Here is a 71,798-nt window from a genome sequence, read left to right as displayed (position 1 = left end):
AACGGTCTGAAAAATAGGAGGAGCATGAAGCGTTGTTCAAAAAAGTGAAGAGCCTGAAAAGGTGTGAAAAATATGAAGAGGTTCAAAACGTGTCAAAAATATGAGGAGCATGAAACGGTCTGAAAAATAGAAGCCGCATGAAGCGGTGTTGAAAAACATGAAGAGCCTGAAAACGTGTGAAAAATATGAAGAGCTTCAAAGTTGTGAAAAATATGAAGAGCTTTAAAAGGTGTCAAAAATGAGATGAGCATGAAACAGTCTGAAAAATAGGAGGAGCATGAAGTGGTGCTGAAAAAAAAGAAGAGCCTGTAAAGTTGTGAAATATATGAAGAGCTTCAAAAGGTGTCAAAATATGAGGAGAATGAAGCGGTCTGAAAAATAGGAGGAGCATGAAGCAGTGTTGACAAACATGAAGAGCCTGAGAAGGTGTGAGAAATATGAAGAGCTTTAAAAGGTGTCAAATATGAGGAGCAGGAAACGGTCTGAAAAATAGGAGGAGCATGGAACAGTGATCAAAAACATGAAGAGCCTGAAAAGGTGTGAAAAATATGAAGAGCTTCAAAAGGTGTGAAATACATGAGGAGCATGAAACGGGCTGAAAAATAGGAGAAGCATGAAGTGGTGAGGAAAAACATGAAGAGCCTGAAAATGTGTGAAGAATATGAAGAGCTTCAAAAGGTGTGAAATACATGAGGGCCATGAAACTCTCTGAAAAATAGGAGGAGCATGAAGCGGTGTTCAAAAACATGAAGAGCGTTACATGTTGTGAAAAATATGAAAAGCTTCAAAAGTTGTCAAAAATGAGATGAGCTTGAAACGGTCTGAAAAATAGGAAGAGCATGAAGCGGTTTTGAAAAACATGAAGAGCTGAAAACGTGTGAAAAATATGAAGAGCTTCAAAATTGTCAAAAATATGAGGAGCAAAAAACGGTCTGAAAAAAAAGGAGAAGCATGAAGCGTGTTCAAATACATGAAAAGCTTGAAAAGGTGTGAAAAATATGAAGAGCTTCAAAACGTGTCAAAATATGAGGAGCATGAAACGGTCTGAAAAATAGAAGCAGCATGAAGCGGTGTTGAAAAACCTGAAGAGCCTCAAAACGTGTGAAAAATATGAAGAGCTTCAAAGTTTTGAAAAATATGAAGAGCTTCAAAAGGTGTGAAAATTATGAAGAGCATGAAACGGTCTGAAAAATAGGAGGAGCATGAAAAGGTGTTCAAATATATGAAGAGCCTGAAAAGGTGTGAAAAATATGAACAGCTTCAAAATGTGTCAAATATATGAGGATCATGAAACGGTCTGAAAAATAGGAGGAGCATGAAGCGGTGTTGAAAAACATGAAGAGCCTGAAAACGTGTGAAAAATATGAAGAGCTTCAAAAGGTGTGAAAAATATGAAGAGCTTCAAATGTGTCAAAAATGAGATGAGCATGAAAAGGTCTGAAAAATATGAGGAGCATGAAGTGGTGTTGAAAACAAAGAAGAGCCTGTAAAGGTGTGAAATATATGAAGAGCTTCAAATGGTGTCAAAATATGAGGAGAATGAAGCGGTCTGAAAAATAGGAGGAGCATGAAGCGGTGTTGAAAAACATGAAGTGCCTGAGAAGGTGTGAAAAATATGAAGAGCTTCTAAAGGTGTCAAAAATATGAGGAGCATTAAACGGTCTGAAAAATAGGAGGAGCATGAAGTGGTGTTGAAAAACATGAAGAGCCTGAAAAGGTGTGAAAAATATGAAGAGCTTCAAAAGGTGTCAAAAATATGAGGAGTATGAAACGGTCTGCAAAATAGGAGGATCATGTAGTGGTGTTCAAAAACCTGATGAGCATGAAAAGGTATGAAAAATATGAAGAGTTTCAAAATGTGTCAAATATGATGAGCATGAAACGGTCTGAAAAATAGGAGGAGCATGGAACAGTGATCAAAAACATGAAGAGCCTGAAAAGGTGTGAAAAATATGAAGAGCTTCAAAAGGTGTGAAATACATGAGGAGCATGAAACGGGCTGAAAAATAGGAGAAGCATGAGGTGGTGTGGAAAAACATGAAGAGCCTGAAAAGGTGTGAAAAATATGAAGAGCTTCAAAAGGTGTGAAATACATGAGGAGCATGAAACTCTTTGAAAATTAGGAGAAGCATGAAGCAGTGTTCAAAAACATGAAGAGCCTGAAGTGTTGTGAAAAATATGAAAAGCTTCAAAAGTTGTCAAAAATGAGATGAGCTTGAAACAGTCTGAAAAATCGGAAGAGCATGAAGCGGTGTTGAAAAACATGAAGAGCTGAAAACGTGTGAAAAATATGAAGAGCTTCAAAAGGTGTCAAAAATATGAGGAGCAAAGAATGGTCTGAAAACTAGGAGAAGCATGAAGCGTGTTCAAATACATGAAAAGCCTGAAAAGGTGTGAAAAATATGCAGAGCTTCAAAAGGTGTTAAAAATATGAGGAGCATGAAGCGGTCTGAAAAATAGTAGGAGCATGAAGAGGTGTTCAAAATCATGAAGAGCCTGAAAAGTTGTGAAAAATATGAAGAGCTTCAAAAGGTGTGAAAAACATGAGGAGCATGAAACCGTTTGAAAAATAGGAGGAACATAAAGCAGTGTTGAAAAACATGAAGAGCCTGAAAAGGTGTGAAAAATATGAAGAGCTTCAAAAGGTGTCAAAAATATGAGGAGCATGAAACGGTCTGAAAAATAGGTGGAGCAAGAAACGTTGTTGAAAAACCCGAAGAGCCTGAAAAGGAGTGAAATATATGAAGAGCTTCAAAAGGTGTGAAAAACATGAGGAGCATGAAACCCTTTGAAAAATAGGAGGAACATGAAGCGGTGTTGAAAAACATGAAGAGCCTGAAAAGGTGTGAAAAATATGAAGAGCTTCAAAAGGTGTCAAAAATATGAGGAGCATGAAACGGTCTGAAAAATAGGAGGAGAATGAAGCGGTGTTCAAAAACACGAAGAGCCTGAAAAGGTGTTAAAAATATGCAGAGCTTCAAAAGGTGTCAAAAATATGAGGAGCATGAAACGGTCTGAAAAATAGGAGGAGCATGAAGAGTTGTTGAAAAACCCGAAGAGCCTGAAAAGGTGTGAAAAATATGAAGAGCTTGAAAAGGTTTGAAAAATATGAGGAGCATGAAACGTTCTGAAATATAGGAAGAGCAAGAAACGGTGTTGAAAAACATGAAGAGCCTGAAAAGGTGTGAGAAATATGAAGACCTCCAAAAGGTGTATAAAATATGAAGAGCTTCAAACTGTGTGAAAAGTATGAGGAGCATGAAAGGGCCTGAAAAATAGGAGGAGCATTAAGCGGTGTTGAAAAACATGAAGAGCCAGAAAAGGTGTCAAAAATATGAAGAGCTTCAAAAGGTGTGAAAAATATGAAGAGCTTCAAAAGGTGTCAAATTATGAGGAGCATGACACGGTCTGAAAAATAGGAGTAGCATGAAGTGGTGTTGAAAACATGAAGAGCCTAAAAAGGTGTGAAAAACATAAAGAGCTTCAAAAAGCGTCAAAAATATGAGGAGCATGAAATGGTCTGAAAAATAGGAGGAGAATGAAGCGGTGTTCAAAAACACGAAGAACCTGAAAAGGTGTTAAAAATATGAAGAGCTTCAAAAGGTGTCAAAAATATGAGAAGCTGAAACGGTCTGAAAAATAGGAGGAGCATTAAGCGGTGTTGAAAAACATGAAGAGCCTGAAAAGGTGTGAAAAACATGAAGAGCCTGAAAAGAGGTGAAATATATGGAGAGCTTCAAAAGGTGTCAAAAATATGAGGAGCATGAAAAGGTCTGAAAAATAGGTGGAGCATGAAGCGGTGTTGAAAATCATGAAGAGCCTGAAAAGGTGTGAAAAATATGAAGAGCTTCAAAAGGTGTCAAAAATATGAGGAGCATGAAACTGTCTGAACAATAGGAGCAGCATGAAACGATGTTGAAAAATATGAAGAACCTGAAAAGATGTGAAAAATATGAAGAGCTTCAAAAGGTGTGAAAAATATGAGGAGCACGAAACAGTCTGAAAAATAGGAGGAGCATGAAGCGGTGTTGAAAAAGATGATGAGCCTGAAAAGGTGTGAAATATATGAAGAGCTTCAAAAGGTGTCAAAAATATGACGAGCATGAAAAGGTCTGAAATATATGAGGAGTATGAAGCCGCGTTTAAAAACATGACGAGCCTGAAGAGGTGTGAAAAATATGAAGAGGTTCAAAAGGTGTCAAAAATATGAGGAGCATGAAAAGTTCTGAAAAATAGGTGGAGCATGAAACGTTGTTGAAAAACCCGAAGAGCCTGAAAAGGAGTGAAATATATGAAGAGCTTCAAAAGGTGTGAAAAACATGAGGAGCATGAAACCGTTTGAAAAATAGGAGGAACATAAAGCGGTATTGAAAAACATGAAGAGCCTGAAAAGGTGTGAAAAATATGAAGAGCTTCAAAAGGTGTCAAAAATATGAGGAGCACGAAACGGTCTGAAAAATAGGAGGAGAATGAAGCGGTGTTCAAAAACACGAAGAGCCTAAAAAGGTGTTAAAAATATGAAGAGCTTCAAAAGGTGTCAAAAACATGAGGAGCATGAAACGGTCTGAAATACAGGAGGAGCATGAAGAGGTGTTGAAAAACATGAAGAGCCTGAAAAGGTGTGAAAATATGAAGAGCTTCAAAAGGTTTGAAAAATATGAGGAGCATGAAAAGTTCTGAAATATAGGAAGAGCATGAAACGGTGTTGAAAAACATGAAGAGCCTGAAAAGGTGTGAGAAATATGAAGACCTCCAAAAGGTGTATAAAATATGAAGAGCTTCAAACTGTGTGAAAAGTATGAGGAACATGAAAGGGCCTGAAAAATAGGAGGAGCATTAAGCGGTGTTGAAAAACATGAAGAGCCAGAAAAGGTGTGAAAAACATGAAGAGCCTGAAAAGGGGTGAAATATATGCAGAGCTTCAAAAGGTGTCAAAAATATGAGGAGCATGAAAAGGTCTGAAAAATAGGAGGAGCATGAAGCGGTGTTGAAAAACATGAACAGCCTGAAAAGGTGTGAAAAATATGAAGAAATTCGAAAGGTGTCAAATATATGAGGAGCATGAAACGGTCTGAAAAATAGGAGGAGCATGAAGCGGTGTTGAAAATCACGAAGAGCCTGAAATGGTGTGAAAAATATGAAGAGCTTCAAAAGATGTCAAAAATATGAGGAGCATGAAACTGTCTGAACAATAGGAGCAGCATGAAGCGGTGTTGAAAAATATGAAGAACCTGAAAAGATGTGAAAAATATGAAGAGCTTCAAAAGGTGTGAAAAATATGAGGAGCAGGAAACAGTCTGAAAAATAGGAGGAGCATGAAGCGGTGTTGAAAAAGATGGTGAGCCTGAAAAGGTGTGAAATATATGAAGAGCTTAAAAAGGGGTCAAAAATATGAGGAGCATGAAACGGTCTGAAATATAGGAGGAGTATGAAGCCTCGTTTAAAAACATGACGAGCCTGAAGAGGAGTGAAAAATATGAAGTGGTTCAAAAGGTGTGAAAAATATGAGGAGCATGAAACGTTCTGAAAAATAGGAGGAGCATGAAGCGGTGTTGAAAAAGATGAAGAGCCTGAAAAGGTGTGAAATAATGGAGAGCTTCAAAGGTGTCAAAAATATGAGGAGCATGAAACGTTCTGAAAAATAGGAGGAGCATAAAACAGTGTTCAATAATATGAAGAGTCTGAAAAACTGTGAAAAATATGAAGAGCTTCAAAAGGTGTCAAAAATATGAGGAGCATGAAAAGTTCTGAAAAATAGGTGGAGCAAGAAATGTTGTTGAAAAACCCGAAGAGCCTGAAAAGGAGTGAAATATATGAAGAGCTTCAAAAGGTGTGAAAAATATGAGGAGCATGAAACCGTTTGAAAAATAGGAGGAACATGAAGCGGTGTTGAAAAACATGAAGAGCCTGAAAAGGTGTGAAAAATATGAAGAGCTTCAAAAGGTGTCAAAAATATGAGGAGCATGAAATGGTCTGAAAAATAGGAGGAGCATGAAGAGGTGTTGAAAAACATGAAGAGCCTGAAAAGGTGTGAAAAATATGAAGAGCTTCAAAATGTTTGAAAAATATGAGGAGCATGAAACGTTCTGAAATATAGGAAGAGCATGAAACGGTGTTGAAAAACATGAAGAGCCTGAAAAGGTGTGAGAAATATAAAGACCTCCAAAAGGTGTATAAAATATGAAGAGCTTCAAAATGTGTGAAAAGTATGAGGAGCATGAAACGGTCTGAAAAACAGGAGGAGCATGAAGCGGTGTTGAAAAACATGAAGAGCCTGAAAAGGTGTGAAATAATGGAGACCTTCAAAAGGTGTCAAAAATATGAAGAGCATGAAACGTTCTGAAAAATGGGAGGAGCATAAAAAGGTGTTCAAAAATATGAAGAGTCTGAAAAACTGTGAAAAATATGCAGAGCTTCAAAAGGTGTCAAAAATATTAGGAGCATGAAAAGTTCTAAAAAATAGGAGGAGCATGAAACGTTGTTGAAAAACCCGAAGAGCCTGAAAAGGATGAAATAAATGAAGAGCTTCAAAAGGTGTGAAAAACATGAGGAGCATGAAACCGTGTGAAAAATAGGAGGAACATGAAGCGGTGTTGAAAAACATGAAGATCCTGAAAAGGTGTGAAAAATATGAAGAGCTTCAAAAGGTGTCAAAAATATAAGGAGCATGAAACGGTCTGAAAAATAGGAGGAGAATGAAGCGGTGTTCAAAAACACGAAGAGCCTGAAAAGGTGTTAAAAATATGAAGAGCTTCAACAGGTGTCGAAAATATGAGGAGCATGAAACGGTCTGAAAAATAGGAGGAGCATGAAGAGGTGTTGAAAAACATGAAGAGCCTGAAAAGGTGTGAAAAATATGAAGAGCTTCAAAAGGTTTGAAAAAGATGAGGAGCATGAAACGGTCTGAAATATAGGAAGAGCATGAAACGGTGTGAAAAACATGAAGAGCCTGAAAAGGTGTGAAATATATGAAGAGCTTCAAAAAGTGTCAAAAATATGAGGAGCATGAAACGGTCTGAAAAACAGGAGGAGCATTAAGTGGTGTTGAAAAACATGAAGAGACTGAAAAGGTGTGAAAAACATGAAGAGCCTGAAAAGGGGTGAAATATATGCAGAGCTTCAAAAGGTGTCAAAAATATGAGGAGCTTGAAAAGGTCTGAAAAATAGGAGGAGCATGAAGCGGTGTTGAAAAACATGAACAGCCTGAAAAGGTGTGACAAATATGAAGAACTTCGAAAGGTGTCAAAAATATGAGGAACATGAAAAGGCCTGAAAATAAGGAGAAGCATGAAGCGGTGTTCAAAATCATGAAAAGCCTTAAAAGGTGTGAAAAATATTAAAAGCTTCAAAATCTGTCAAAAACATGAGGAGCATGAAACGGTCTGAAAATTAGGAGGGGCATGAAACGGTGTTCAAAAACATGAAGATCATGAAAATGTGTGAAAAATATGAAGTGCTTCCAAAATTGTCAAAAATATGACGAGCATGAAACGGTCTGAAAAATAGGAGGGGCATGAAGCGGTGTTGAAAACATGAAGAGCCTGAGAAGGTGTGAAATATATGAAGAGCTTCAAAAGGTGTCAAAAATATGAGGAGCATGAAACGGTCTGAAAAATAGGAGGAGCAAGAAGCGATGTTGAAAATCATGAAGAGACTGAAAAGGTGTGAAAAATATGAAGACCTTCAAAAGGTGTCAAAAATATGAGGAGCATGAAACGGTCTGAAAAATAAGAGGAGCATGAAGTGGTGTTGAAAAACATGAAGAGCCTGAAAAGGTGTGGAAAATATGAAGAGCTTCAAAAGGTGTGAAATACATGAGGAGCATGAAACGGTCTGAAAAATAGCAGGAGCATGAAGCGGTGTTGTAAAAAATGAATAGACTGAAAAGGTGTCAAAAATATGAAGAGCTTCAAAAGGTTTGAAAATTATGAGGAGCATGAAACGGTCTGAAAAATAGGAGGATCATGCAGCAGTGTTGAAAAACATGAAGAGCCTGAAAATGTGTGAAAAATAAGAAGAACTTCAAAAGGTGTGAAAAATATGAAGAGCTTCAAAACGTGACAAAAATGAGATGAGCATGAAACGGTCTGAAAAATAGGAGGAGCATGAAGTGGTGTTGAAAACATGAAGAGCCTGAAAAGGTGTGAAAAACATGAAGAGCCTCAAAACGTGTCAAAAATATGAGGAGCATGAAACGGTCTGAAAAATAGGAGGAGGATGAAGCAGTGTTGAAAAACATGAAGAGCCTGAAAAGGTGTGAGAAATATGAAGAGCTTCAAAACCTGTCAAAATATGAGGAGCATGAAACGGTCTGAAAAATAGGAGGATCATGAAGCGCTGTCGAAAAACATGAAGAGCATTAAAGGGTGTGAAATATATGAAGAGCTTCAAAAGGTTTGAAATATATGAGGAGCTTGAAACGGTCTGAAAAATAGGAGGAGCATGAAGTGGTGTTGAAAAACATGAAGAGGTTGAAAAGGTGTGAAAAATATGAAGAGCTTCAAAAGGTGTCAATAATATGAGGAGCATGAAACGGTCTGAAAAATGTGAGTAGCATGAAACGGTGTTCAAAAACATGAAGAGCCTGAAAAGGTGTGAAAAATATGAAGAGCTTCAAAAAGTGTGAAATACATGAGGAGCATGAAACGGTCTGAAAAATAAGAGAAGCGTTAAGTTGTGTTGAAAAACATGAAGGGCCTGAAAAGGTGTGAGAAATATGAAGAGTTTCAAAAGGTGTCAATAATATGAGGAGCATGAAACAGTCTGAAAAATACGAGGAGGATGAAGTAGTGTTCAAAAACATGAAGAACCTGAAAAGGTGTGAAAAATATGAAGAGCTTTAAAAGGTGTCAAAATATGAGGAGCATGAAACGTTCTGAAAAATAGGAGGATCAAGAAACGGTGTTCAAAAACATGAAGAGCCTGAAAAGGTGTGAAAAATATGAAGAGCCTCAAAATATGTCAAAAATATAAGGAGTATGAAATGGTCTCAAAAATAGGAGGAGCTTGAAGCGGTGTTGAAAAACTTGAAGAGCCTGAAACCGTGTGAAAAATATGAAGAGCTTCAAAAATGTGAAAAATATGAAGAGCTTCAAAAGGGGTCAAAAATGAGATGATCCTGAATGGTTTGAAAAATAGGAGGAGCATGAAGTGGTGTTGTGAAACATGAAGAGCCTGAAAATGTGTGAAATATATGAACAGCTTCAAAATGTGTCAAATATATGAGGAGCATGAAACGGTCTGAAAAATAGCAGGAGCATGAAGCGGTGTTGAAAAACATGAAGAGCCTGAAAATGTGTGAAAAATATGAAGAACTTCAAAAGGTGTCAAAAATATGAGGAGCATGGAACGGTCTGAAAAGTTGGAGGAGCATGAAGTCGTTGTGAAAAACATGAAGAGCCTGAAAAGGTGTGCAAAATTTGAAGAGCTTCCAAAGGTGTGAAATTCATGAGGAGATGAAACGGTCTGAAAAATAGGAGGGGCATGAAGCGGTGTTGAAAAACATGAAGAGTCTGAAAAGGTGTGAGAAATATGGAGAGTTTCAAAAGACGTGAAAAATATGAAGAGCTTCAAAAGATATAAATAATGAGATGAGCATGAAACGGTCTGAAAAATAAGAGGAGCATGAAGCGGTGTTGAAAAACATGAAGAGTCTGAAAAGGTGTGAGAAATATGAAGAGATTCAAAAGGTGTCAAAATTATTAGGAGCATGAAAGGGTCTGCAAAAAAGGAGAAGCATGAAGTGGTGTTGAAAAACATAAAGAGCCTGAAAAGGTGTGAAAAATATGAAGAGCTTCAAAAGGTGTGAAAAATATGAGGAGCTTGAAACGGTCTGAAAAATAGGAGGAGCATGAAACGGTGTTCAAAAACATGAAGAGCCTGAAAAGGTGTGAAAAATATGAAGAGCTTTAAAAGGTGTCAAAATATGAGTAGCATGAAACGTTCTGAAAAATAGGAGTATCAAGAAACGGTGTTCAAAAACATGAAGAGGCTGAAATGGTGTGAAAAATATGAAGAGCCTCAGAAAATGTCAAACATATAAGGAGTATGAAATGGTCTCAAAAATAGGAGGAGCATGAAGCGGTCTTGAAAACCATGAAGAGCCTGAAACCGTGAGAAAAATAAGAAGAGCTTCAAAAATGTGAAAAATATGAAGAGCTTCAAAAGGTATGAAAAATATGAAGAGCTTCAAAAGTTGTCAAAAATTAGATGAGCATGAAACGGTCTGAAAAATAGGAGGTGCATGAAGCTGTGTTGAAAATCATGAAGAGCCTGAAAAGGTGTGAAAAATATGCAGAGCTTCAAAAGCTGTGAAAAATATGAAGAGCTTCAAAAGGTGTCAAAAATATGAGGAGCATGAAATGAACGGAAAAATAGGAGGAGCATGAAGCGGTGTTCTAAAATATGAAGAGCCTGAAAAGGTGTGAAAAATATGTAGAGCTTCAAAAGGTGTCAAAAATATGAATTGCATGAAATGGGCTGAAAAATAGAAGGAGCATGAATCGGTGTTCAAAATCATGAAGAGCCTGAAAAGGTGTGAAAAATATGAAGAGCTTCAAAAAGTGTAAAAAATATGAGGAGCATGAAACGGTCTGAAAAAAAGGAGGAGCATGAAGTGGTGTGGAAAAACATGAAGAGACTGAAAAGGTGTGAAAAATATGAAGAGCTTCAAAAGGTGTGAAATACATGAGGAGCATGAAACTCTCTGAAAAATAGGAGGAGCATGAAGCTGTGTTAAAAACATGAAGAGCCTGAAAAGATGTGAAAAATATGAAGAGCTTTAAAAGCTGTGAAATATATGAGGAGCATGAAACCGTCTGAAAAATAGGAGGAGCATGAAGCGGTGTTGAAAAACATGAAGAGCCTGAAAAGGTGTGAAAAATATGAAGAAATTCAAAGGGTGTCAAAAATATGAGGAGCATGAAACGGTGATGAAAAACATGAAGAGCCTGAAAAGGTGTGAAAAATATGAACAGCTTCAAAAAGTGTCAAAAATATGAGGAGCATGAAACGGTCTGAAAAATAGGAGGAGCATGAAGCGGTGTTGAAAAACATGAAGAGCCTGAAAAGGTGTGAAAAATATGAAGAGATTCAAAAGGTGTCAAAAATATGAGGAGCATGAAACGGTGTTGAAAAACATGAAGAGCCTGAAAAGGTGTGAAAAATATGAACAGCTTCAAAAAGTGTCAAAAATATGAGGAGCATGAAACGGTCTGAAAAATAGGAGGTGCATGAAGCGGTGTTGAAAAACATGAAGAGCCTGAAAACGTGTGAAAAATATGAAGAGCTTCAAAAAGGTGTGAAAAATATGAAGAGCTTCAAAAGGTGTGAAATATATGAAGAGCTTCAAAATGTGTCAAAAATATGAGGAGCATGAAACGGTCTGAAAAATAGGAGGAGGATGAAGCGGTGTTGAAAAACATGAAGAGCCTGAAAAGGTGTGAAAAATATGATGAGCTTCAGAAATGTGAAAAATATGAAGAGCTTCAAAAGGTGTGAAAATTATGAAGAGCATGAAACGGTCTGAAAAATAGGAGGAGCATGAAAAGTTGTTCAAATACATGAAGAGCCTGAAAATGTGCGAATAAAATGAAGAGCTTCAAAAGGTGTGAAATACATGAAGAGCATGAAACTCTCTGACAAATAGGAGGAGCATGTAGTGGTGTTCAAAAATATGAAGAGTCTGAAAAGGTGTGAAAAATATGAAGAGCTTCAAAAAGTGTCAAAAATATGAGGAGCATGAAACGGTCTGAAAAATAGGAGGAGCATGAAGCGGTCTTGAAAAACATGAAGAGCCTGAAAACGTGTGAAAAATATGAAGAGCTTCAAAACGTGTAAAAAATATGGGGAGCATGAAACGGTCTGCAAAAAAGGAGGAGCATGAAGTGGTGTTGAAAAACTTGAACAGCGAGAAAATGTGTGAAAAATATGAAAAGCTTCAAAAGGTGGTAAAAATATGCGGAGCATGAAACGGTCTGAAAAATAGGAGGAGCATGAAGCGGTGTTGAAAAACATGAAGAGCCTGAAAAGGTGTGAAAAATATGAAGAGCTTAAAAATGTGTCAAAATATGAGGAGCATGAAACGGTCTGAAAAATAGGAGGAGCATGAAGCGTTGTTGAAAAACATGAAGAGCCTGAAAAGTTGTGAAAAATATGAAGGGCTTCAAAAGGTGTGAAAAATATGAAGAGCTTCAAATGTGTCAAAAATGAGATGAGCATGAAACGGTCTGAAAAATAAGAGGAGCATGAAGTGGTGTTGAAAAAAAAGAAGAGGCTGAAAAGGTGTGAAATATATGAAGACCTTCAAAAGGTGTCAAAAATATGAGGAGAATGAAACGTTCTGAATAATAGGAGGAGCATGAAGCGGTGTTGAAAAACATGAAGAGCCTGAAAACGTGTGAAAAATATGAAGAGCTTCAAAAGGTGTGAAAAATATGAAGAGCTTCAAATGTGTCAAAAATGAGATGAGCATGAAACGGTCTGAAAAATAAGAGGAGCATGAAGTGGAGTTTAAGAAAAAGAAGAGCCTGAAAAGTTGTGAAATATATGAAGACCTTCAAAAGGTGTCAAAAATATGAGGAGTATGAAATGGTCTGAAAAATAGGAGGAGCATGAATAGGTGTTGAAAAACATGAAGAGCCTGAAAGGGTGTGAAAAATATGAAGAGCTTCAAAAGGTGTCAAAAATATGAGAAGTATGAAACTGTCTGAAAAATATGAGGAGCATGAAACGGTTTTCAAAAACACCAAGAGCCTGAACAGTTGTGAAAAATATAAAGAGCTTCAAAACATGTCAAAAATATGAGGAGCATGAAATGGTCTGAAAAACAGGAGGAGGATGAAGTGGTGTTGAAAAACATGAAGAACCTGAAAAGTTGTCAAAAATATGAAGAACTTCAAAATGTGTCAAAAATATGAGGAGCATGAAACGGTCTGAAAAATAGGAGGAGCATGAAGCGGTGTTCAAAAACATGAAGAGCCTGAAAAGGTGTGAAAATATGAAGAGCTTCAAAACGTGTCAAAAATATGAGGAGCATGAATCGGTCTGAAAAATAGGAAGAGCATGAAACGGTGTTCAAAAACATGAAGAGCCTGAAAAGCTGTGAAAAATAGGAAGAGCTTCATGGTGTGAAATACATGAGGGGCATGAATCGGTCTGAAAAATAGGAGGAGAATGAAGCAGTGTTGAAAAACATGAAGAGCCTCAAAAGGTGTGAAAAATATGAAGAGCTTCAAAAGGTGTTAAAAATATGAACAGCTTAAAAATGTGCCAAAAATGAGATGAGCCTGAAATGGTCTGAAAAGAAGGAGGAGCATGAAGTGGTGTTGTAAAAAATGTAGAGCCTGAAAAGGTGTAAAATATCTGAAGAGATTCAAAAGGTGTCAAAATTATGAGGAGCAAGAAACGGTTTGGAAAATAGGACGAGCATGAAGTGGTGTAGAAAAACATGAAGAGCCTGAAAAGGTGTGAAAAATATGAAGAGCTTCAAAAGGTGTGAAAAATAGGAGGAGTATGAAGCGTTGTTGAAAAACATGAAGAGCCTGAAAAGGTGTGAAAAATATGAAGAGCTTCAAAAGGTTTCAAAAATATGAGGAGCTTCAAAAGGTGTCAAAAATATGAGGAGCATGAAACGGTCTGAAAAATCGGAAGAGCATTGTAACATTGTTGAAAAACTTGAAGAGCCTGAAAAGGTGTGAAAAATATGAAGAGCTTCAAAAGGTGTCAAATATATAAGGAGCATGAAACGGTCTGAAAAATCGGAGGAGTATGAAGTGGTGTTGAAAAACATGAAGAGCCTGAAAAGGTGTGAAAAATATGAAGAGCTTCAAAAGGTGTCAAAATATGAGGAGCATGAAACGGTCTGAAAAATAGGAGGAGCATGAAGCGGTGTTGAAAAATATGAAGAGCCTGAAAAGGTGTGAAAAATATGAAGAGCTTCAAAAGGTTTCAAAAATATGAGGAGCATAAAACGGTCTGAAAAATAGTAGGAGCATGAAACGGTGTTCAAAAACATGAGGAGCCTGAAAAGGTGTGAAAAATATGAAGAGCTGCAAAAGTGTGAAACAAATGAAGAGCATGGAACGGTCTGAAACATAGGAGGAGCATGAAGCGGTGTTGAAAAACATGAAGAGCCTGAAAAGGTATGAAAATTATGAAGAGCTTCAGAAGGTGTCAAAAATATGAGTAGCATGAGACGGTCTGAAAAATAAGAGGAGCATGAAGCCGTGTTGAAAAACATGAAGAGCCTGAAAAGGTGTAAAAAACATGAAGAGTTTCAAAAGGTGTCAAAAATATGAGGAACATGAAACGGTCGCAAAATAGGAGGAGCATGAAGTGGGGTTGAAAATCATGAAGAGCTGAAAAGGTGTGTAAAATATGAAGAGCTTCAAAAGGACTGAAATACATGAGGAGCATGAAACTCTCTGAAAAATAGGAGGAGCATGAAGCTGTGTTAAAAACATGAAGAGCCTGAAATGTTGTGAAAAATATGAAGAGCTTCAAAAGGTGTGAAAAATATGAAGAGCTTCAAAATCTGTCAAAAATGAGATGAGCATGAAACGGTCTGAAAAATAGGAGCAGCATGAAGTGGTGTTGAAAAACATGAAGAGCCTAAAAAAGTGTGAAATATATGAAGAGCTTCAAAAGGTGTGAAAAATATTAGGAGCTTCAAAAGCTGTCAAAAATGAGATGATCATGAAGCGATCTGAAAAATAGGAGGAGCATGAGGTACTGTTGAAAAACATGAAGAGCCTGAAAAACTGTGAATATATGAAGAGCTTCAAAAGGTGTGAAAAATATGAAGAGCTTCAAAAGGTGACAAAATATGAGGAGAATGAAACGGTCTGAAAAATAGGAGGAGCATGAAGCGGTGTTTAAAAATATGAAGAGCCTGAAAAGGTGTGAAAAATATGAAGAGCTTGAAAATATGTCAAAAATATGAGTAGCATGAAACGGTCTGAAAAATAAGAGGAGCTTGAAATGGTGTTCAAAAACATGAAGAGCCTGAAAAGGTGTGAAAAATATGAAGAGCTTCAAAAGGTGTGAAATACAATAGGAGCATGAAACGGTCTGTAAAATAGGAGAATCATGAAACGGTGTTGAAACACATGAAGAGCCTGAAAAGGTGTGAAATATATGAAGAGATTCAAAAGGTGTGAAAAATATGAGGAGCATGAAACGGTCTGAAAAATAGGAGAGGCTGAAACGTTGTGGAAATACATGAAGAGCCTAAAAATATGTGAAAAATATGAAGAGCTTCAAAAGGAGTGAAATACATGAGGAGCATAAAACGGTCTGAAAAATAGGAGGAGCATGAAGCAGTGTTGAAAAACATGAAGAGCCTTAAAAGGTGTGAAAAATATGAAGAGCTTCAAAAGGTGTGAAAAATATGAGGAGCATGAAAGGGTCTGAAAAATAAGAGGATCATGAAGCCTAGTTGAAAAACATGTAGAGCCTGAAAAGGTGTAAAAAATATGAAGAGCTTCAAAAGGTGTCAAAAATAAGAGGAGCATGAAACGGTCTGAAAAAGAGGAGGAGCAAGAAGTGGTGCTGAAAAACATGAAGAGCCTAAAAGGTGTGAAAAATATGAAAAGCTTCAAAAGATGTCACAAATATGAGGAGCATGAAACGGTCTGAAAAATAGGAGGAGCATGAAACGGTGTTCAAAAACATGAAGAGCCTGAAAAGGTTTGAAAAATATGAAGACCTTCAAAAGGTATGAAAAATATGAGGAACATGAAACGGTCTTAAAATAGGAGGAGCATGAAGTGGTGTTGAAAAACATGAAGAGCCTGAAAAGGTGTAATAAATATGAAGAGCTTCAAAAGCTGTCAAAAATGAGATGAGCATGAAACGGTCGGAGAAATAGGAGAAGCATGAAGTGGTGTTGAAAAACATGAAGTGCCTGAAAAAGTGTGAAATATATGAAGAGCTTCAAAAGGTGTGAAATATATGAAGAACTTCAGAAGGTGTCAAAAATATGAGCAGCATGAAACTGTCTGAAAAATAAGAGGAGCATTGGAACATTGTTCAAAAACTTGAAGAGCCTGAAAAGGTGTGAAAAATATGAAGAGCTTCAAAAGGTGTCAAAAATATGAGGAGCATGAAAATGTCTGAAAAATAGGAGGAGCATGAAGCGGTGTTGAGAAACATGAAGAGCCTGAAAAGGTGTGAAAAATATGAAGAGCTTGAAAAGGTGTCAAATATATGAGGAGCATGAAACGGTCTGAAAAATAGGAGGAGCATGAAACGGTGTTGAAAAACATGAAGAGCCTTAAAAGGTGTGAAATATAGAAGGAGCTTCAAAAGGTGTCAAAAATATGAGGAGCATTAAACGGTCTGAAAAATAGGAGGAGCATGAAACGGTGTTGAAAAACATGAAGAGCCTGAAAACGTGTGAAAATATGAAGAGCTTCAAAAATATGAAAAATATGAAGACTTCAAAGGGTGAGAAAAATATGAAGTGCTTCAAAAGGTGTCAAAAATATGAGGAGCATGAAACGGTCAGAAAAATATGAGGAGCATGAAGATGTGTTGAAAAACATGAAGAGCCTGAAAAGGTGTGAAAAATATGAAGAGCTTCAAAAGGTGTGAAAAATATGAGGAGCATGAAACGTTCTGAAAAATAGGAGGAGCATGAAGCGGTGTTGAAATACATGAAGAGCCTGAAAACGTGTGAAAAATATGAAGAGCTTCAAAAGGTGTGAACAATATGAGGAGCAAGAAACGTTCTGAAAAATAGGAGGAGCATGAAGCGGTGCTCAAAAACATGAAGAGCCTGAAAAGTTGTGAAAAATGTGAAGAGCTTCAAAAGGTGTCAAAACTATGAGGAGCATGAAACGGTCTCAAAAATGGGAGGAGCATGAAGCGGTGTTCAAAAACATGAAGAGCCTGGAATTGTGTGAAAATTATGAAGAGCCTCAAACCGTGTCAAATATACGAGGAGCATGAAACGGTCTGAAAAATAGGAGGAGCATGAAGCGGTGTTGAAAAACATGAAGAGCCTGAAAATGTGTGAAAATATGAAGAGCTTCATAGGTGTGAAAAATAGGAAGAGCTTCAAAAGGTGTCAAAAATGAGATGAGCATGAAACGGTCTGAATAATAGGAGGAGCAAGAAGTGGTGTTGAAAAACATGACGAGCCTGAAAAGTTGTGATAATATGAAGAGCTTCAAAAGGTTTCAAAAATATGAGGAGCATGAAACGGTCTGAAAAATACGAGGAGCATGAAATCCTGTTCAAATACATGAAGAGACTGAAAAGGTGTGAAAAATATGAAGAGCTTCACAAGGTGTGAAATACATGAGGAACATGAAACGGTCTGAAAAATAGGAGGAGCATCAAGGTGTGTTCAAAAATATGAAGAGCCTGAAAAGGTGTGAAAAATATGAAGAGCTTCAAAAGGTGTCAAAAATATGAGGAACATGAAAAGGCCTGAAAATAAGGAGAAGCATGAAGCGGTGTTCAAAATCATGAAGAGCCTTAAAAGGTGTGAAAAATATTAAAAGCTTCAAAATCTGTCAAAAACATGAGGAGCATGAAACGGTCTGAAAATTAGGAGGGGCATGAAGTGGTGTGGAAAAACATGAAGAGACTGAAAATGTGTAAAAAATATCAAGAGCTTCAAAAGGTGTGAAATACATGAGGAGCATGAAACTCTCTGAAAAATAGGAGGAGCATGAAGCTGTGTTAAAAACATGAAGAGCCTGAAAAGATGTGAAAAATATGAAGAGCTTTAAAAGCTGTGAAAAATATGAGGAGCATGAAACCGTCTGAAAAATAGGAGGAGCATGAAGCGTTGTTCAAAAACATGAAAAGCCTGAAAAGTTGTGAAAAATATGAAGAGCTTCAAAAGGTGTGAAAAAGAGGAGGAGTATGAAGCGGTGTTCAAAATCATGAAGAGCCTGAAAGGGTGTGAAAAATATGAAGAGCTTCAAAAGGTGTCAAAAATATGAGAAGTATGAAACTGTCTGAAAAATATGAGGAGCATGAAACGGTTTTCAAAAACACCAAGAGCCTGAACAGTTGTGAAAAATATAAAGAGCTTCAAAACATGTCAAAAATATGAGGAGCATGAAATGGTCTGAAAAACAGGAGGAGGATGAAGTGGTGTTGAAAAACATGAAGAACCTGAAAAGTTGTCAAAAATATGAAGAACTTCAAAATGTGTCAAAAATATGAGGAGCATGAAACGGTCTGAAAAATAGGAGGAGCATGAAGCGGTGTTCAAAAACATGAAGAGCCTGAAAAGGTGTGAAAATATGAAGAGCTTCAAAACGTGTCAAAAATATGAGGAGCATGAATCGGTCTGAAAAATAGGAAGAGCATGAAACGGTGTTCAAAAACATGAAGAGCCTGAAAAGCTGTGAAAAATATGAAGAGCTTCATGGTGTGAAATACATGAGGGGCATGAATCGGTCTGAAAAATAGGAGGAGAATGAAGCAGTGTTGAAAAACATGAAGAGCCTCAAAAGGTGTGAAAAATATGAAGAGCTTCAAAAGGTGTTAAAAATAAGAACAGCTTAAAAATGTGCCAAAAATGAGATGAGCATGAAATGGTCTGAAAAGAAGGAGGAGCATGAAGTGGTGTTGTAAAAAATGTAGAGCCTGAAAAGGTGTAAAATATCTGAAGAGATTCAAAAGGTGTCAAAATTATGAGGAGCAAGAAACGGTTTGGAAAATAGGACGAGCATGAAGTGGTGTAGAAAAACATGAAGAGCCTGAAAAGGTGTGAAAAATATGAAGAGCTTCAAAAGGTGTGAAAAATAGGAGGAGTATGAAGCGTTGTTGAAAAACATGAAGAGCCTGAAAAGGTGTGAAAAATATGAAGAGCTTCAAAAGGTTTCAAAAATATGAGGAGCTTCAAAAGGTGTCAAAAATATGAGGAGCATGAAACGGTCTGAAAAATCGGAAGAGCATTGTAACATTGTTGAAAAACTTGAAGAGCCTGAAAAGGTGTGAAAAATATGAAGAGCTTCAAAAGGTGTCAAATATATAAGGAGCATGAAACGGTCTGAAAAATCGGAGGAGTATGAAGTGGTGTTGAAAAACATGAAGAGCCTGAAAAGGTGTGAAAAATATGAAGAGCTTCAAAAGGTGTCAAAATATGAGGAGCATGAAACGGTCTGAAAAATAGGAGGAGCATGAAGCGGTGTTGAAAAATATGAAGAGCCTGAAAAGGTGTGAAAAATATGAAGAGCTTCAAAAGGTTTCAAAAATATGAGGAGCATAAAACGGTCTGAAAAATAGTAGGAGCATGAAACGGTGTTCAAAAACATGAGGAGCCTGAAAAGGTGTGAAAAATATGAAGAGCTGCAAAAGTGTGAAACAAATGAAGAGCATGGAACGGTCTGAAACATAGGAGGAGCATGAAGCGGTGTTGAAAAACATGAAGAGCCTGAAAAGGTATGAAAATTATGAAGAGCTTCAGAAGGTGTCAAAAATATGAGTAGCATGAGACGGTCTGAAAAATAAGAGGAGCATGAAGCCGTGTTGAAAAACATGAAGAGCCTGAAAAGGTGTAAAAAACATGAAGAGTTTCAAAAGGTGTCAAAAATATGAGGAACATGAAACGGTCGCAAAATAGGAGGAGCATGAAGTGGGGTTGAAAATCATGAAGAGCTGAAAAGGTGTGTAAAATATGAAGAGCTTCAAAAGGACTGAAATACATGAGGAGCATGAAACTCTCTGAAAAATAGGAGGAGCATGAAGCTGTGTTAAAAACATGAAGAGCCTGAAATGTTGTGAAAAATATGAAGAGCTTCAAAAGGTGTGAAAAATATGAAGAGCTTCAAAATCTGTCAAAAATGAGATGAGCATGAAACGGTCTGAAAAATAGGAGCAGCATGAAGTGGTGTTGAAAAACATGAAGAGCCTAAAAAAGTGTGAAATATATGAAGAGCTTCAAAAGGTGTGAAAAATATTAGGAGCTTCAAAAGCTGTCAAAAATGAGATGATCATGAAGCGATCTGAAAAATAGGAGGAGCATGAGGTACTGTTGAAAAACATGAAGAGCCTGAAAAACTGTGAATATATGAAGAGCTTCAAAAGGTGTGAAAAATATGAAGAGCTTCAAAAGGTGACAAAATATGAGGAGAATGAAACGGTCTGAAAAATAGGAGGAGCATGAAGCGGTGTTTAAAAATATGAAGAGCCTGAAAAGGTGTGAAAAATATGAAGAGCTTGAAAATATGTCAAAAATATGAGTAGCATGAAACGGTCTGAAAAATAAGAGGAGCTTGAAATGGTGTTCAAAAACATGAAGAGCCTGAAAAGGTGTGAAAAATATGAAGAGCTTCAAAAGGTGTGAAATACAATAGGAGCATGAAACGGTCTGTAAAATAGGAGAATCATGAAACGGTGTTGAAACACATGAAGAGCCTGAAAAGGTGTGAAATATATGAAGAGATTCAAAAGGTGTGAAAAATATGAGGAGCATGAAACGGTCTGAAAAATAGGAGAGGCTGAAACGTTGTGGAAATACATGAAGAGCCTAAAAATATGTGAAAAATATGAAGAGCTTCAAAAGGAGTGAAATACATGAGGAGCATAAAACGGTCTGAAAAATAGGAGGAGCATGAAGCAGTGTTGCAAAACATGAAGAGCCTTAAAAGGTGTGAAAAATATGAAGAGCTTCAAAAGGTGTGGAAAATATGAGGAGCATGAAAGGGTCTGAAAAATAAGAGGATCATGAAGCCTAGTTGAAAAACATGTAGAGCCTGAAAAGGTGTAAAAAATATGAAGAGCTTCAAAAGGTGTCAAAAATAAGAGGAGCATGAAACGGTCTGAAAAAGAGGAGGAGCAAGAAGTGGTGCTGAAAAACATGAAGAGCCTAAAAGGTGTGAAAAATATGAAAAGCTTCAAAAGATGTCACAAATATGAGGAGCATGAAACGGTCTGAAAAATAGGAGGAGCATGAAACGGTGTTCAAAAACATGAAGAGCCTGAAAAGGTTTGAAAAATATGAAGACCTTCAAAAGGTATGAAAAATATGAGGAACATGAAACGGTCTTAAAATAGGAGGAGCATGAAGTGGTGTTGAAAAACATGAAGAGCCTGAAAAGGTGTAATAAATATGAAGAGCTTCAAAAGCTGTCAAAAATGAGATGAGCATGAAACGGTCGGAGAAATAGGAGAAGCATGAAGTGGTGTTGAAAAACATGAAGTGCCTGAAAAAGTGTGAAATATATGAAGAGCTTCAAAAGGTGTGAAATATATGAAGAACTTCAGAAGGTGTCAAAAATATGAGCAGCATGAAACTGTCTGAAAAATAAGAGGAGCATTGGAACATTGTTCAAAAACTTGAAGAGCCTGAAAAGGTGTGAAAAATATGAAGAGCTTCAAAAGGTGTCAAAAATATGAGGAACATGAAAAGGCCTGAAAATAAGGAGAAGCATGAAGCGGTGTTCAAAATCATGAAGAGCCTTAAAAGGTGTGAAAAATATTAAAAGCTTCAAAATCTGTCAAAAACATGAGGAGCATGAAACGGTCTGAAAATTAGGAGGGGCATGAAGTGGTGTGGAAAAACATGAAGAGACTGAAAATGTGTAAAAAATATCAAGAGCTTCAAAAGGTGTGAAATACATGAGGAGCATGAAACTCTCTGAAAAATAGGAGGAGCATGAAGCTGTGTTAAAAACATGAAGAGCCTGAAAAGATGTGAAAAATATGAAGAGCTTTAAAAGCTGTGAAAAATATGAGGAGCATGAAACCGTCTGAAAAATAGGAGGAGCATGAAGCGTTGTTCAAAAACATGAAAAGCCTGAAAAGTTGTGAAAAATATGAAGAGCTTCAAAAGGTGTGAAAAAGAGGAGGAGTATGAAGCGGTGTTCAAAATCATGAAGAGCCTGAAAGGGTGTGAAAAATATGAAGAGCTTCAAAAGGTGTCAAAAATATGAGAAGTATGAAACTGTCTGAAAAATATGAGGAGCATGAAACGGTTTTCAAAAACACCAAGAGCCTGAACAGTTGTGAAAAATATAAAGAGCTTCAAAACATGTCAAAAATATGAGGAGCATGAAATGGTCTGAAAAACAGGAGGAGGATGAAGTGGTGTTGAAAAACATGAAGAACCTGAAAAGTTGTCAAAAATATGAAGAACTTCAAAATGTGTCAAAAATATGAGGAGCATGAAACGGTCTGAAAAATAGGAGGAGCATGAAGCGGTGTTCAAAAACATGAAGAGCCTGAAAAGGTGTGAAAATATGAAGAGCTTCAAAACGTGTCAAAAATATGAGGAGCATGAATCGGTCTGAAAAATAGGAAGAGCATGAAACGGTGTTCAAAAACATGAAGAGCCTGAAAAGCTGTGAAAAATATGAAGAGCTTCATGGTGTGAAATACATGAGGGGCATGAATCGGTCTGAAAAATAGGAGGAGAATGAAGCAGTGTTGAAAAACATGAAGAGCCTCAAAAGGTGTGAAAAATATGAAGAGCTTCAAAAGGTGTTAAAAATAAGAACAGCTTAAAAATGTGCCAAAAATGAGATGAGCATGAAATGGTCTGAAAAGAAGGAGGAGCATGAAGTGGTGTTGTAAAAAATGTAGAGCCTGAAAAGGTGTAAAATATCTGAAGAGATTCAAAAGGTGTCAAAATTATGAGGAGCAAGAAACGGTTTGGAAAATAGGACGAGCATGAAGTGGTGTAGAAAAACATGAAGAGCCTGAAAAGGTGTGAAAAATATGAAGAGCTTCAAAAGGTGTGAAAAATAGGAGGAGTATGAAGCGTTGTTGAAAAACATGAAGAGCCTGAAAAGGTGTGAAAAATATGAAGAGCTTCAAAAGGTTTCAAAAATATGAGGAGCTTCAAAAGGTGTCAAAAATATGAGGAGCATGAAACGGTCTGAAAAATCAGAAGAGCATTGTAACATTGTTGAAAAACTTGAAGAGCCTGAAAAGGTGTGAAAAATATGAAGAGCTTCAAAAGGTGTCAAATATATAAGGAGCATGAAACGGTCTGAAAAATCGGAGGAGTATGAAGTGGTGTTGAAAAACATGAAGAGCCTGAAAAGGTGTGAAAAATATGAAGAGCTTCAAAAGGTGTCAAAATATGAGGAGCATGAAACGGTCTGAAAAATAGGAGGAGCATGAAGCGGTGTTGAAAAATATGAAGAGCCTGAAAAGGTGTGAAAAATATGAAGAGCTTCAAAAGGTTTCAAAAATATGAGGAGCATAAAACGGTCTGAAAAATAGTAGGAGCATGAAACGGTGTTCAAAAACATGAGGAGCCTGAAAAGGTGTGAAAAATATGAAGAGCTGCAAAAGTGTGAAACAAATGAAGAGCATGGAACGGTCTGAAACATAGGAGGAGCATGAAGCGGTGTTGAAAAACATGAAGAGCCTGAAAAGGTATGAAAATTATGAAGAGCTTCAGAAGGTGTCAAAAATATGAGTAGCATGAGACGGTCTGAAAAATAAGAGGAGCATGAAGCCGTGTTGAAAAACATGAAGAGCCTGAAAAGGTGTAAAAAACATGAAGAGTTTCAAAAGGTGTCAAAAATATGAGGAACATGAAACGGTCGCAAAATAGGAGGAGCATGAAGTGGGGTTGAAAATCATGAAGAGCTGAAAAGGTGTGTAAAATATGAAGAGCTTCAAAAGGACTGAAATACATGAGGAGCATGAAACTCTCTGAAAAATAGGAGGAGCATGAAGCTGTGTTAAAAACATGAAGAGCCTGAAATGTTGTGAAAAATATGAAGAGCTTCAAAAGGTGTGAAAAATATGAAGAGCTTCAAAATCTGTCAAAAATGAGATGAGCATGAAACGGTCTGAAAAATAGGAGCAGCATGAAGTGGTGTTGAAAAACATGAAGAGCCTAAAAAAGTGTGAAATATATGAAGAGCTTCAAAAGGTGTGAAAAATATTAGGAGCTTCAAAAGCTGTCAAAAATGAGATGATCATGAAGCGATCTGAAAAATAGGAGGAGCATGAGGTACTGTTGAAAAACATGAAGAGCCTGAAAAACTGTGAATATATGAAGAGCTTCAAAAGGTGTGAAAAATATGAAGAGCTTCAAAAGGTGACAAAATATGAGGAGAATGAAACGGTCTGAAAAATAGGAGGAGCATGAAGCGGTGTTTAAAAATATGAAGAGCCTGAAAAGGTGTGAAAAATATGAAGAGCTTGAAAATATGTCAAAAATATGAGTAGCATGAAACGGTCTGAAAAATAAGAGGAGCTTGAAATGGTGTTCAAAAACATGAAGAGCCTGAAAAGGTGTGAAAAATATGAAGAGCTTCAAAAGGTGTGAAATACAATAGGAGCATGAAACGGTCTGTAAAATAGGAGAATCATGAAACGGTGTTGAAACACATGAAGAGCCTGAAAAGGTGTGAAATATATGAAGAGCTTCAAAAGGAGTGAAATACATGAGGAGCATAAAACGGTCTGAAAAATAGGAGGAGCATGAAGCAGTGTTGAAAAACATGAAGAGCCTTAAAAGGTGTGAAAAATATGAAGAGCTTCAAAAGGTGTGAAAAATATGAGGAGCATGAAAGGGTCTGAAAAATAAGAGGATCATGAAGCCTAGTTGAAAAACATGTAGAGCCTGAAAAGGTGTAAAAAATATGAAGAGCTTCAAAAGGTGTCAAAAATAAGAGGAGCATGAAACGGTCTGAAAAAGAGGAGGAGCAAGAAGTGGTGCTGAAAAACATGAAGAGCCTAAAAGGTGTGAAAAATATGAAAAGCTTCAAAAGATGTCACAAATATGAGGAGCATGAAACGGTCTGAAAAATAGGAGGAGCATGAAACGGTGTTCAAAAACATGAAGAGCCTGAAAAGGTTTGAAAAATATGAAGACCTTCAAAAGGTATGAAAAATATGAGGAACATGAAACGGTCTTAAAATAGGAGGAGCATGAAGTGGTGTTGAAAAACATGAAGAGCCTGAAAAGGTGTAATAAATATGAAGAGCTTCAAAAGCTGTCAAAAATGAGATGAGCATGAAACGGTCGGAGAAATAGGAGAAGCATGAAGTGGTGTTGAAAAACATGAAGTGCCTGAAAAAGTGTGAAATATATGAAGAGCTTCAAAAGGTGTGAAATATATGAAGAACTTCAGAAGGTGTCAAAAATATGAGCAGCATGAAACTGTCTGAAAAATAAGAGGAGCATTGGAACATTGTTCAAAAACTTGAAGAGCCTGAAAAGGTGTGAAAAATATGAAGAGCTTCAAAAGGTGTCAAAAATATGAGGAGCATGAAAATGTCTGAAAAATAGGAGGAGCATGAAGCGGTGTTGAGAAACATGAAGAGCCTGAAAAGGTGTGAAAAATATGAAGAGCTTGAAAAGGTGTCAAATATATGAGGAGCATGAAACGGTCTGAAAAATAGGAGGAGCATGAAACGGTGTTGAAAAACATGAAGAGCCTTAAAAGGTGTGAAATATAGAAGGAGCTTCAAAAGGTGCCAAAAATATGAGGAGCATTAAACGGTCTGAAAAATAGGAGGAGCATGAAACGGTGTTGAAAAACATGAAGAGCCTGAAAACGTGTGAAAATATGAAGAGCTTCAAAAATATGAAAAATATGAAGAGCTTCAAAGGGTGAGAAAAATATGAAGTACTTCAAAAGGTGTCAAAAATATGAGGAGCATGAAACGGTCAGAAAAATATGAGGAGCATGAAGATGTGTTGAAAAACATGAAGAGCCTGAAAAGGTGTGAAAAATATGAAGAGCTTCAAAAGGTGTGAAAAATATGAGGAGCATGAAACGTTCTGAAAAATAGGAGGAGCATGAAGCGGTGTTGAAATACATGAAGAGCCTGAAAACGTGTGAAAAATATGAAGAGCTTCAAAAGGTGTGAACAATATGAGGAGCAAGAAACGTTCTGAAAAATAGGAGGAGCATGAAGCGGTGCTCAAAAACATGAAGAGCCTGAAAAGTTGTGAAAAATGTGAAGAGCTTCAAAAGGTGTCAAAACTATGAGGAGCATGAAACGGTCTCAAAAATGGGAGGAGCATGAAGCGGTGTTCAAAAACATGAAGAGCCTGGAATTGTGTGAAAATTATGAAGAGCCTCAAACCGTGTCAAATATACGAGGAGCATGAAACGGTCTGAAAAATAGGAGGAGCATGAAGCGGTGTTGAAAAACATGAAGAGCCTGAAAATGTGTGAAAATATGAAGAGCTTCATAGGTGTGAAAAATATGAAGAGCTTCAAAAGGTGTCAAAAATGAGATGAGCATGAAACGGTCTGAATAATAGGAGGAGCAAGAAGTGGTGTTGAAAAACATGACGAGCCTGAAAAGTTGTGAAAAATATGAAGAGCTTCAAAAGGTTTCAAAAATATGAGGAGCATGAAACGGTCTGAAAAATACGAGGAGCATGAAATCCTGTTCAAATACATGAAGAGACTGAAAAGGTGTGAAAAATATGAAGAGCTTCCAAAATTGTCAAAAATATGACGAGCATGAAACGGTCTGAAAAATAGGAGGGGCATGAAGCGGTGTTGAAAACATGAAGAGCCTGAGAAGGTGTGAAATATATGAAGAGCTTCAAAAGGTGTCAAAAATATGAGGAGCATGAAACGGTCTGAAAAATAGGAGGAGCAAGAAGCGATGTTGAAAATCACGAAGAGACTGAAAAGGTGTGAAAAATATGAAGACCTTCAAAAGGTGTCAAAAATATGAGGAGCATGAAACGGTCTGAAAAATAAGAGGAGCATGAAGTGGTGTTGAAAAACATGAAGAGCCTGAAAAGGTGTGAAAAATATGAAGAGCTTCAAAAGGTGTGAAATACATGAGGAGCATGAAACGGTCTGAAAAATAGCAGGAGCATGAAGCGGTGTTGTAAAAAATGAATAGACTGAAAAGGTGTCAAAAATATGAAGAGCTTCAAAAGGTTTGAAAATTATGAGGAGCATGAAACGGTCTGAAAAATAGGAGGATCATGCAGCAGTGTTGAAAAACATGAAGAGCCTGAAAATGTGTGAAAAATATGAAGAACTTCAAAAGGTGTGAAAAATATGAAGAGCTTCAAAACGTGACAAAAATGAGATGAGCATGAAACGGTCTGAAAAATAGGAGGAGCATGAAGTGGTGTTGAAAACATGAAGAGCCTGAAAAGGTGTGAAAAACATGAAGAGCCTCAAAACGTGTCAAAAATATGAGGAGCATGAAACGGTCTGAAAAATAGGAGGAGGATGAAGCAGTGTTGAAAAACATGAACAGCCTGAAAAGGTTTGAAAAATATGAAGAGCTTCACAAATGTGAAAAATATGAAGACCTTCAAAAGGTGTCAAAAATATGAGGAGCATGAAACGGTCTGAAAAATAGGTGGATCATGAAGCGGTATTGTAAGACATGAAGAGTCTGGAAAGGATTGAAAAATAAGAACATCCTCAAAAAATGTCAAAAATATGAGGAGCATGAAACGGTGTGAAAAATAGGAGGAGCATGAAGCGGTGTTCAAAAACATGAAGAGCCTGAAAAGGTGTGAGAAATATGAAGAGCTTCAAAACCTGTCAAAATATGAGGAGCATGAAACGGTCTGAAAAATAGGAGGATCATGAAGCGCTGTCGAAAAACATGAAGAGCATTAAAGGGTGTGAAATATATGAAGAGCTTCAAAAGGTTTGAAATATATGAGGAGCTTGAAACGGTCTGAAAAATAGGAGGAGCATGAAGTGGTGTTGAAAAACATGAAGAGGTTGAAAAGGTGTGAAAAATATGAAGAGCTTCAAAAGGTGTCAATAATATGAGGAGCATGAAGCGGTCTGAAAAATGTGAGTAGCATGAAACGGTGTTCAAAAACATGAAGAGCCTGAAAAGGTGTGAAAAATATGAAGAGCTTCAAAAAGTGTGAAATACATGAGGAGCATGAAACGGTCTGAAAAATAAGAGAAGCGTTAAGTTGTGTTGAAAAACATGAAGGGCCTGAAAAGGTGTGAGAAATATGAAGAGTTTCAAAAGGTGTCAATAATATGAGGAGCATGAAACGGTCTGAAAAATACGAGGAGGATGAAGTAGTGTTCAAAAACATGAAGAGCCTGAAAAGGTGTGAAAAATATGAAGAGCTTTAAAAGGTGTCAAAATATGAGGAGCATGAAACGTTCTGAAAAATAGGAGGATCAAGAAACGGTGTTCAAAAACATGAAGAGCCTGAAAAGGTGTGAAAAATATGAAGAGCCTCAAAAAATGTCAAAAATATAAGGAGTATGAAATGGTCTCAAAAATAGGAGGAGCTTGAAGCGGTGTTGAAAAACTTGAAGAGCCTGAAACCGTGTGAAAAATATGAAGAGCTTCAAAAATGTGAAAAATATGAAGAGCTTCAAAAGGTTTGAAAAATATGAAAAGCTTCAAAAGGTGTCAAAAATTAAATGAGCATGAAACGGTCTGAAAAATAGGATGTGCATGAAGCGGTGTTGAAAATCATGAAGAGCCTGAAAAGGTGTGAAAAATATGAAGAGCTTCAAAAGATGTCAAAAATGATATGTGCATGAAACGGGCTGAAAAATCGGAGGAGCATGAAGTGGTGTTGAAAAACATGAAGAGCCTGAAAATGTGTGAAATATATGAACAGCTTCAAAATGTGTCAAATATATGAGGAGCATGAAACGGTCTGAAAAATAGCAGGAGCATGAAGCGGTGTTGAAAAACATGAAGAGCCTGAAAATGTGTGAAAAATATGAAGAACTTCAAAAGTTGTCAAAAATATGAGGAGCATGGCACGGTCTGAAAAGTTGGAGGAGCAAGAAGTCGTTGTGAAAAACATGAAGAGCCTGAAAAGGTGTGCAAAATTTGAAGAGCTTCAAAAGGTGTGAAATTCATGAGGAGATGAAACGGTCTGAAAAATAGGAGGGCATGAGGCGGTGTTGAAAAACATGAAGAGTCTGAAAAGGTGTGAGAAATATGAAGAGTTTCAAAAGACGTGAAAAATATGAAGAGCTTCAAAAGATATAAATAATGAGATGAGCATGAAACGGTCTGAAAAATAAGAGGAGCATGAAGCGGTGTTGAAAAACATGAAGAGTCTGAAAAGGTGTGAGAAATATGAAGAGATTCAAAAGGTGTCAAAATTATTAGGAGCATGAAAGGGTCTGCAAAAAAGGAGAAGCATGAAGTGGTGTTGAAAAACATGAAGAGCCTAAAAGGTGTGAAAAATATGAAGAGCTTCAAAAGGTGTGAAAAATATGAGGAGCTTGAAACGGTCTGAAAAATAGGAGGAGCATGAAACGGTGTTCAAAAACATGAAGAGCCTGAAAAGGTGTGAAAAATATGAAGAGCTTTAAAAGGTGTCAAAATATGAGGAGCATGAAACGTTCTGAAAAATAGGAGTATCAAGAAACGGTGTTCAAAAACATGAAGAGGCTGAAATGGTGTGAAAAATATGAAGAGCCTCAGAAAATGTCAAACATATAAGGAGTATGAAATGGTCTCAAAAATAGGAGGAGCATGAAGCGGTCTTGAAAACCATGAAGAGCCTGAAACCGTGAGAAAAATAAGAAGAGCTTCAAAAATGTGAAAAATATGAAGAGCTTCAAAAGGTATGAAAAATATGAAGAGCTTCAAAAGTTGTCAAAAATTAGATGAGCATGAAACGGTCTGAAAAATAGGAGGTGCATGAAGCGGTGTTGAAAATCATGAAGAGCCTGAAAAGGTGTGAAAAATATGCAGAGCTTCAAAAGCTGTGAAAAATATGAAGAGCTTCAAAAGGTGTCAAAAATATGAGGAGCATGAAATGAACGGAAAAATAGGAGGAGCATGAAGCGGTGTTCTAAAATATGAAGAGCCTGAAAAGGTGTGAAAAATATGAAGAGCTTCAAAAGGTGTCAAAAATATGAGTAGCATGTAATGGGCTGAAAAATAGAAGGAGCATGAATAGGTGTTCAAAATCATGAAGAGCCTGAAAAGGTGTGAAAAATATGAAGAGCTTCAAAAAGTGTAAAAAATATGAGGAGCATGAAACGGTCTGAAAAAAAGGAGGAGCATGAAGTGGTGTGGAAAAACATGAAGAGACTGAAAAGGTGTGAAAAATATGAAGAGCTTCAAAAGGTGTGAAATACATGAGGAGCATGAAACTCTCTGAAAAATAGGAGGAGCATGAAGCTGTGTTAAAAACATGAAGAGCCTGAAAAGATGTGAAAAATATGAAGAGCTTTAAAAGCTGTGAAATATATGAGGAGCATGAAACCGTCTGAAAAATAGGAGGAGCATGAAGCGGTGTTGAAAAACATGAAGAGCCTGAAAAGGTGTGAAAAATATGAAGAAATTCAAAGGGTGTCAAAAATATGAGGAGCATGAAACGGTGATGAAAAACATGAAGAGCCTGAAAAGGTGTGAAAAATATGAACAGCTTCAAAAAGTGTCAAAAATATGAGGAGCATGAAACGGTCTGAAAAATAGGAGGAGCATGAAGCGGTGTTGAAAAACATGAAGAGCCTGAAAAGGTGTGAAAAATATGAAGAGATTCAAAAGGTGTCAAAAATATGAGGAGCATGAAACGGTGTTGAAAAACATGAAGAGCCTGAAAAGGTGTGAAAAATATGAACAGCTTCAAAAAGTGTCAAAAATATGAGGAGCATGAAACGGTCTGAAAAATAGGAGGTGCATGAAGCGGTGTTGAAAAACATGAAGAGCCTGAAAACGTGTGAAAAATATGAAGAGCTTCAAAAAGGTGTGAAAAATATGAAGAGCTTCAAAAGGTGTGAAATATATGAAGAGCTTCAAAATGTGTCAAAAATATGAGGAGCATGAAACGGTCTGAAAAATAGGAGGAGGATGAAGCGGTGTTGAAAAACATGAAGAGCCTGAAAAGGTGTGAAAAATATGATGAGCTTCAGAAATGTGAAAAATATGAAGAGCTTCAAAAGGTGTGAAAATTATGAAGAGCATGAAACGGTCTGAAAAATAGGAGGAGCATGAAAAGGTGTTCAAATATATGAAGAGCCTGAAAATGTGCGAATAAAATGAAGAGCTTCAAAAGGTGTGAAATACATGAAGAGCATGAAACTCTCTGACAAATAGGAGGAGCATGTAGTGGTGTTCAAAAATATGAAGAGTCTGAAAAGGTGTGAAAAATATGAAGAGCTTCAAAAAGTGTCAAAAATATGAGGAGCATGAAACGGTCTGAAAAATAGGAGGAGCATGAAGCGGTCTTGAAAAACATGAAGAGCCTAAAAACGTGTGAAAAATATGAAGAGCTTCAAAACGTGTAAAAAATATGGGGAGCATGAAACGGTCTGCAAAAAAGGAGGAGCATGAAGTGGTGTTGAAAAACTTGAACAGCGAGAAAATGTGTGAAAAATATGAAAAGCTTCAAAAGGTGGTAAAAATATGCGGAGCATGAAACGGTCTGAAAAATAGGAGGAGCATGAAGCGGTGTTCAAAAACATGAAGAGCCTGAAAAGGTGTGAAAAATATGAAGAGCTTAAAAATGTGTCAAAATATGAGGAGCATGAAACGGTCTGAAAAATAGGAGGAGCATGAAGCGTTGTTGAAAAACATGAAGAGCCTGAAAAGTTGTGAAAAATATGAAGGGCTTAAAAAGGTGTGAAAAATATGAAGAGCTTCAAATGTGTCAAAAATGAGATGAGCATGAAACGGTCTGAAAAATAAGAGGAGCATGAAGTGGTGTTGAAAAAAAAGAAGAGGCTGAAAAGGTGTGAAATATATGAAGACCTTCAAAAGGTGTCAAAAATATGAGGAGAATGAAACGTTCTGAATAATAGGAGGAGCATGAAGCGGTGTTGAAAAACATGAAGAGCCTGAAAACGTGTGAAAAATATGAAGAGCTTCAAAAGGTGTGAAAAATATGAAGAGCTTCAAATGTGTCAAAAATGAGATGAGCATGAAACGGTCTGAAAAATAAGAGGAGCATGAAGTGGAGTTTAAGAAAAAGAAGAGCCTGAAAAGTTGTGAAATATATGAAGACCTTCAAAAGGTGTCAAAAATATGAGGAGTATGAAATGGTCTGAAAAATAGGAGGAGCATGAATAGGTGTTGAAAAACATGAAGAGCCTGAAAAGGTGTGAAAAATATGAAGAGATTCATAAGGTGTCAAAAATATGAGTAGCATGAAACGGTATTGAAAAACATGAAGAGCCTGAAAAGGTGTGAAAAATATGAACAGCTTCAAAATGTGTCAAATATATGAGGATCATGAAACGGTCTGAAAAATAGGAGGAGCATGAAGCGGTGTTGAAAAACATGAAGAGCCTGAAAACGTGTGAAAAATATGAAGAGCTTCAAAAGGTGTGAAAAATATGAAGAGCTTCAAATGTGTCAAAAATGAGATGAGCATGAAACGGTTTGAAAAATAGGAGGAGCATGAAGTGGTGTTGAAAAAAAAGGAGACTGAAAAGGTGTGAAAAATATGAGGATCGTCAAAAGGTGTGAAAAATATGAGGAGCATGAGAAGGTCTGCAAAAAGGAGGAGCATGAAGTGGTGGTGAAAAACTTGAAGAGCCTGAAAAGGTGTGAAAAATATGAAAAGCTTCAAAATCTGTCAAAAATATGAGGAGCATGAAACGGTCTGAAAAATAGGAGGCGCATGAAGCGGTGTTCAAAAACATGACGAGCCTGAAAAGGTGTGAAAAATATGAAGAGCTTCAAAAGGTGTCAAAAATATGAGGAGCAGGAAATGGTCTGCAAAATAGGAGGAACATGAAACGGTGATCAAAAACATGAAGAGCCTGAAAAGGTGTGAAAAATATGAAGAGCTTCAAAAGTTGTCAAAAATGAGATGAGCATGAAACGGTCTGAAAAATAAGAGGAGCATGAAGTGGAGTTGAAAAAAAAAGAAGAGCCTGAAAAGATGTGAATATATGAAGACCTTCAAAAGGTGTCAAAAATATGAGGAGAATGAAACGGTCTAAATAATAGGAGGAGCATGAAGCGGTGTTGAAAAACATGAAGAGCCTGAAAAGGTGTGAAAAATATGGAGAGATTCTAAAGGTTTCAAAAATGAGAAGAGAATGAAACGGTCTGAAAAATAAGAGGAGCATGAAGTGGTGGTGAAAATCATGAAGAGCCTGAAAAGGTGTGAAAAATATGAAGAGCTTCTAAAGGTGTCAAAAATATGAGGAGCATGAAACGGTCTGAAAAATAGGAGGATCATGAATCGGTGTTCAAAAACATGAAAAGCCTGAAAAGGTGTGAAAATATGAAGAGCTTCAAAAAGTGTAAAAAATATGAGGAGCATGAAACGGTCTGAAAAAAAGGAGGAGCATGAAGTGGTGTGGAAAAACATGAAGAGACTGAAAATGTGTGAAAAATATCAAGAGCTTCAAAAGGTGTGAAATACATGAGGAGCATGAAACTCTCTGAAAAATAGGAGGAGCATGAAGCTGTGTTAAAAACATGAAGAGCCTGAAAAGATGTGAAAAATATGAAGAGCTTTAAAAGCTGTGAAAAATATGAGGAGCATGAAACCGTCTGAAAAATAGGAGGAGCATGAAGCGGTGTTGAAAAACATGAAGAGCCTGAAAAGGTGTGAAAAATATGAACAGATTCAAAGGGTGTCAAATATATGAGGAGCAGGAAACGGTGTTGAAAAACATGAAGAGCCTGAAAAGGTGTGAAAAATATGAACAGCTTCAAAAAGTGTCAAAAATATGAGGAGCATGAAACGGTCTGAAAAATAGGAGGTGCATGAAACGGTGTTGAAAAACATGAAGAGCCTGAAAACGTGTGAAAAATATGAAGAGCTTCAAAAAGGTGTGAAAAATATGAAGAGCTTCAAAAGGTGTGAAATATATGAAGAGCTTCAAAATGTGTCAAAAATATGAGGATCATGAAACGGTCTGAAAAATAGGAGGAGGATGAAGCGGTGTTGAAAAACATGAAGAGCCTGAAAAGGTGTGAAAAATATGATGAGCTTCAGAAATGTGAAAAATATGAAGAGCTTCAAAAGGTGTGAAATATATGAAGAGCATGAAACGGTCTGAAAAATATGAGGAGCATGAAAAGGTGTTCAAATACATGAAGAGCCTGAAAATGTGCGAATAAAATGAAGAGCTTCAAAAGGTGTGAAAAACATGAGGAGCATGAAACTGTCTAAAAAATAGGAGGAGCATGAAATGGTGTTCAAAAACATGAAGAGCGTGAAAAGATGTGAAAAATATGAGGAGCTTCAAAAGGTGTCAAAAATACGAGGAGCATGAAACGGTCTGAAAAATAGGAGGAGCATGAAGCGTTGTTCAAAAAAGTGAAGAGCCTGAAAAGGTGTGAAAAATATGAAGAGCTTCAAAACGTGTCAAAAATATGAGGAGCATGAAACGGTCTGAAAAATAGAAGCAGCATGAAGCGGTGTTGAAAAACATGAAGAGCCTCAAAACGTGTGAAAAATATGAAGAGCTTCAAAGTTGTGAAAAATATGAAGAGCTTCAAAAGATGTCAAAAATGAGATGAGCATGAAACGGTCTGAAAAATAGGAGGAGCATGAAGTGGTGTTGAAAAAAAAGAAGAGCCTGTAAAGGTGTGAAATATATGAAGAGCTTCAAATGGTGTCAAAATATGAGGAGAATGAAGCGGTCTAAAAAATAGGAGGAGCATGAAGCGGTGTTGAAAAACATGAAGTGCCTGAGAAGGTGTGAAAAATATGAAGAGCTTCTAAAGGTGTCAAAAATATGAGGAGCATTAAACGGTCTGAAAAATAGGAGGAGCATGAAGTGGTGTTGAAAAACATGAAGAGCCTGAAAAGGTGTGAAAAATATGAAGAGCTTCAAAAGGTGTCAAAAATATGAGGAGTATGAAACGGTCTGCAAAATAGGAGGATCATGTAGTGGTGTTCAAAAACCTGATGAGCATGAAAAGGTATGAAAAATATGAAGAGTTTCAAAATGTGTCAAATATGATGAGCATGAAACGGTCTGAAAAATAGGAGGAGCATGGAACAGTGATCAAAAACATGAAGAGCCTGAAAAGGTGTGAAAAATATGAAGAGCTTCAAAAGGTGTGAAATACATGAGGAGCATGAAACGGGCTGAAAAATAGGAGAAGCATGAGGTGGTGTGGAAAAACATGAAGAGCCTGAAAAGGTGTGAAAAATATGAAGAGCTTCAAAAGGTGTGAAATACATGAGGAGCATGAAACTCTTTGAAAATTAGGAGAAGCATGAAGCAGTGTTCAAAAACATGAAGAGCCTGATGTGTTGTGAAAAATATGAAAAGCTTCAAAAGTTGTCAAAAATGAGATGAGCTTGAAACAGTCTGAAAAATCGGAAGAGCATGAAGCGGTGTTGAAAAACATGAAGAGCTGAAAACGTGTGAAAAATATGAAGAGCTTCAAAAGGTGTCAAAAATATGAGGAGCAAAGAATGGTCTGAAAACTAGGAGAAGCATGAAGCGTGTTCAAATACATGAAAAGCCTGAAAAGGTGTGAAAAATATGCAGAGCTTCAAAAGGTGTTAAAAATATGAGGAGCATGAAGCGGTCTGAAAAATAGGAGGAGCATGAAGCGGTGTTCAAAAACATGAAGAGCCTGAAAAGTTGTTGAAAAATATGAAGGGCTTCAAAAGGTGTGAAAAATATGAAGAGCTTCAAATGTGTCAAAAATGAGATGAGCATGAAACGGTCTGAAAAATAAGAGGAGCATGAAGTGGTGTTGAAAAAAAAGAAGAGGCTGAAAAGGTGTGAAATATATGAAGACCTTCAAAAGGTGTCAAAAATATGAGGAGAATGAAACGTTCTGAATAATAGGAGGAGCATGAAGCGGTGTTGAAAAACATGAAGAGCCTGAAAACGTGTGAAAAATATGAAGAGCTTCAAAAGGTGTGAAAAATATGAAGAGCTTCAAATGTGTCAAAAATGAGATGAGCATGAAACGGTCTGAAAAATAAGAGGAGCATGAAGTGGAGTTTAAGAAAAAGAAGAGCCTGAAAAGTTGTGAAATATATGAAGACCTTCAAAAGGTGTCAAAAATATGAGGAGTATGAAATGGTCTGAAAAATAGGAGGAGCATGAATAGGTGTTGAAAAACATGAAGAGCCTGAAAAGGTGTGAAAAATATGAAGAGATTCAAAAGGTGTCAAAAATATGAGTAGCATGAAACGGTATTGAAAAACATGAAGAGCCTGAAAAGGTGTGAAAAATATGAACAGCTTCAAAATGTGTCAAATATATGAGGATCATGAAACGGTCTGAAAAATAGGAGGAGCATGAAGCGGTGTTGAAAAACATGAAGAGCCTGAAAACGTGTGAAAAATATGAAGAGCTTCAAAAGGTGTGAAAAATATGAAGAGCTTCAAATGTGTCAAAAATGAGATGAGCATGAAACGGTTTGAAAAATAGGAGGAGCATGAAGTGGTGTTGAAAAAAAAGGAGACTGAAAAGGTGTGAAAAATATGAGGATCATCAAAAGGTGTGAAAAATATGAGGAGCATGAAAAGGTCTGCAAAAAGGAGGAGCATGAAGTGGTGGTGAAAAACTTGAAGAGCCTGAAAAGGTGTGAAAAATATGAAAAGCTTCAAAATTTGTCAAAAATATGAGGAGCATGAAACGGTCTGAAAAATAGGAGGCGCATGAAGCGGTGTTCAAAAACATGACGAGCCTGAAAAGGTGTGAAAAATATGAAGAGCTTCAAAAGGTGTCAAAAATATGAGGAGCAGGAAATGGTCTGCAAAATAGGAGGAACATGAAACGGTGATCAAAAACATGAAGAGCCTGAAAAGGTGTGAAAAATATGAAGAGCTTCAAAAGTTGTCAAAAATGAGATGAGCATGAAACGGTCTGAAAAATAAGAGGAGCATGAAGTGGAGTTGAAAAAAAAAGAAGAGCCTGAAAAGATGTGAATATATGAAGACCTTCAAAAGGTGTCAAAAATATGAGGAGAATGAAACGGTCTAAATAATAGGAGGAGCATGAAGCGGTGTTGAAAAACATGAAGAGCCTGAAAAGGTGTGAAAAATATGGAGAGATTCTAAAGGTTTCAAAAATGAGAAGAGAATGAAACGGTCTGAAAAATAAGAGGAGCATGAAGTGGTGGTGAAAATCATGAAGAGCCTGAAAAGGTGTGAAAAATATGAAGAGCTTCTAAAGGTGTCAAAAATATGAGGAGCATGAAACGGTCTGAAAAATAGGAGGATCATGAAGCGGTGTTCAAAAACATGAAAAGCCTGAAAAGGTGTGAAAATATGAAGAGCTTCAAAAAGGTGTGAAAAATATGAAGAGCTTCAAAAGGTGTGAAATATATGAAGAGCTTCAAAATGTGTCAAAAATATGAGGATCATGAAACGGTCTGAAAAATAGGAGGAGGATGAAGCGGTGTTGAAAAACATGAAGAGCCTGAAAAGGTGTGAAAAATATGGAGAGATTCTAAAGGTTTCAAAAATGAGAAGAGAATGAAACGGTCTGAAAAATAAGAGGAGCATGAAGTGGTGGTGAAAATCATGAAGAGCCTGAAAAGGTGTGAAAAATATGAAGAGCTTCTAAAGGTGTCAAAAATATGAGGAGCATGAAACGGTCTGAGAAATAGGAGGATCATGAAGCGGTGTTCAAAAACATGAAAAGCCTGAAAAGGTGTGAAAATATGAAGAGCTTCAAAAAGGTGTGAAAAATATGAAGAGCTTCAAAAGGTGTGAAATATATGAAGAGCTTCAAAATGTGTCAAAAATATGAGGATCATGAAACGGTCTGAAAAATAGGAGGAGGATGAAGCGGTGTTGAAAAACATGAAGAGCCTGAAAAGGTGTGAAAAATATGGAGAGATTCTAAAGGTTTCAAAAATGAGAAGAGAATGAAACGGTCTGAAAAATAAGAGGAGCATGAAGTGGTGGTGAAAATCATGAAGAGCCTGAAAAGGTGTGAAAAATATGAAGAGCTTCTAAAGGTGTCAAAAATATGAGGAGCATGAAACGGTCTGAAAAATAGGAGGATCATGAAGCGGTGTTCAAAAACATGAAAAGCCTGAAAAGGTGTGAAAATATGAAGAGCTTCAAAAAGGTGTGAAAAATATGAAGAGCTTCAAAAGGTGTGAAATATATGAAGAGCTTCAAAATGTGTCAAAAATATGAGGATCATGAAACGGTCTGAAAAATAGGAGGAGGATGAAGCGGTGTTGAAAAACATGAAGAGCCTGAAAAGGTGTGAAAAATATGATGAGCTTCAGAAATGTGAAAAATATGAAGAGCTTCAAAAGGTGTGAAATATATGAAGAGCATGAAACGGTCTGAAAAATATGAGGAGCATGAAAAGGTGTTCAAATACATGAAGAGCCTGAAAATGTGCGAATAAAATGAAGAGCTTCAAAAGGTGTGAAAAACATGAGGAGCATGAAACTGTCTAAAAAATAGGAGGAGCATGAAATGGTGTTCAAAAACATGAAGAGCGTGAAAAGATGTGAAAAATATGAGGAGCTTCAAAAGGTGTCAAAAATACGAGGAGCATGAAACGGTCTGAAAAATAGGAGGAGCATGAAGCGTTGTTCAAAAAAGTGAAGAGCCTGAAAAGGTGTGAAAAATATGAAGAGCTTCAAAACGTGTCAAAAATATGAGGAGCATGAAACGGTCTGAAAAATAGAAGCAGCATGAAGCGGTGTTGAAAAACATGAAGAGCCTCAAAACCTGTGAAAAATATGAAGAGCTTCAAAGTTGTGAAAAATATGAAGAGCTTCAAAAGATGTCAAAAATGAGATGAGCATGAAACGGTCTGAAAAATAGGAGGAGCATGAAGTGGTGTTGAAAAAAAAGAAGAGCCTGTAAAGGTGTGAAATATATGAAGAGCTTCAAATGGTGTCAAAATATGAGGAGAATGAAGCGGTCTGAAAAATAGGAGGAGCATGAAGCGGTGTTGAAAAACATGAAGTGCCTGAGAAGGTGTGAAAAATATGAAGAGCTTCTAAAGGTGTCAAAAATATGAGGAGCATTAAACGGTCTGAAAAATAGGAGGAGCATGAAGTGGTGTTGAAAAACATGAAGAGCCTGAAAAGGTGTGAAAAATATGAAGAGCTTCAAAAGGTGTCAAAAATATGAGGAGTATGAAACGGTCTGCAAAATAGGAGGATCATGTAGTGGTGTTCAAAAACCTGATGAGCATGAAAAGGTATGAAAAATATGAAGAGTTTCAAAATGTGTCAAATATGATGAGCATGAAACGGTCTGAAAAATAGGAGGAGCATGGAACAGTGATCAAAAACATGAAGAGCCTGAAAAGGTGTGAAAAATATGAAGAGCTTCAAAAGGTGTGAAATACATGAGGAGCATGAAACGGGCTGAAAAATAGGAGAAGCATGAGGTGGTGTGGAAAAACATGAAGAGCCTGAAAAGGTGTGAAAAATATGAAGAGCTTCAAAAGGTGTGAAATACATGAGGAGCATGAAACTCTTTGAAAATTAGGAGAAGCATGAAGCAGTGTTCAAAAACATGAAGAGCCTGATGTGTTGTGAAAAATATGAAAAGCTTCAAAAGTTGTCAAAAATGAGATGAGCTTGAAACAGTCTGAAAAATCGGAAGAGCATGAAGCGGTGTTGAAAAACATGAAGAGCTGAAAACGTGTGAAAAATATGAAGAGCTTCAAAAGGTGTCAAAAATATGAGGAGCAAAGAATGGTCTGAAAACTAGGAGAAGCATGAAGCGTGTTCAAATACATGAAAAGCCTGAAAAGGTGTGAAAAATATGCAGAGCTTCAAAAGGTGTTAAAAATATGAGGAGCATGAAGCGGTCTGAAAAATAGGAGGAGCATGAAGCGGTGTTCAAAAACATGAAGAGCCTGAAAAGTTGTGAAAAATATGAAGGGCTTCAAAAGGTGTGAAAAATATGAAGAGCTTCAAATGTGTCAAAAATGAGATGAGCATGAAACGGTCTGAAAAATAAGAGGAGCATGAAGTGGTGTTGAAAAAAAAGAAGAGGCTGAAAAGGTGTGAAATATATGAAGACCTTCAAAAGGTGTCAAAAATATGAGGAGAATGAAACGTTCTGAATAATAGGAGGAGCATGAAGCGGTGTTGAAAAACATGAAGAGCCTGAAAACGTGTGAAAAATATGAAGAGCTTCAAAATATGAGGAGCATGAAAAGGTCTGCAAAAAGGAGGAGCATGAAGCGGTGGTGAAAAACTTGAAGAGCCTGAAAAGGTGTGAAAAATATGAAAAGCTTCAAAATCTGTCAAAAATATGAGGAGCATGAAACGGTCTGAAAAATAGGAGGCGCATGAAGCGGTGTTCAAAAACATGACGAGCCTGAAAAGGTGTGAAAAATATGAAGAGCTTCAAATGTGTCAAAAATGAGATGAGCATGAAACGGTCTGAAAAATAAGAGGAGCATGAAGTGGAGTTTAAGAAAAAGAAGAGCCTGAAAAGTTGTGAAATATATGAAGACCTTCAAAAGGTGTCAAAAATATGAGGAGTATGAAATGGTCTGAAAAATAGGAGGAGCATGAATAGGTGTTGAAAAACATGAAGAGCCTGAAAAGGTGTGAAAAATATGAAGAGATTCATAAGGTGTCAAAAATATGAGTAGCATGAAACGGTATTGAAAAACATGAAGAGCCTGAAAAGGTGTGAAAAATATGAACAGCTTCAAAATGTGTCAAATATATGAGGATCATGAAACGGTCTGAAAAATAGGAGGAGCATGAAGCGGTGTTGAAAAACATGAAGAGCCTGAAAACGTGTGAAAAATATGAAGAGCTTCAAAAGGTGTGAAAAATATGAAGAGCTTCAAATGTGTCAAAAATGAGATGAGCATGAAACGGTTTGAAAAATAGGAGGAGCATGAAGTGGTGTTGAAAAAAAAGGAGACTGAAAAGGTGTGAAAAATATGAGGATCGTCAAAAGGTGTGAAAAATATGAGGAGCATGAAAAGGTCTGCAAAAAGGAGGAGCATGAAGTGGTGGTGAAAAACTTGAAGAGCCTGAAAAGGTGTGAAAAATATGAAAAGCTTCAAAATCTGTCAAAAATATGAGGAGCATGAAACGGTCTGAAAAATAGGAGGCGCATGAAGCGGTGTTCAAAAACATGACGAGCCTGAAAAGGTGTGAAAAATATGAAGAGCTTCAAAAGGTGTCAAAAATATGAGGAGCAGGAAATGGTCTGCAAAATAGGAGGAACATGAAACGGTGATCAAAAACATGAAGAGCCTGAAAAGGTGTGAAAAATATGAAGAGCTTCAAAAGTTGTCAAAAATGAGATGAGCATGAAACGGTCTGAAAAATAAGAGGAGCATGAAGTGGAGTTGAAAAAAAAAGAAGAGCCTGAAAAGATGTGAATATATGAAGACCTTCAAAAGGTGTCAAAAATATGAGGAGAATGAAACGGTCTAAATAATAGGAGGAGCATGAAGCGGTGTTGAAAAACATGAAGAGCCTGAAAAGGTGTGAAAAATATGGAGAGATTCTAAAGGTTTCAAAAATGAGAAGAGAATGAAACGGTCTGAAAAATAAGAGGAGCATGAAGTGGTGGTGAAAATCATGAAGAGCCTGAAAAGGTGTGAAAAATATGAAGAGCTTCTAAAGGTGTCAAAAATATGAGGAGCATGAAACGGTCTGAAAAATAGGAGGATCATGAAGCGGTGTTCAAAAACATGAAAAGCCTGAAAAGGTGTGAAAATATGAAGAGCTTCAAAAAGTGTAAAAAATATGAGGAGCATGAAACGGTCTGAAAAAAAGGAGGAGCATGAAGTGGTGTGGAAAAACATGAAGAGACTGAAAATGTGTGAAAAATATCAAGAGCTTCAAAAGGTGTGAAATACATGAGGAGCATGAAACTCTCTGAAAAATAGGAGGAGCATGAAGCTGTGTTAAAAACATGAAGAGCTTGAAAAGATGTGAAAAATATGAAGAGCTTTAAAAGCTGTGAAAAATATGAGGAGCATGAAACCGTCTGAAAAATAGGAGGAGCATGAAGCGGTGTTGAAAAACATGAAGAGCCTGAAAAGGTGTGAAAAATATGAACAGATTCAAAGGGTGTCAAATATATGAGGAGCATGAAACGGTGTTGAAAAACATGAAGAGCCTGAAAAGGTGTGAAAAATATGAACAGCTTCAAAAAGTGTCAAAAATATGAGGAGCATGAAACGGTCTGAAAAATAGGAGGTGCATGAAACGGTGTTGAAAAACATGAAGAGCCTGAAAACTTGTGAAAAATATGAAGAGCTTCAAAAAGGTGTGAAAAATATGAAGAGCTTCAAAAGGTGTGAAATATATGAAGAGCTTCAAAATGTGTCAAAAATATGAGGATCATGAAACGGTCTGAAAAATAGGAGGAGGATGAAGCGGTGTTGAAAAACATGAAGAGCCTGAAAAGGTGTGAAAAATATGATGAGCTTCAGAAATGTGAAAAATATGAAGAGCTTCAAAAGGTGTGAAATATATGAAGAGCATGAAACGGTCTGAAAAATATGAGGAGCATGAAAAGGTGTTCAAATACATGAAGAGCCTGAAAATGTGCGAATAAAATGAAGAGCTTCAAAAGGTGTGAAAAACATGAGGAGCATGAAACTGTCTAAAAAATAGGAGGAGCATGAAATGGTGTTCAAAAACATGAAGAGCGTGAAAAGATGTGAAAAATATGAGGAGCTTCAAAAGGTGTCAAAAATACGAGGAGCATGAAACGGTCTGAAAAATAGGAGGAGCATGAAGCGTTGTTCAAAAAAGTGAAGAGCCTGAAAAGGTGTGAAAAATATGAAGAGCTTCAAAACGTGTCAAAAATATGAGGAGCATGAAACGGTCTGAAAAATAGAAGCCGCATGAAGCGGTGTTGAAAAACATGAAGAGCCTGAAAACGTGTGAAAAATATGAAGAGCTTCAAAGTTGTGAAAAATATGAAGAGCTTCAAAAGGTGTCAAAAATGAGATGAGCATGAAACGGTCTGAAAAATAGGAGGAGCATGAAGTGGTGCTGAAAAAAAAGAAGAGCCTGTAAAGTTGTGAAATATATGAAGAGCTTCAAAAGGTGTCAAAATATGAGGAGAATGAAGCGGTCTGAAAAATAGGAGGAGCATGAAGCAGTGTTGACAAACATGAAGAGCCTGAGAAGGTGTGAGAAATATGAAGAGCTTTAAAAGGTGTCAAATATGAGGAGCAGGAAACGGTCTGAAAAATAGGAGGAGCATGGAACAGTGATCAAAAACATGAAGAGCCTGAAAAGGTGTGAAAAATATGAAGAGCTTCAAAAGGTGTGAAATACATGAGGAGCATGAAACGGGCTGAAAAATAGGAGAAGCATGAAGTGGTGAGGAAAAACATGAAGAGCCTGAAAATGTGTGAAGAATATGAAGAGCTTCAAAAGGTGTGAAATACATGAGGGCCATGAAACTCTCTGAAAAATAGGAGGAGCATGAAGCGGTGTTCAAAAACATGAAGAGCGTTACATGTTGTGAAAAATATGAAAAGCTTCAAAAGTTGTCAAAAATGAGATGAGCTTGAAACGGTCTGAAAAATAGGAAGAGCATGAAGCGGTTTTGAAGAACATGAAGAGCTGAAAACGTGTGAAAAATATGAAGAGCTTCAAAATTGTCAAAAATATGAGGAGCAAAAAACGGTCTGAAAAAAAAGGAGAAGCATGAAGCGTGTTCAAATACATGAAAAGCTTGAAAAGGTGTGAAAAATATGAAGAGCTTCAAAACGTGTCAAAATATGAGGAGCATGAAACGGTCTGAAAAATAGAAGCAGCATGAAGCGGTGTTGAAAAACATGAAGAGCCTCAAAACGTGTGAAAAATATGAAGAGCTTCAAAGTTTTGAAAAATATGAAGAGCTTCAAAAGATGTCAAAAATGAGATGAGCATGAAACGGTCTGAAAAATAGGAGGAGCATGAAGTGGTGTTGAAAAAAAAGAAGAGCCTGTAAAGGTGTGAAATATATGAAGAGCTTCAAAAGGTGTTAAAAATATGAGGAGCATGAAGCGGTCTGAAAAATAGGAGGAGCATGAAGCGGTGTTCAAAAACGTGAAGAGCCTGAAAAGTTGTGAAAAATATGAAGAGCTTCAAAAGGTTTGAAATACATGAGGAGCATTAAACGGTCTGAAAAATAGGAGGAGCATGAAGAGGTGTTCAAAATCATGAAGAGCCTGAAAAGTTGTGAAAAATATGAAGAGCTTCAAAAGGTGTGAAAAACATGAGGAGCATGAAACCGTTTGAAAAATAGGAGGAACATAAAGCGGTGTTGAAAATCATGAAGAGCCTGAAAAGGTGTGAAAAATATGAAGAGCTTCAAAAGGTGTCAAAAATATGAGGAGCATGAAACGGTCTGAAAAATAGGTGGAGCAAGAAACGTTGTTGAAAAACCCGAAGAGCCTGAAAAGGAGTGAAATATATGAAGAGCTTCAAAAGGTGTGAAAAACATGAGGAGCATGAAACCGTTTGAAAAATAGGAGGAACATGAAGCGGTGTTGAAAAACATGAAGAGCCTGAAAAGGTGTGAAAAATATGAAGAGCTTCAAAAGGTGAAACGGTCTGAAAAATAGGAGGAGAATGAAGCGGTGTTCAAAAACACGAAGAGCCTGAAAAGGTGTTAAAAATATGAAGAGCTTCAAAAGGTGTCAAAAATATGAGGAGCATGAAACGGTCTGAAAAATAGGAGGAGCATGAAGAGTTGTTGAAAAACCCGAAGAGCCTGAAAAGGTGTGAAAAATATGAAGAGCTTGAAAAGGTTTGAAAAATATGAGGAGCATGAAACGTTCTGAAATATAGGAAGAGCAAGAAACGGTGTTGAAAAACATGAAGAGCCTGAAAAGGTGTGAGAAATATGAAGACCTCCAAAAGGTGTATAAAATATGAAGAGCTTCAAACTGTGTGAAAAGAATGAGGAGCATGAAAGGGCCTGAAAAATAGGAGGAGCATTAAGCGGTGTTGAAAAACATGAAGAGCCAGAAAAGGTGTGAAAAATATGAAGAGCTTCAAAAGGTGTGAAAAATATGAAGAGCTTCAAAAGGTGTCAAATTATGAGGAGCATGACACGGTCTGAAAAATAGGAGTAGCATGAAGTGGTGTTGAAAACATGAAGAGCCTAAAAAGGTGTGAAAAACATAAAGAGCTTCAAAAAGCATCAAAAATATGAGGAGCATGAAATTGTCTGAAAAATAGGAGGAGAATGAAGCGGTGTTCAAAAACACGAAGAGCCTGAAAAGGTGTTAAAAATATGAAGAGCTTCAAAAGGTGTCAAAAATATGAGAAGCTGAAACGGTCTGAAAAATAGGAGGAGCATTAAGCGGTGTTGAAAAACATGAAGAGCCTGAAAAGGTGTGAAAAACATGACGAGCCTGAAAAGAGGTGAAATATATGGAGAGCTTCAAAAGGTGTCAAAAATATGAGGAGCATGAAAAGGTCTGAAAAATAGGTGGAGCATGAAGCGGTGTTGAAAATCATGAAGAGCCTGAAAAGGTGTGAAAAATATGAAGAGCTTCAAAAGGTGTCAAAAATATGAGGAGCATGAAACTGTCTGAACAATAGGAGCAGCATGAAACGGTGTTGAAAAATATGAAGAACCTGAAAAGATGTGAAAAATATGAAGAGCTTCAAAAGGTGTGAAAAATATGAGGAGCACGAAACAGTCTGAAATACAGGAGGAGCATGAAGAGGTGTTGAAAAACATGAAGAGCCTGAAAAGGTGTGAAAATATGAAGAGCTTCAAAAGGTTTGAAAAATATGAGGAGCATGAAAAGTTCTGAAATATAGGAAGAGCATGAAACGGTGTTGAAAAACATGAAGAGCCTGAAAAGGTGTGAGAAATATGAAGACCTCCAAAAGGTGTATAAAATATGAAGAGCTTCAAACTGTGTGAAAAGTATGAGGAACATGAAAGGGCCTGAAAAATAGGAGGAGCATTAAGCGGTTTTGAAAAACATTAAGAGCCAGAAAAGGTGTGAAAAACATGAAGAAATTCGAAAGGTGTCAAATATATGAGGAGCATGAAACGGTCTGAAAAATAGGAGGAGCATGAAGCGGTGTTGAAAATCATGAACAGCCTGAAAAGGTGTGAAAAATATGAAGAAATTCGAAAGGTGTCAAAAATATGAGGAGCGTGAAGCGGTGTTGAACAACAGGAAGAGCCTGAAAAGGTGTGAAGTATATGAAGAGCTTCCAAAGGTGTCAAAGATATGAGGAGCATGAAACGGTCTGAAAAATTGGAGGAGCATGAAAAAGTGTTCAAAAATATGAAGAGCATGAAAAGTTGTGAAAAATTTGAAGAGCGTCAAAAGGTGTCAAAAATATGAGGAGCATGAAACGGTCTGAAAAATTGGAGGAGCATGAAACAGTGTTGAAACATGAAGAGACCAAAAAGGTGTGAAAAATTTGAAGAGCTTCAAAAAGTGTGAAAAATATGAAGAGCTTCAAAAGTTGTGAAAAATATGAGGAGCATGAAACGGTCTAAAAAATAGGAGGAGTATGAAGCGGTGTTCAAAAACATGAAGAGCCTGAAAATGTGTGAAAAATATGAAGAGCTTCAAAACCTTTCAAAAATATGAGGAGCATGAAACGGTTTGAAAAATAGGAGGAGCATGAAGCGGTGTTGAAAACATGAAGAGCCTGAAAATGTGTGAAAAATATGAAGAGCTTCAAAAGGTGTCAAATATATGAGGAGCATGAAACGGTCAGAAAAATAGGAGGAGCATGAAACAGTTTTCAAAAACATGAATAGCCTGAAAAAGTGTGAAATATATGAAGACCTTCAAAAGGTGTCAAAAATATGTGGAGCATGAAACGGTCTGAAAAATAGGAGTAGCATGAAGCGGTGTTGAAAAACATGAAGAGCCTGAAAAAGTGTGAAAAATAAGAAGAGCTTTCAAAGGTGTCAAAAATATGAGGAGCATGATACGTTCTGAAAAATAGGAGGAGCATGAAACGGTGTTGAAAAACATGAAGAGCCTGAAAAGGTGTGAAAAATATGAAGAGCTTCAAAAGGTGTCAAAAATATGAGGAGCATGATACGGTCTGAAAAATAGGAGTAGCATGAAGCGGTGTTGAAAAACATGAAGAGCCTGAAAAAGTGTGAAAAATATGAAGAGCTTTCAAAGGTGTCAAATATATGAGGAGCATGAAACGGTTTTGAAAACATGAAGAGCCTGAAAAGGTGTCAAAAAAATGAAGCGTTTCAAAAGGTGTCATAAATTTGAGGAACATGAAACTGTCTGAAAAATAGGAGTAGCATGAAACCGTGTTGAAAAACAAGAATAGCATGTAAAGGTGTGAAAAATATGAAGAGCTTCAAAATGTGTCGAAAATATGAGGAACATGAAACGGTATAAATAATAGGAGGATCACGAAACTGTCTGAAAAATTGGAGGAGCATGAAACGCTGTTGATAAATATGAAGAGCATGAAAATGTGTGAAAAATATGAAGAACTTCAAAAGGGGTCAAAAATATGAGGAGCATGAAACGGTGTGAAAAATAAGAGGAGCATGAAACAGTCCAAAAAATATGTGGAGCATGAAACAGTTTGAAAAATAGCAGGAGCATGAAGCGATGTTGAAAAACATGAAGAGCATGAAAAGGTGTGAAAAATATGAAGAGCTTCAAAAGTTGTCAAAATTTGAGGAGCATGAAACGGTCTGAAAATAGGAGGAGCATGAAACGGTATGAAAAATGGGAGGAGCATGGAAAGGTGTTCAAAAATATGAAGAGCCTGAAAAGGTGTGAAAAATACGAAGAGCTTCAAAAGGTGTCAAAAATATGAGGAGCATGAAGTGGTGATGAAAAACATGAAGAGCCTGAAAAGGTGTGAAATATATGAAGAGTTTCATAAGGTGTCAAAAATAGGAGGAGCATGAAACGGTCTGAAAAATAAGAGGAGCATGAAGCGGTGTTCAAAATCATGAAGCCTGAAATGGTGGGAAAACTATGAAGAGCTTCAAAAGGTGTGAAAAACATGAGGAGCATGAAACGGTCTGAAAAAGAGGTGGAGCCTGAAACGGTGTTGAAAAACAAGAAGAGCTTGACAAGGTGTGAAAAATATGAAGAGCTTCAAAAGAAGTCAAAAATATGACGAACATGAATCTTTCTGAAAAATAGGAGGAGCATGAAACGGAGTTCAAAAACATGAAGAGCCTGAAAAGGTGTGAAAAATATGAAGAGCTTCAAAAGGTGTCAAATATAGGAGGAGCATGAAACGGTCTGAAAAATAGGAAAGGCACGAAACGGTGTTCAAAAACATGAAGAGCCTGAGAAGGTGTGAAAAATATGACGAGTTTCAAAGGTGTCAAAAATATGAGGAGCATGATACGGTCTGAAAAATTGGAGGAGCATGAAACGGTCTGAAAAATATGAGGAGCATGAAAAGGTCTGAAAAATAAGAGGAGCAATAAACGGTGTTGAAAAACATGAAGAGCATGGAAAGGTGTGAGAAATAAGAAGAGCTTCAAAAGGTGTCAAAATTATGAGGAGCTCGAATTACTCTGAAAAATAAGAGGAGCGTGAACCGGTGTTGAAAAGCATGAAGAGCATGAAAAGGTCTGAAAAATATGAAGAGCTTCAAAATATGTCAAATATATGAGGAGCATGAAATGGTCTGAAAAATAAGAGGAGCATGAAACGGTGTTGAAAAACAAGAAGAGACAGAAAAGGTGTGAAATATATGAAGAGCTTCAAAAGGTTTCAAAAATATGAGGAGCATGAAACGGTCTGAAAAATTGGAGGAGCATGAAACGGTGTTGAAAAATATGAAGAGCCTGAAAAGGTTTGAAAAATATGAAGAGCGTCAAAAGGTGTCAAAAATATGAGGAGAATGAAGTGGTGTTGAAAAACATGAAGAACCTGAAAAAGTGTGAAATATATGAAGAGATTCAAAAGGAGTCAAAAATATGAGGAACATGAAACGAACTGACAAATAGGAGTAGCATGAAACGGTGTTCAAAAGTATGAAGAGCCTGAAAAGGTGTGAAAAATATGAAGAGCTTCAAAAGGTGTCAAAAATATGAGGAGCGTGAAGCGGTGTTGAACAACAGGAAGAGCCTGAAAAGGTGTGAAGTATATGAAGAGCTTCCAAAGGTGTCAAAGATATGAGGAGCATGAAACGGTCTGAAAAATTGGAGGAGTATGAAAAGGTGTTCAAAAATATGAAGAGCCTGAAAAGTTGTGAAAAATTTGAAGAGCGTCAAAAGGTGTCAAAAATATGAGGAGCATGAAACGGTCTGAAAAATTGGAGGAGCATGAAACAGTGTTGAAACATGAAGAGACCAAAAAGGTGTGAAAAATTTGAAGAGCTTCAAAAAGTGTGAAAAATATGAAGAGCTTCAAAAGGTGTGAAAAATATGAGGAGCATGAAACGGTCTAAAAAATAGGAGGAGTATGAAGCGATGTTCAAAAACATGAAGAGCCTGAAAATGTGTGAAAAATATGAAGAGCTTCAAAACCTTTCAAAAATATGAGGAGCATGAAACGGTTTGAAAAATAGGAGGAGCATGAAGCGGTGTTGAAAACATGAAGAGCCTGAAAATGTGTGAAGAATATAAAGAGCTTCAAAAGGTGTCAAATATATGAGGAGCATGAAACGGTCTGAAAAATAGGAGGAGCATGAAACGGTTTTCAAAAACATGAATAGCCTGAAAAAGTGTGAAATATATGAAGACCTTCAAAAGGTGTCAAAAATATGTGGAGCATGAAACGGTCTGAAAAATAGGAGTAGCATGAAGCCGTGTTGAAAAACATGAAGAGCCTGAAAAAGTGTGAAAAATAAGAAGAGCTTTCAAAGGTGTCAAAAATATGAGGAGCATGATACGTTCTGAAACATAGGAGGAGCATGAAACGGTGTTGAAAAACATGAAGAGCCTGAAAAAGTGTGAAAAATATGAAGAGCTTCAAAAGGTGTCAAAAATATGAGGAGCATGATACGGTCTGAAAAATAGGAGTAGCATGAAGCGGTGTTGAAAAACATGAAGAGCCTGAAAAAGTGTGAAAAATATGAAGAGCTTTCAAAGGTGTCAAATATATGAGGAGCATGAAACGGTTTTGAAAACATGAAGAGCCTGAAAAGGTGTCAAAAAAATGAAGCGTTTCAAAAGGTGTCATAAATTTGAGGAACATGAAACTGTCTGAAAAATAGGAGTAGCATGAAACGGTGTTGAAAAACAAGAATAGCATGTAAAGGTGTGAAAAATATGAAGAGCTTCAAAATGTGTCGAAAATATGAGGAACATGAAACAATATAAATAATAGGAGGATCACGAAACTGTCTGAAAAATTGGAGGAGCATGAAACGCTGTTGATAAATATGAAGAGCATGAAAATGTGTGAAAAATATGAAGAAATTCAAAAGGGGTCAAAAATTTGAGGAGCATGAAACGGTGTGAAAAATAAGAGGAGCATGAAACAGTCCGAAAAATATGTGGAGCATGAAACGGTTTGAAAAATAGGAGGAGCATGAAGCGATGTTGAAAAACATGAAGAGCATGAAAAGGTGTGAAAAATATGAAGAGCTTCAAATGTTGTCAAAATTTGAGGAGCATGAAACGGTCTGAAAAAGAGGAGGAGCATGAAGCCATGTTGAAAAACATGAACATCCTGAAAAGGTGTGAAATAAATGAAGAGTTTCAAAACGTGTCAAAAATATCAGGAGCATGAAACGGTCTGAAAAATAGGAGGAGCATGAAGCCGTCTTGAAAACCATGAAGAGCCTGAAAATGTGTGAAACATATGAAGAGCTTCAAAATGTGTCAAAAATATTAGGAGCATGAAACGGTCTGCAATACAGGAGGAGCATGAAGCGGTCTTGAAAGACATGAAGAGCCTGAAAAGGTGTGAAAAATATGAAGAGCTTCAAAAGGTGTCAAAAATATGAGGAACATGAAACGGTCTAAAAAAAAAAAGCGGAGCATGAAGTGATGTTTACAAACATGAAGAGCCTGAAAAGGTGTGAAAAATATGAAGAGCTTCAAAAGGTGTCAAAAATATGAGAACCATGAAACGGTCTGAAAAATAGGAGGAGCATGAAGCGATGTTGAAAAACATGAAGAGCCTGAAAAGGTGTGAAAAATATGAGGAGCTTCAAAAGGTGTCAAAAATATGAGAACCATGAAACGGTCTGAAAAATAGGAGGAGCATGAAACGTTCTGAAAAATATGAGGAGCATGAAACGGTCTGAAAAATAAGAGGAGCAATAAACAGTGTTGAAAAACATGAAGAGCATGAAAAGGTGTGAGAAATAAGAAGAGCTTCAAAAGGTGTCAAAAATATGAGGAGCATGAAACGGGTTTGAAAACATGAAGAGCCTGAAAAGGTTTGAATTATATGCAGAGCTTGAAACGGTGTCAAAGATATGAGGAGCATGAAACGGTCTGAAAAATAGGAGGAGCATGAAGCGGTATTGAAAAAATGAAGAGCCTGAAAAGTTTGAAATATATGCAGAGCTTGAAAAGGTGTCAAAGATATGAGGAGCATGAAACGGTCTGAAAAATAGGAGGAGCATGAAGCGGTGTTGAAAAACATGAAGTGCCTGAAAAGGTGTGAAATATATGAAGTGCTTCAAAAGGTGTCAAAAATATGAGGAACAGGAAACGGTCTGAAAAATAAGAGGAGCATGAAGCGATGTTAAAAACATGAGGAGCATGAAACGGTCAGAAAAATAGGAGGAGCATGAAGCGGTGTTGAAAAACATGAAGAGCCTGAAAAGGTGTGAAAAATATGAAGAGTTTCAAAAGGTGTCAAAAATATGAGGAGCTTGAAACCGTCTGAAAAGTAGGAGGAGCATGAAGCGGTGTTGAAAAACATGAAGAGCCTGAAAAGGTTTGAAATATATGAAGAGCTTCAAAAGGTGTCAAAAATATGAGGAGCATGATACGTCCTGAAAAATAGGAGGAGCATGAAGCGGTGTTGAAAAACATGAAGAGCCTGAAAAGGTGGGAAAATTATGAAGAGTTTCAAAAGGTGTCAAAAATATGAGCAGCATAAAACGGTCTGAAAAATAGGGGGAGCATGAAGCGGTGTTGAAAAACATGAAGAGCCTGAAAAGGTGGGAAAATTATGAAGAGTTTCAAAAGGAGTCAAAATTATGAGGAGCATGATACGGTCTGAAAAATAGAGGAGCATGAAACGGTGTTGAAAACATGAAGAGCATGAAAAGGTGTGAAAAATATGAAGAGCTTCAAAACGTGTCAAAAATATGAGGAGCATGAAGTGGTGATGAAAAACATGAAGAGCCTGAAAAGGTGTGAAATATCTGAAGAGCTTTAAAAGGTGTCAAAAATATGAGAACCATGAAACGGTCTGAAAAATAAGAGGAGCATGAAACGGTCTGAAAAATATGAGGAGCATGAAACGGTCTGAAAAATAGTAGGAGCATGAAGCGGTGTTGAAAAACATGAAGAGCCTGATAAGGTGTGAAATAATGAAGAGCGTAAAAAGGTGTGAAAAATATGAAGAGCTTCAAAAGGTGTGAAGTTATGAAGAGTTTCAAAAGGTGTCAAAAATATGAGGAACATGAAACTTTCTGAAAAATAGGAGGATCATGAAGTGCTGTTGAAAAACATGAAGAGCCTGAAAAGGTGTGAAAACTATGAAGAGCTTCAAAAAGTGAGAAAAATATGAAGAGCTTCAAAAGGTGTGAAAAATATGAGGAGCATGAAACGGTCTAAAATATAGGAGGAGCATGAAGCGGTGTTCAAAAACATGAAGAGCCTGAAAATGGGTGAAATATATGAAGAGCTTCAAAAGGTGTCAAAAACATGAGGAGCATGAAACGGTGTTGAAAACATGAAGAGCCTGAAAAGGTTTGAAATATATGAAGAGCTTCAAAACGTGTCAAAGATATGAGGAGCATGAAACGGTCTGAAAAATAGGAGGAGCATGAAGCGGTGTTGAAAAACATGAAGAGCCTGAAAGGGTGTGAAATATATGAAGAGCTTCAAAAGGTGTCAAAAATATGAGGAACATGAAACGGTCTGAAAAATAGGAGGAGCATGAAGCGGTGTTGAAAATATGAAGAGCCTGAAAAGGTGTGAAAAATATGAAGAGCTTCAAAAGTTGTCAAAAATATGAGGAGCATGAAAAGGTCTGAAAAATAGGAGGAGCATGAAACGGTGTTCAAAAACATGAGTAGCCTGAAAAAGTGTGAAATATATGAAGACCTTCAAAAGGTGTCAAAAATATGAGGATATGAAACGGTCTGAAAAATAGTAGGAGCATGAAGTGGTGTTGAAAAGCATGAAGAGCCTGAAAAGGTGTGAAAAATATGAAGAGCTTCAAAATGTGTGAAAAATTTGAGGAGCATGAAACGGTCTGAAAAATAGGACGAGCATAAAACGATGTGGAAAAGCATTAAGAGCCTGAAAAGGTGTGAAAAATATGAAGAGCTTCAAAGGTGTGAAAATTTTGAGGAGCATGAAACGGTCTGAAAAATAGGAGAGCATGGAGCGGTGTTCAAAAACATGTAGAGCCTGAAAAGGTGTGAAAAATATGAGGAGCATGAATCTTTCTGAAAAATAGGAGGAGCATGAAGCAGTGTTGAGAAACATGAAGAGCCTGAAAATATGTGAAAAATATGAAGAGTTTCAAAATGTTTCAAAATATGAGGAGCTTGAAACGGTCTGAAAAATAGGAGGAGCATGAAGCAGTGTTGAAAAACATGAAGCGCCTGAAAAGGTGTGAAAAATATGAAGAGCTTCAAAAGATGTCGAAAATATGTGGAACATGAAACTGTATGAATAATAGGAGGAGCACGAAACTGTCTGAAAAATAGGAGGAGCATGAAACGGTGTTGAAAAACATGAAGAGCATGAAAAGGTTTAAAAAATATGAAGAGCTTCAAAAGGGGTAAAAAATATAAGGAGCATGAAACAGTCTGAAATATATGAGGAGCATGAAACGGTCTGAAATATAGGAGGAGCATGAAACTGTGTTGAAAAGCATGAAGAGCATGAAAATGTGTTGAATAACATGAAGACCACGAAAAGGTGTGAAAAATATGAAGATCTTCAAAAGGTGTCAAAAACATGAGGAGCATGAAACGGTCTGAAAATTAAGAGGAGCATGAAACGGTCTGAAAATTAAGAGGAGCATGAAACGGACTGAAAAATAGGAGGAGTATGAATCGCTTTGAAAAGTAGGAGGAGCATGAAGCGATGTTGAAAAACATGAGGGGCATGAAAAGGTGTGAAAAATATGAGGAGCATGAAGCGTTCTGAAAAATAGGAGGAGCATGAAGCGGTGTTGAAAAACATGAAGCGCCTGAAAAGGTGTGAAAAATATGAAGAGCGTCAAAAGGTGTCGAAAATATTAGGAACATGAAACGGTATGAATAACAGGAAGAGCACGAAACTGTCTGAAAAATAGGAGGAACATGAAACGGTGTTGAAAAACATGAAGAGCATGAAAAGGTTTGAAAAATATGAAGAGCTTCAAAAGGCGTCGAAAATATGAGGAATATGAAACGGTATGAAAAATAGGAGGAGCTCGAAAGTGTCTGAAAAATAGAAGGAGCATGAAACGGTTTGAAAAACATGAAGAGCATGAAATGTGTGAAAAATATGAAGACCTTCAAAAGGGGTCAAATATATGAGGAGAATGAAATGGTCTGAAATATATGAGGAGCATGAAACGGTCTGAAAAATAGGAGGAGCATGAAGCGCTGTTGAACAACAAGAAGAGCCTGAAAAGGTGTGAAAAATATGAAGACCTTCAAAAGGTGTCAAATATATTAGGAGCATGAAACGGTCTGAAAAATAGGAGGAGCATGAAGCGGTGTTGAAAAACATGAAGAGCCTGAAAAGGTGTGAAAAATATGAAGAGCTTCAAAAGGTGTCAAAAATATGACGAGGATGAAACTGTCTGAAAAATAGGAGGATCATGAAGCGGTGTTGAAAAACATGAAGAGCCTGATAAGGTGTGAAAAATATGAAGAGCTTCAAAATGTGTCAAAAATATGAGGAGCATGAAAAAGTCTGAAAAATAGGAGGAGCATGAAGCGGTGTTCAAAAACATGAAGAGCCTGAAAAGATGTTAAATAATGAAGAGCGTAAAAAGGTGTGAAAAATATGAAGAGCTTCAAAAGTTGTGAAGTTATGAAGAGTTTCAAAAGGTGTCAAAAATATGAGGAACATGAAACTTTCTGAAAAATAGGAGGATCATGAAGTGCTGTTGAAAAACATGAAGAGCCTGAAAAGGTGTGAAATATACGAAGAGCTTCAAAATGTGTCAAAAATATGAGGATATGAAACGGTCTGAAAAACAGGAGGAGCATGAAGCGGTGTTGAAAAACATGAAGAGCCTGAAACGGTGTGAAAAACATGAAGAGCCTGAAAAGGTGTGATGAATATGAAGAGGTTCAAAAGGTGTTCAAAAATATGAGGAGCAGGAAACGGTCTGAAAAATAGGAGGAGTGTGAAACTATGTTGAAAAACATGAAGTGCATGAAAATTGGTGAAAAATATGAAGAGCTTCAAAAGGTGTCAAAAATATGAGTAGCATGAAACAGTCTGAAAAATTGGAGGAGCATGAAGTGGTGTTGAAAATCATGAAGAGCCTGAAAAGGTGTGAAAAATATGAAGAGCTTCAAAAGGTGTGAAAAATATGAAGAGCTTCAAAAGGTGTGAAAAATATGAGGAGCATGAAACAGTCTGAAAAATAGGAGGAGCATGAAGCCGTGTTCAAAAACATGAACACCCTGAAAAGGTGTGAAAAATATGAGGAGCTTCAAAAGGTGTGAAATACATGAGGAGCGTTAAACGGTCTGAAAAATATGAGGAGCATGAAGTGTTGTTGAAAAACATGAAGAGCCTGAAAATGTGTGAAAAATATGAACAGCTTCAAAAAGTGTGAAATACGTGAGGAGGATTAAACGGTCTGGAAAATAGGAGGAACATGAAGCGGTGTTGAAAAACATGAAGGCCTGAAAACGTGTGAAAAATATGAAGAGCTTCAAAAAGTGTGAAAAATATGAAGAGCTTCAAAAGGTGTCAAAAATTAGATGAGCATGAAACGATCTGAAAAATAGGAGGAGCATGAAGTGATGTTGAAAAAAATGAAGAGCCTGAAAAGGTTTGAAAAATATGAAAAGCTTCAAAAGGTGTCAAAAATATGAGGAGTATGAAACTGTCTCAAAAATAGGAGGAGCATGAAGCGGTGTTCAAAAACATGAAGAGCCTGAAAAGGTGTGAAAAATATGAGGAGCTTCAAAAGGTGTGAAATACATGAGAATTATTAAACGGTCTGAAAAATAGGAGGAGCATGAAGTGATGTTGAAAAAAATGAAGAGCCTGAAAATGTTTGAAAAATATGAAGAGCTTCAAAAGATGTCAAAAATATGAGGAGTATGAAACGGTCTGAAAAACAGGAGGAGCATGAAGCGGTGTTCAAAAACATGAAGAGCCTGAAAACGTGTGAAAAATATGAAGAGCTTCAAAAGATGTGAAAAATATGAAGAGCTTAACAAGGTGTGAAATACATGAGGAGCATGAAACTCTCTGAAAAATAGAAGAAGCATGAAGTGGTGTTCAGAAACATGAAGAGCCTGAAAAGGTGTGAAAAATATGAAGAGCTTCAAAAGGTGTGAAAAATATGAAGAGCTTCAAAAAGTGTGAAATACATGAGGAGGATTAAATGGTCTGAAAAATAGGAGGAGCATGAAGCGGTGTTGAAAAACATGAAGAGCCTGAAAACGTGTGAAAAATATGAAGAGCTTCAAAAGGTATGTAAAATATGAAGAGCTTCAAAAAGTGTGGAATACATGAGGAGGATTAAATGGTCTGAAAAAAAGGAGGAGCATGAAGCGGTGTTGAAAAACATGAAGAGCCTGAAAAATTGTGAAAAATATGAAGAGTCTCAAAAGGTGTGAAATACATGAGGAGCATGAAACTCTCTGAAAAATAGAAGGAGCATGAAACGGTGTTCAAAAACATGAAGAGCCTGAAAAGGTGTGAAAAATATGAACAGCTTCAAAAAGTGTGAAATACGTGAGGAGGATTAAACGGTCTGAAAAATAGGAGGAGCATGAAGTGGTGTTGAAAAACATGAAGAGCCTGAAAAGTTGTGAAAAATATGAAGAGTTTCAACAGGTGTGAAATACATGAGGAGCATGAAACTCCCTGAAAAATAGAAGGAGCATGAAACGGTGTTAAAAAACATGAAGAGCCTGAAAAGGTGTGAAAAATATGAACAGATCAAAAAGTGTGAAATACGTGAGGAGGATTAAACGGTCTGAAAAATAGGAGGAGCATGAAGCGGTGTTGAAAAACATGAAGGCATGAAACGTGTGAAAAATATGAAGAGCTTCAAAAGGTGTGAAAAATACGAAGAGCTTCAACAGGTGTCAAAAATTAGATGAGCATGAAACGATCTGAAAAATAGGAGGAGCATGAAGTGGTGTTCAAAAAAATGAAAAGCGTGAAAAGTTTTGAAAAATATGAAAAGCTTCAAAAGGTGTCAAAAATATGCGGAGCATGAAACTGTCTCAAAAATAGGAGGAGCATGAAGCGGTGTTCAAAAACAAGAAGAGCCTGAAAAGGTGTGAAAAATATGAAGAGCTTCAAAAGGTGTCAAAAATATGAGGAGCATGAAACGGTCTGAAAAAAAGGAGGAGCATGAAGCCGTGTTGAAAAACATAAAGAGCCTGAAAAAGTGTGAAAAATATGAGGAGCTTCCAAAGGTGTGAAATACATGTGGAGCATTAAACGGTCTGAAAAACAGGATGAGCATGAAGAGGTGTTGAAAAATATGAAGAGCCTGAAAAGGTGTGAAAAATATGAAGAGCTTCAAAAGGTGTAAAAAATATGAAGAGCTTCAAAAGGTGTCAAAAATATGAGGAGCATGAAACGATCTGAAAAATAGGAGGAGCATGAAGAGGTGTTCAAAAACATGAAGAGCCTGAAAACGTGTGAAAAATATGAAGACCTTCAAAAGGTGTGAAAAATATGAAGAGCTACAAAAGGTGTCAAAAATGAGATGTGCATGAAACGGACTGAAAAATAGTAGGAGCATGAAGAGTTGTTGAAAAACATGAAGAGCTTGAAAAGGTGTGAAATATATGAAGAGCTTCAAAAGGTGTAAAAAATATGAAGAGCTTCAAAAGGTGTCAAAAATATGAGGAGCATGAAGCGGTCTGAAAAAGAGGAGGAGCATGAAACGGTGTTCAAAAACATGAAGAGCCTGAAAAGTTGTGAAAAATATGAAGAGATTCAAAAGTTGTGAAATACATGAGGAGCATGAACCGGTCTGAAAAATAGGAGGAGCATGAAGCGGTGTTGAAAACCATGAAGAGCCTGAAAAAGTGTGAAAAATATGAAGAGCTTCAAAAGGTGTCAAAATATAAGGAGCATGAAGCGGCCTGAAAAATAGGAGAAGCAAGAAGCGGGGTTGAAAAACATGAAGAGTCTGAAAAGCTGTGAAAAATATGAAGAGCTTCAAAAGGTGTGAAAAATATGAAGAGCTTCAAAAGGTGTCAAAAATGAGATGTGCATAAAACGGACTGAAAAATAGTAGGAGCATGAAGAGTTGTTGAAAAACATGAAGAGCCTGAAAAGGTGTGAAATATATGAAGAGCTTCAAAATGTGTCAAAAATATGAGGAGCATGAAACGGTCTGAAAAAAAGGAGGAGCATGAACCGGTGTTGAAAAACATGAAGAGCCTGAAAACGTGTGAAAAATATGAAGAGCTTCTAAAGGTGTGAAAAATATGAAGAGCTTCAAAAGGTGACAAAAATGAGATGTGCATGAAACGGACTGAAAAATAGGAGGAGCATGAAGTGGTGTTGAAAAACATGAAGGGCCTGAAAAGGTGTGAAAAATATGAAGAGCTTCAAAAATGTGAAAAATATGAAGAGCTTCAAAAGGTGTCAAAAATGAGATGAGCATTAAACGGTGTGAAAAATAGGAGGAGCATGAAGTGGGGTTGAAAAACATGAAAAGCCTGAAAAGGTGTGAGTATTATGAAGAGCTTCAAAAGGTGTAAAAATATAAGGTACATGAAACGGTCTGCAAAAAAGTAGGAGCATGAAGTGGTGTTGATAAACATGAAGAGCCTGAAAAGTTGTGAAAAATATGAAGAGCTTCCAAAGGTGTCAAAAAATGAGGAGCATTAAACGGTCTGAAAAATAGGAGGAGCATGAAACGGTGTTCAAAAACATGAAGAGCCTGAAAAGGTGTGAAAAATATGAAGACCTTCAAAATGTGTAAAAAATATGAAGAGCTTCAAAAGGTGTAAAAAATATGAAGAGCTTCAAAAGGGGTCAAAAATTAGATGAGCATGAAATGGTTTGAAAAATAGGAGGAGGATGAAGTGGTATTGAAAAACATGAAGAGCCTGAAAAGGTGTGAAATATATGAAGAGCTTCAAAAGGTGTGAAATATATGAAGAGCTTCAAAGGGTGTCAAAAATATGAGGAACATGAAGCGGTCTGAAAAATAGGAGGAGCATGAAATGGTGTTCAAAAACTTGAATAGACTGAAAAGTTGTGAAAATTATGAAGATATTCAAAAGGTGTGAAATACATGAGGAACATGAAACTGTCTGAAAAATAGGAGGAGCATGAAGCGGTATTGAAAAACATGAAGAGCCTTAAAAGGTGTGAAAAATATGAAGAGCTTCAAAAGGTGTCAAAAATATAAGGAGCATGAAACGGTCTGAAAAATAGGAGAAGCAAGAAGCGGGGTTGAAAAACGTGAAGAGTCTGAAAAGCTGTGAAAAATATGAAGAACTTCAAAAGGTGTGAAAAATATGAGGAGCATGAAACAGCCTGAAATTTAGGGGGAACATGAATCGGTGTTGAAAAACATGAAAAGCCTGAAATGGTGTGAAAAATATGAAGAGCTTCAGAAGTTGTCAAAAATATGCAGAGCATGAAATGATCTGAAATATAGGAGGAGCATGAAACGGTGCTCAAAAACATGAAGAGCCTGAAAAGGTGTGAATTATATGAAGAGCTTCAAAAGGTGTCAAAAATATGAGGAGCATGAAGCGGTGCTGAAAAACATGAAGAGCCTGAAAAGGTGTGAAATATATGAAGAGCTTCAAAAGGTGTGAAAAATATGAAGAGCTTCAAAAGGTGTCAAAAATGAGATGTGCATAAAACGGACTGAAAAATAGTAGGAGCATGAAGAGTTGTTGAAAAACATGAAGAGCCTGAAAAGGTGTGAAATATATGAAGAGCTTCAAAATGTGTCAAAAATATGAGGAGCATGAAACGGTCTGAAAAATAGGAGGAGCATGAAGCGGTGTTGAAAAACATGAAGAGCCTGAAAACGTGTGAAAAATATGAAGAGCTTCTAAAGGTGTGAAAAATATGAAGAGCTTCAAAAGGTGTCAAAAATATGAGGAGCATGAAACGTTCTGAAAAATAGGATTAGCAAGAAACGGTGTTCAAAGACATGAAGAGCCTGAAAAGGTGTGAAAAATATGAAGAGCTTCAAAAAGTGTGAAAAATATGAGGAGAATGAAACGTTCTGAAAAATAGGAGTAGCATGAAACGGTGTTCAAAAGCATGAAGAGCCTGAAAAGGTGTGAAAAATATGAAGAGCTTCAGAAGGTGTCAAAAATATGAAGAGCTTCAAAAGGTGTCAAAAATACGAGGAGCATGAAACTGTCTGAAAAATAGGAGGAGCTTGAAAATGTGTTGAAAAACATGAAGAGTCTGAAAAGGTGTGAAAAAATATGAAGAGCTTCAAAACGTGTGAAAAATATGAAGAGCTTCAAAAGGTGTCATAAATATGAGGAACTTGAAACGGTCAGAAAAATAGGAGGAGCATTAAACGGTGTTAAATACATGAAGAGCCTGAAAAGGTGAGAAATATGAAGAGCTTCAAAATGTTTCAAAAATATGAGGAGCATGAAACGGTCTGAAAAACAGGAGGAGCATGAAACGGTGTTCAAAAACATGAAGAGCCTGAAAAGGTGTGAAAAACATGAAGAGCTTCAAAAGGTGTCAAAAATATGAGGAGCATGAAACTGTCTGAAAAATAGAAGGAGCATGAAACGGTGTTCAAAACATGAAGAGCTGGAAAAGCAGTGAAAAATATGAAGAGCTTCAAAAGGTGTCAAAAATATGAAGAGCATGAAAAGGTCTGAAAATTAGGAGGAGCATGAAACGGTGTTGAAAGCATGAAGAGCCTGAAAAGGTGTGAAATATATGAAGAGCTTCAAAAAGTGTGAAAAATATGAGGAGAATGAAACGTTCTGAAAAATAGGAGTAGCATGAAACGGTGTTCAAAAACATGAAGAGCCTGAAAAGATGTCAAAAATATGAAGAGCTTCAAAAGGTGTCAAAAATATGAAGAGCTTCAAAAGGTGTCAAAAATAGGAGGAGCATGAAACGGTCTGAAAAATAGGAGGAACATCGAACGGTGTTCAAAAACATGAAGAGCCTGAAAAGGTGTGAAATATATGAAGAGCTTCAAAAGGTGTCAAAAATATGAGGAGCATGAAACAGTGTGAAAAATACTAGAAGCATGAAAAGCTGTTGAAAAACTTGAAGAGCCTGAAAAGGTGTGAAATATATGAAGAGCTTCAAACGGTGTGAAATGCATGAGGAGCATGAAACGGTCTGAAAAATACGAGGAGCATGAAACGGTGTTCAAAAACAAGAAGAGCCTGAAAACGTGTGAAAAACATGAAGAGCCTGAAAAGGTGTGAAAATTATGAAGAGCTTCAAAAGTGTCAAAAATATGAGGAAAATGAAACGGTCTGAAAAATAGGAGGCTCATGAAACGGTGTTGAAAAACATGAAAAGCCTGAAAACGTGTCAAAAATATGAAGAGCTTCAGGCTGGCGGGTAAAGCTGGGAGGTACCGGCCGGGGGCGCCGGTTGGAGACATGATTGCAATGTGGGCCTTAGGATTTGAGCCAAAGAAAGAAGAAATTAAAAAGATGATAGCTGAAACTGACAAAGAAGGAATTGGCACCATTAATTTTGAAGAATTTTTTGCCATAATGAGTGTAAAAATGAGTGAAAAGGATGAAAAAGAAGAAATATTGAAGGCTTTCAAACTATTTGATGATGATGATACAGGAAGCGTACCACTGAACAATATCAAGAGGGTTGCTAAGGAGCTAGGGGAAAATTTAACAGATGATGAACTTCAGGAAATGCTTGATGAGGCTGATCATGATGGGGATGGAGAAAGAAACAAGGAAGAATTTTTGAAAATGATGCAAAAGACCACTCTTTATTAACACTGTCTTTTGTGCCTTTTGGAAAGTTGTTAACAAGTTTGTATTTGCTATAAGTTCCATAATAGCTGAATATATTCATTTTCAGTGTTTAAGTTTAGATACATAAACTGGTCTCTTGATGTCTAATCCATGTGAGAAGTTACATGTTGCTACCAATATGTTGTTAAATCTATAACATCAAGAAATAAAATGTAGTGACTTCCTTAAACTATGAATCTGAAGAACAGTATTAATTACAAGTGCTATTTTTTGAGACCCACGTTCTAAAACTTAGATTTTTTATTTAACTTATGGAAATTGGCCCCACATCATAAGCGAGCCATCACTTTCCCTATTATTTTCCTTTTGTGCAATTCTAAAAATGAACATTTGATTTTAAATGATTATTCAGATAAGTAAAGTCTTAAATATAACTGGCAGCATCAAAAGGTGTGAAAAATATAAAGAGCTTCAAACGGTGTCAAAAATGAGATGAGCATGACACTGTCTGAAAAATAGGAGGAGCATGAAATGGTGTTCAAAAACATGAAGAGCCTGAAAAGGTGTGAAATCCATGAAGAGCTTCAAAAGGTGTGAAAAATATGAGGAGCATGAAACGGTCTAAAAATAGGAGGAGCATGAAGTGGTGTTGAAAAACATAAAGAGCTTGAAAAGTTGTGAAAAATATGAGAAGCATAAAACGGTCTGAAAAATAGGAGGAGCATGAAGCGGTGTTGAAAAACATGAAGAGACTGAAAACGTGTGAAAAATATTAAGAGCTTCAAAAGGTGTCAAAAATATGAGGAGCATGAAACGGTCTGAAAAGTAGGAGGAGCATGAAGTAGTGTTGAAAAACATGAAGAGACTGAAAACGTGTGAAAAATATTAAGAGCTTCAAAAGGTGTCAAAAATATGAGGAGCATGAAACGGTCTGAAAAATAGGAGGAGCATGAAGTAGTGTTGAAAAATATGAAGAGCCTGAAAAGGGGTGAAAAATATGAAGAGCTTCAAGAGGTGTGAAAAATATGAGGAGCATGAAACGGTCTGAAAAATCGGAGGAGCATGAAGCGGTGTTGAAAAACATGAAGAGCCTGAAAAAGTGTGAAAAATATGAGGAGCTTGAAAAGAAGTGAAATACATGAGGAGCATTAAACGGTCTGAAAAATAGGAGGAGCATGAAGCGGTGTTGAAAAACATGAAGAGCCTGAGAAGGGGTGAAAAATATGAAGAGCTTCAAGAGGTGTGAAAAATATGAGGAGCATTAAACGGTCTGAAAAATAGGAGGAGCATGAAGCGGTTTTCCAAAACATGAAGAGCCTGAAAAAGTGTGAAAAATATGAGGAGCTTGAAAAGAAGTGAAATACATGAGGAGCATTAAACGGTCTGAAAAATAGGAGGAGCATGAAGCGGTGTTGAAAAACATGAAGAGCCTGAAATGGTGTGAAAAATATGAAGAGCTTCAAAAGGTGTCAAAAATGAGATGAGCATGACACTGTCTGAAAAATAGGAGGAGCATGAAATGGTGTTCAAAAACATGAAGAGGCTGAACAGGTGTGAAATCCATGAAGAGCTTCAAAAGGTGTGAAAAATATGAGGAGCATGAAACGGTCTGAAAAATAGGAGGAGCATGAAGTGGTGTTGAAAAACATAAAGAGCTTGAAAATGTGTGAAAAATATGAGAAGCATTAAACGGTCTGAAAAATAGGAGGAGCATGAAGTGGTGTTGAAAAACATAAAGAGTTTGAAAAGGTGTGAAAAATATGAGAAGCATTAAACGGTCTGAAAAATAGGAGGAGCATGAAGCGGTGTTGAAAAACATGAAGTGACTGAAAACGTGTGAAAAATATGAGGAGCTTGAAAAGAAATGAAATACATGAGGAGCATTAAACGGTCTGAAAAATAGGAGGAGCATGAAGCGGTGTTCAAAAACATGAAGAGCCTGAAATGGTGTGAAAAATATGAAGAGCTTCAAAAGGTGTGAAAAATATGAGGAGCATGAAACGGTCTGAAAAATAGGAAGAGCATGAACCTGTGTTGAAAAACATGAAGAGCCTAAAAAGGTGTGAAAAATATGAAGAGCCTCAAAACGTGTCAAAAATATGAGGAGCATGAAACGGTCTGAAAAATAGGAGGAGCATGAAGCGGTGTTGAAAAACATAAAGAGCCTGAAAACGTGTGAAAAATATAAATAGCTTCAAAAGCTGTGAGAAATATGAAGAGCTTTAAAAGGTGTCAAAAATGAGGAGAGCATGAAACGGTCTACAAAATAGGAGGAGCATGAAGTGGTGTTGAAAAACATGAAGAGCCTGAAAAGTTGTGAAATATATGAAGAGCTTCAAAAGGTGTCAAAAATATGAGGAGCATGAAACGGTCTGAAAAATAGGAGGAGCATGAAACGGTGTTCAAAAACATAAAGAGCCTGAAAAGATGTCAAAAATATGAAGAGCTTCAAAAGGTGTCAAAAATATGAGGAGCATGAAACGGTCGGAAAAATATGAGGAGCATGAAGCGATGTTCAAAAACATGGAGAGCCTGAAAAGGTGTGAAAAATATTAAGAGCTTCAAAAGGTGTCAAAAATATGAGGAGCATTAAACCGTCTGAAGAATAGGAGGAGCATGAATCGGTGTTTAAAACATGAAGAGTCTGAAAAGGTGTGAAAAATATGAAGAGCTTCAAAAGTTGTCAAAAACATGAGGAGCATGAAACAGTCTGAAAAATAGGAGGAGTATGAAGTGGTGTTGAGAAACATGAAGAGCCTGAAAAGGTGTGAAAAATATGAAGAGCTTCAAAGGGTGTGAAATTCATGAGGAGCATGAAACGGTCTGAAATATAGGAGGAGCATGAAGCTGGGCTCAAAAACATGAAGAACCTGAAAAGGTGTGAAAAAATGAAGACCTTCAAAAGGTGTCAAAAATATGAGGAGCATTAAACGGTCTGAAAAATAGGAGGAGCATGAAACGGTGTTCAAAAACAAGAAGAGCCTAAAAACGTGTGAAAAACATGAAGAGACTGAAAAGGTGTGAAAATTATGAAGAGCTTCAAAAGGTGTCAAAAATATGAGGAAAATGAAACGGTCTGAAAAATAGGAGGCTCATGAAATGGTGTTGAAAAACATGAAAAGCCTGAAAACGTGTCAAAAATATGAAGAGCTTCAGGCTGACGGGTAAAGCTGGGAGGTTCCGGCCGGGGGCGCAGGTTGGAGACATGATTGCAATGTGGGCCTTAGGATTTGAGCCAAAGAAAGAAGAAATTAAAAAGATGATAGCTGAAACTGACAAAAAAGGAATTGGCACCATTAATTTTGAAGAATTTTTGCCATAATGAGTGTAAAAATGAGTGAAAAGGGTGAAAAAGAAGAAATATTGAAGGCTTTCAAACTATTTGATGATGATGATACAGGAAGTATATCATTGAACAATATCAAGAGGGTTGGTAAGGAGCTAGGGGAAAATTTAACAGATGATGAACTTCAGGAAATGCTTGATGAGGCTGATCATGATGGGGATGGAGAAATAAACAAGGAAGAATTTTTGAAAATGATGCAAAAGACCACTCTTTATTAACACTGTCTTTTGTGCCTTTTGGAAAGTTGTTAACAAGTTTGTATTTGCTATAAGTTCCATAATAGCTGAATATATTCATTTTCAGTGTTTAAGTTTAGATACATAAACTGGTCTCTTGATGTCTAATCCATGTGAGAAGTTACATGTTGCTACCAATATGTTGTTAAATCTATAACATCAAGAAATAAAATGTAGTGACTTCCTTAAACTATGAATCTGAAGAACAGTATTAATTACAAGTGCTATTTTTAGAGCCCCAGTTTCTAAAACTTGGATTTTTTATTTAACTTAAGGAACTTGGCCCCACATCATAAGCCAGCCATCACTTTCCCTATAATTTTCATTTTGTGCAACTCTAAAAATGAACATTTGCTTTTTAACTGATTATTCAGATATGTAAAGTCTTAAATAAAACTGGCAGCATCAAATGTGTGAAAAATATGAAGAGCTTCAAAAGGTGTCAAAAATGAGATGAGCATGACACTGTCTGAAAAATAGGAGGAGCATGAAACGGTGTTCAAAAACATGAAGAGCCTGAAAATGTGTGAAAAATATGAAGAGCTCCAAAAGGTGTCAAAAATATGAGGAGCATGAAAACGTCTGAAAAATAGGAGGAGCATGAAGCGATGTTGAAAAATATGAATAGCCTGAAAAAGTGTGAAAAATATGATGAGCTTCAAAAGGTGTGAAAAATATTAAGAGCTTCAAAAGGTGTCAAAAATGAGATGAGCATGAAACGGTCTGAAAAATAGTAGAAGCATGAAGCGGTGTTGAAAAAAATGAAGAGCCTGAAAAGGTGTGAAATACATGAAGAGCTTCAAAAGGTGTCAAAAATACGAGGAGGATGAAACGGTCTGAAAAACAGGAGGAGCATGAAGCAGTGTTGAAAAACATGAAGAGCCTGAAAAGGTGTTAAAAATATGAAGAGCTTCAAAAGTGTCAAAAACATGAGGAGCATGAAACGTTCAGAAATATAGGAGGTGCATGAAGTGGTGTTCAAAATCATGAAGAGCCTGAAAAGGTGTGAAGTATAGGAAGAGTTTCAAAAGTTGTGAAAAGTAAGAAGAGCTTCAAAAGGTGTCAAAAATGAGACAAGCATGAAACGGTCTGAAATATAGGAGTTGCATGAAGTGGTGTTCAAAAACATGAAGAGCGTGAAAAGGTGTGAAATATATGAAGAGCTTCAAAAGGTGTGAAATGTAAGAAGAGCTTCAAAAGTTGTCAAAAATGAGATGGGCATGAATCGGTCTGAAAAATAGGAGAAGCATGAAGCGGTGTTGAAAAACATGAAGAGTTTGAAAAGGTTTGAACAATATGAAGTGCTTCAAAAGGTGTCAAAAATAAGAAGAGCATGAAACGGTCTGAAAAATAGGAGGAGCATGAAGAGGTGTTCAAAAACATGAAGAGCCTAAAAGGTGTGAAAAATATGAAGAGCTGCAAAAGGTGTGAAAAATATGAAGAGTTACAAAAGGTGTCAAAAATGAGATGTGCATGAAACGGACTGAAAAATAGTAGGAGCATGAAGAGTTGTTGAAAAACATGAAGAGCCTGAAAAGGTGTGAAATATATGAAGAGCTTCAAAAGGTGTCAAAAGTATGAGGAGCATGAAACGGTCTGAAAAATAGGAGGAGCATGAAACGGTGTTGAAAAACATGAAGAGCCTGAAAACGTGTGAAAAATATGAAGACCTTCAAAAGGTGTGAAAAAATATGAAGAGCTTCAAAAGGTGTCAAAAATGAGATGTGCATAAAACGGACTGAAAAATAGGAGGAGCATGAAGTGGTGTTGAAAAACATGAAGGGCCTGAAAAGGTGTGAAAAATATGAAAAGCTTCAAAAGGTGTCAAAAATATGAAGAGCTTCAAAAGGTGTCAAAAAATGAGGAGCATTAAACGGTCTGAAAAATAGGAGAAGCATGAAACGGTGTTAAAAAAACATGAAGAGCCTGAAAAGTTGTGAAATATATGAAGAGCTTCAAAAGGTGTCAAAAATATGAGGAGCATGAAACTGTCTGAAAAATAGGAGGAGCATTAAGCGGTGTTCAAAAACATGAAAAGCCTGAAAAGGTGTGAAAACTATGAAGAACATCAAAAGTTGTCAAATATATGAGGAGCATGAAACGGTCTGAAAAATAGGAGGAGCATGAAACGGTGTTCAAAAGCATGAAGAGCCTGAAAAGGTGTGAAAAATATGAAGACCTTCAAAATGTGTAAAAAATATGAAGAGCTTCAAAAGGGGTCAAAAATACGAAGAGCTTCAAAAGGGGACAAAAATTAGATGAGCATGAAATGGTTTGAAAAATAGGAGGAGCATGAGGTGCTATTGAAAAACATGAAGAGCCTGAAAAGGTGTGAAATATATGAAGAGCTTCAAAAGGTGTAAAAAATATGAAGAGCTTCAAAAGGTGTCAAAAATATGAGGAGCATGAAGCGGTCTGAAAAATAGGAGGAGCATGAAACGGTGTTCAAAAACATGAAGAGCCTGAAAAGTTGTGAAAAATATGAAGAGATTCAAAAGTTGTGAAATACATGAGGAGCATGAACCGGTCTGAAAAATAGGAGGAGCATGAAGCGGTGTTGAAAAACATGAAGAGCCTGAAAAAGTGTGAAAAATATGAAGAGCTTCAAAAAGTGTCAAAAATATAAGGAGCATGAAACGGCCTGAAAAATAGGAGAAGCAAGAAGCGGGGTTGAAAAACATGAAGAGTCTGAAAAGCTGTGAAAAATATGAAGAGCTTCAAAAGGTGTGAAAAATATGAGAAGCATGAAACAGCCTGAAATTTAGGGAGAACATGAAGCGGTTTTGAAAAAAATGAAGAGCCTGAAAAGGTGTGAAAAATATGAAGAGCTTAATAGGTGTCAAAAATATGAGGAGCATGAAGCGGTGTTGAAAAACATGAAGAGCCTGAAAAGGTGTGAAATATATGAAGAGGTTCAAAAGGTGTCAAAAATATGAGGAGCATGAAACGGTCTCAAAAATAGGAGGAGCATGAAGTGGTGTTCAAAAACATGAAGAGCCTGAAAAGGTGTGAAATATATGAAGAGGTTCAAAATGTGTCAAAAATATGAGGAGCATGAAACGGTCTCAAAAATAGGAGGAGCATGAAGTGGTGTTCAAAAACATGAAGAGCCTGAAAATGTGTGATAAATATGAAGATATTAAAAAGGTGTCAAAAATATTAAGAGCATGAAACGGTCTGAAAAATAGAAGGAGCATGAAACGGTGTTCATAAACTTGAAGAGACTAAAAGGTGTGAAAAATATGAAGAGCTTCAAAAGGTGTCAAAAATATGAGGAGTATGAAACGTTCTGAAAAATAGGAGTAGCAAGAAACGGTGTTCAAAGACATGAAGAGCCTGAAAATGTGTGAAAAATATGAAAAGCTTCAAAAAGTGTGAAAAATATGAGGAGAATGAAAGGTTCTGAAAAATAGGAGTAGCATGAAACGGTGTTCAAAAGCATGAAGAGCCTGAAAAGGTGTGAAATATATGAAGAGCTTCAAAAGGTGTCAAAAATATGAAGAGCTTCAAACAGTGTGAAATACATGAGGAGCATGAAACGGTCTGAAAAATACGAGGAGCATGAAACGGTGTTCAAAAACAAGAAGAGCCTGAAAACGTGTGAAAAACATGAAGAGCCTGAAAAGGTGTGAAAATTATGAAGAGCTTCAAAAGTGTCAAAAATATGAGGAAAATGAAACGGTCTGAAAAATAGGAGGCTCATGAAACGTTGTTGAAAAACATGAAAAGCCTGAAAACGTGTCAAAAATATGAAGAGCTTCAGGCTGGCGGGTAAAGCTGGGAGGTACCGGCCGGGGGCGCCGGTTGGAGACATGATTGCAATGTGGGCCTTAGGATTTGAGCCAAAGAAAGAAGAAATTACAAAGATGATAGCAGAAACTGACAAAGAAGGAATTGGCACCATTAAGTTTGAAGAATTTTTTGCCATAATGAGTGTAAAAATGAGTGAAAAGGATGAAAAAGAAGAAATATTGAAGGCTTTCAAACTATTTGATGATGATGATACAGGAAGCATACCACTGAACAATATCAAGAGGGTTGCTAAGGAGCTAGGGGAAAATTTAACAGATGATGAACTTCAGGAAATGCTTGATGAGGCTGATCATGATGGGGATGAAGAAATAAACAAGGAAGAATTTTTGAAAATGATGCAAAAGACCACTCTTTATTAACACTGTCTTTTGTGCCTTTTGGAAAGTTGTTAACAAGTTTGTATTTGCTATAAGTTCCATAATAGCTGAATATATTCATTTTCAGTGTTTAAGTTTATATACATAAACTGGTCTCTTGATGTCTAATCCATGTGACAAGTTACATGTTGCTACCAATATGTTGTTAAAACTATAACATCAAGAAATAAAATGTAGTGACTTCCTTAAACTATGAATCTGAAGAACAGTATTAATTACAAGTGCTATTTTTTGAGACCCACGTTCTAAAACTTAGATTTTTTATTTAACTTATGGAAATTGGCCCCACATCATAAGCCAGCCATCACTTTCCCTATTATTTTCCTTTTGTGCAATTCTAAAAATGAACATTTGATTTTAAATGAATATTCAGATATGTAAAGTCTTAAATATAACTGGCAGCATCAAAAGTTGTGAAAAATATGAAGAGCTTCAAAAGGTGTCAAAAATGAGATGAGCATGACACTGTCTGAAAAATAGGAGGAGCATGAAACGGTGTTCAAAAACATGAAGAGCCTGAAAAGGTGTGAAATCCATGAAGAGCTTCAAAAGGTGTGAAAAATATGAGGAGCATGAAACGGTCTAAAAAATAGGAGGAGCATGAAGTGGTGTTGAAAAACATAAAGAGCTTGAAAAGGTGTGAAAAATATGAGAAGCATTAAACGGTCTGAACAATAGGAGGAGCAGGAAGCGGTGTTGAAAAACATGAAGAGACTGAAAACGTGTGAAAAATATTAAGAGCTTCAAAAGGTGTCAAAAATATGAGGAGCATGAAACGGTCTGAAAAATAGGAGGAGCATGAAGTAGTGTTGAAAAACATGAAGAGACTGAAAACGTGTGAAAAATATTAAGAGCTTCAAAAGGTGTCAAAAATATGAGGAGCATGAAACGGTCTGAAAAATAGGAGGAGCATGAAGTAGTGTTGAATAATATGAAGAGCCTGAAAAGGGGTGAAAAATATGAAGAGCTTCAAGAGGTGTGAAAAATATGAGGAGCATTAAACGGTCTGAAAAATAGGAGGAGCATGAAGCGGTGTTGAAAAACATGAAGAGCCTGAAAAAGTGTGAAAATTATGAGGAGCTTGAAAAGAAGTGAAATACATGAGGAGCATTAAACGGTCTGAAAAATAGGAGGAGCATGAAGTGGTGTTGAAAAACATAAAGAGCTTGAAAAGGTGTGAAAAATATGAGAAGCATTAAACGGTCTGAAAAATAGGAGGAGCATGAAGCGGTGTTGAAAAACATGAAGTGACTGAAAACGTGTGAAAAATATGAGGAGCTTGAAAAGAAGTGAAATACATGAGGAGCATTAAACGGTCTGAAAAATAGGAGGAGCATGAAGCGGTGTTGTAAAACATGAAGAGCCTAAAAAGGGGTGAAAAATATGAAGAGCTTCAAGAGGTGTGAAAAATATGAGGAGCCTTAAACGGTCTGAAAAATAGGAGGAGCATGAAGCGGTGTTCAAAAACATGAAGAGCCTGAAAAAGTGTGAAAAATATGAGGAGCTTGAAAAGAAGTGAAATACATGAGGAGCATTAAACGGTCTGAAAAATAGGAGGAGCATGAAGCGGTGTTGAAAAACATGAAGAGCCTGAATATGTGTGAAAAATATGAAGAGCTTCAAAAGGTGTCAAAAATGAGATGAGCATGAAACGGTCTGAAAAATAGAAGGAGCATGAAGCGGTGTTGAAAAACATGAAGAGCCTGAAAAGGTGTGTAATGTATGAAGAGTCTCAAAACGTGTCAAAAATATGAGGAGCATGAAACGGTCTGAAAAATAGGAGGAGCATGAACCTGTGTTGAAAAACAAGAAGAGCCTAAAAAGGTGTGAAAAATATGAAGAGCCTCCAAACGTGTCAAAAATATGAGGAGCATGAAACGGTCTGAAAAATAGGAGGAGCATGAAGCGGTGTTGAAAAACATAAAGAGCCTGAAAACGTGTGAAAAATATAAAGAGCTTCAAAAGCTGTGAGAAATATGAAGAGCTTTAAAAGGTGTCAAAAATGAGGAGAGCATGAAACGGTCTACAAAATAGGAGGAGCATGAAGTGGTGTTGAAAAACATGAAGAGCCTGAAAAGTTGTGAAATATATGAA

This window comes from Dama dama, chromosome 8, assembly GCF_033118175.1.
Source record: "Dama dama isolate Ldn47 chromosome 8, ASM3311817v1, whole genome shotgun sequence".
NCBI classification, from domain to species: domain Eukaryota; kingdom Metazoa; phylum Chordata; class Mammalia; order Artiodactyla; family Cervidae; genus Dama; species Dama dama.
Note: the sequence above shows the minus strand (reverse complement) of the source record.